Source organism: Pituophis catenifer, unplaced genomic scaffold (assembly GCF_029215685.1).
Source record: "Pituophis catenifer annectens isolate HBS135680 unplaced genomic scaffold, rPitCat1.0.hap2 SCAF_1, whole genome shotgun sequence".
NCBI lineage: Eukaryota > Metazoa > Chordata > Lepidosauria > Squamata > Colubridae > Pituophis > Pituophis catenifer.
The window spans coordinates 161,175,429-161,236,376 of NW_027256881.1; the positions used below are offsets into that span (position 1 = coordinate 161,175,429).

The following is a 60,948-nucleotide window of genomic DNA, read 5'->3' on the forward strand; positions in this document are numbered from 1 at the left end:
ACAGTGGACTAAAGCACTGTTATTAACATCTGCTGCTTGCAATTACTGTAAGTTCGAATCTCATCAGGCTCAAGGTTGACTCAGCCTTCCATCCTTTCAAAGGTAGGTAAAATGAGGACCCAGATTGTGGGGGCAATAAGCTGACTTTGTATAAATATACAAAAGTATGAAGGCTATTGCTTAACGTATTGTAAGCCACCCCGAGTCTCCGGAAAAGGGCGGCATATAAATTAAAGCAAAAAAAAAAAAATGCACAAAATATCTAGTTTAAATCCTGGGCCCATACCAGATATATTTATGAATGTGAAGATGTTCATTTCTGCTTCTGGCTATAGATAAAAATGACGGAGATGGAAAATTAATGTGAACCAGTTAGTTTTTTTGGAAAAGTCTGGAAATATTAACATTTATCATTTCAATGGAAAATTTAGAAACAAGGACACACAGTTTTGTCAAATCGTTCTTTAAAAACACATTTGACAAAAATTCCACCAAAGTTCTAGCATTCATTGAGAAATATTTACAGTATTCCCATTTGATGTTGCCATCATTATTATATGAAGGTACATATTAGATTCTTTTTGTTCCTTTGCACTTTTTCAGTTTCAATTTCCAGAGTTCCAAAGTGATCTATAATGTGCAGTTGGGTGAAAACAACTGTAGTTATCCAAGAATATTATAATCCCTCAACTAGAACTGTGCTAGTTTGAGATCCTTGGATAAATCACTGTGAAAAACAAAGTGAGGGATGGAGGTGGGGAACAATTCAGCCTTATGATCGGCAGCTTCATGTAGTGGACTGCTCTACTTTTGTTTCTATATGTTGTGTCACCTTCCAGAAGAAAGTAAATGTAAAATAAGCCCTACAGCAGGGACTGTTGAGTTTTTAAATTCAGCTTATTTAATTTTCACTTCCTCCATCTGAATGTCAGAAGAGCTGCTTTTAAAATCCATTTTTAATGCAGATCTTTGTTTTAAATCTTGAATATTTGTACATTACATTTGAAAAATTGATGAAAGTTCTGGTAGTCTGCAGGGAGAAGTCTATCAGGTATTCTGCATGACCTGATGAGGAGAGTTTTTCCAGAATTGCAACCAGTTTCTTCTCTGAGTATAATTTTTCTGAGGTGATGCCAATGTTTCAGTTCATTTACATGCAATTGAAATGCTTTCCACATTAAGGCTGTTTTACAAGAAGAAAGGAATAATATGATACTGTATGTTTTTGTTTTGTTAAATACTATTTAGATTAGATGTACACAAAAATGTAGGCCAGTCTAAGTATCTACATATTGGCTGCCTTTAAAGTCAACCTAGAGGAACAGCATTTTTTATAACCTACCTTGAATTAAGAAGGGACACCCTGAATGGAGAGAAATATAGAATGCAATACTGGAGGCACAGCTAAAAGAGCATTGTCAATGTGTAAAAAAAAAAAAATCTAATTCTGAAAAAGGCTCATCTCCATCCATGTCAAGAGTGAATATTACTAGGTCCTTCCCAAATGTTTTGAATATAAAATGAAAAATTAGTGTGAATTAAAGTCCTGGAGTGAGAATTGATGACCACTGTTTCATTATGGTATAATGCCAGATGAAATTTGATATCTGCAACGCCTCCCAATAATTTCATTTGTAATGTCCATATTTATTTTGATTCTACCATTAGGCAATCTGGCCTAATTTGGGGAACTACTTCCACCATTCCTTCTTTTTTGTATGATTCTAACTGGTATATTCTGGAGAATTTAACCCTTTACACACTTCTTGTGGTATTTTGGGTTTTTTTCATAGCATAAACATTACTTAATTATGGGATTTGGATCTTTTAACATAATTCATGTTTCCATATAAAATCCCCATTTCTCCATGCAACTGGAAATCTAATATTCAGAAAGATTATTGAATATACATGGACTATTTGATATACACAGACATTAGAAAATATCTACAGTATATCTGATATCACCCTTATTTTTTTAGAAGAAAATTTAAAGTCAATCATAATTAGAGTCAATTCTATGGATACACACACAGACAGACACACAGAAAGACAGACAGACAGACAGACACACACACTCTTCTTTTCATATTAACCTTCAGGATAAGCAATATTGTCCATTGTTTTACAACTTATTTTACGTGCTCTATGATGTAACATGAGCAATAACATTAATACTTAAAATATAATAAATGACAGTTTTTGGTCCACAGAATCTCATGTCCCATAACTGAACATGGACGAAGAATACCAAACCATCAGCCATCTTTACTTCAAATTCTCACTGATGTATCAGCACGATCTTATTCTGGATAACTTGGTTGGGCTGTCTCCAGGTAAAGCAAACAAAAAGCTTTTTGTGGAGTAACAACCCTGGAAAAAACTTCTTGGCAGGTGAAAGCAACCTTATTACTTGGCACCTGCTGGGTCCCACAAACGAGAGTTTTCACTTTCCAAGCACTGTCTTGTTTATGGAAAGCAAAACAGTTTCTTCTTCAATCAGGCAGTTGTGTGTCTTATTCCTTCAAGCGGCTTTTTACTAGCAAGCAGCTAATAATAATTATAGGGCTTCACATGCACAGCAGCCTTGACAAATATTAGCATTACTTGCAGACTCCAGAATTAGGACAAAATCTAAATGGCCAAAGAGGAAAAAGCCCAGCTCCATTCCTAGAGGTAGCCCTCTGGACCATAAGGACAAAAATAGAGTCAGGAAACCAGAAAAATAAGTGTGCACTGTTTCTATCTATTCAATCTGCTAGTATTCCTTGACTAAATACTTCTGACCTTTGTTTGAAGTAGATAGCTCCGGACCATAATTCTCAGAGGCTCTGCAGTCGACATGGCTGGCCTTATGGAGTGGAAAATGTGGACCTAGCATTACTGGAGAATTCTAGCAGGCTAGAAGATAGATGAGCGGTACTGATGGCAAGTTGCAAGGTATGTAGCAGCTGCTCTGTAGAACCAATGGATCCATAAATTATTTTAAGCCACAGCTTGAACACAATTGACATTTGTCTACAATAAGTATTTTACATGAGCCTTGAAAGTATCTTGTGAGTTCAAAGTGGGGCATTTTTTCTTGGCCAAGTGGAGATCCTTACTAACTTTATCAAAAGAAGATCTGGTTTATGATGTCATGTACATTTCTCCAAATCTATCATCTATCTATCTATCTATCTATCTATCTACCTATCTTTCAATCTAATTTTTACTGAAAAACTTTTAACAAGATAAAAAATATTAACAATATTAGAAAAGACAAAAGTAAAGAATATTAAATAAATATGAAAGAAAATAGAAAAAGAAAAAGCTTCCCATCTTTCTGATTCTCTAAGGTTTCACCATAATTTTCATAAACTACTTTCTAATCATCAAAACCATAAATTAAAGGGTTTTTTTTCCAGCAAAAAGCCCTTTTATTTGTTGCATGGAATCACAATCTGCTGATCCTTTTCTTTGATGCATGAAACTACTTGTAAGAAGATTGTAGTAAGTCACAGATTATGGAACTGTGGAATAAAATGCCTTTAATATGCCTAGCAAATGCCATTAGATGAATAGGAAAAATATAACTCTTCCAAGATATAATGTTCTCTTTTTTATTATTTTTCTTTCAATCTTTACTTCTAGATGCTGTTTCCAATACCATTGATTACTCCTCTCCTATAAACATTTTGGTCTTCTGCAACATTTCTTAGATTTCTTGTCTGTTTTATTCAGATTGCAACTGTCCTTGAAAAAAATAATCTTGTTATACTTTTAATGCTCAAAAATCAGAAGGCCAGTTAATCAGAAAGCAGATGCTGGTGGATTTAGTGGCCTAATTATGATTCATCTGCTAATCCAGGCATTCCATATTGTACATGCTTGGATTTCAGTTTATGAAGCATCTTAATCAAGCACATTCTTCTAGAAAGCTTATCTGGAGTTATGGAGACCAAATAGGGGGCTGGGCTGAAAATGAAACAAATTTAATTAGATGCAAACAAATTTTCTGCAAAGAGCTTCAGAGGCATCTTTCCCAAAGTTCCTGGAATGGATGAAAATGCATTCTAAACTAAATACGGTATATATAATAAGATAGATATTGGCTTCCACATTCCATTCTCCTCAGTTAGTATGAACATGTATTTACCATCTGGTATCTTGAGGTCCTATTTGGTAGAAAGATAAATTGGAGCACAATAAAATGTCCACTTTGGTATGTACAGTATTTATAAATTCTGTGGTTTGGTCTTGTCTGAAGTAACACAAATCTATCACAGTATAGTAGATAAAAGCAAGGGAATGTGTTAGATACATTTAAGGAACGTTCACCATTTTTGAGGCTTTTCATCTAAAGAAAAATGGTGATGAAGAGGAGATTTTAAAAGTGGGGGGGGGGTTATTATGATTTAACTGACAGGGGCGTCAAACTGGCAGCCCATGGGCCAGTTGCATCATGCATAGGCCATGCCCACCCCAGCTCTGCGAATGAGAAAAACATCACGAAACGTCACATGACTGCAATGTGAACCATGATTTAACACAATTTTCATCAGATAGGCTACTTATAACAACAAACAATCTCCTTTTGTGACAAACACCTAATTGCTAGTGTTGGAAAATAGGAAATGAGGTAACAAGTTGTGGCTCACAAAAAGCTGTTTAAAACAGGAGGAAAACAAGGCTGGGTTTCTTTGAAACTGGGTGTCAGGAAGCAGGTGAAAGAAACCCAGGTGTCCTGTTCCCTCCATGGAGGCCTGAGCAGGAAGTTTAGGCCAGGAATCCTGCACTCTCTCAAACCCTGTCACGTTGTGTTAATTATAAGTACATCAAAGAGAAGCTTGAATTGTAAACCCGTTGAATGATATTCCAAAATGTGAGAGTAAACACTTGCCACAACATCTAAAACCTTAGGTGCTTGGATTCATTTATCTGCTAATTTTTGGCAGTTAACTGTGCTAAATTTTGTTCCATTTTATACAGATGATTATTAGAAATGTGTATATTTAGACTGTGCAGCCATCAAAAATGACTTGAAAGAAATGCTTGCCCCACCCCAACAAGCACACCAGCTGTCTTCTGTTTCTGAAAACAAACAGCTCTTCCACTTGAGCTTGAAACAAGTCATTGCTTAATGATCTCACTTACTGAAACAGGTGCATCTTTTCTCACACACATCGTATGCAGAAATCAGAAAAACAACATGCCCACTTTAATATATACATTAGTGGTGTTAAGCTGTTTGGGGTGTAAGGGACTTCTTCTGAATCATTTTAAGGCATTCTTATCCTTTAAAGTAGCCGGTCTTTTTCCAGGCTTTATTATGACACTGGATAAAAAACGCAGCTGCTATAAGAGTTGCATTAACATTAATCAGTAAACTACTGAAAGCATTAGCTCTTTTCAAGTTTGCACTGAAGCCTGGAGAAAGTGGGGTTGCTTGGTTCTGACTTGGTTTTCTTCCAGTGGAGAAAATGCCACTTTAACCATCTTCAAAGGGAGACAGTGTCACAGCTTCTTCCATCCTCAGTTACTCTTATCTGCTTTTCCTATAGATTTAAGGAGGAAATGTGAAATCGAGTCATCTGTCCTCAAAATTGTAGGTCTTCATGAGCAAATCATGGAAAGAGATTTTCTTGATCAGCCAGTGAGATGAGTGATGGGAAGGAGATGTATCCCATCAAGTTCAGAGCTGAGTCATAGCCTAAATTTATGGACATTAGAACTGACGTTCCTCATTTCTAATGCATTTTTATATTATTATTTTTTGTTAAAAAAAGATTTTCTTCAGATAAGTACTGTGTTACTCTTTGGTTATTTTCATTGTAACATTCAGAAACATCTGCAAACTTTATTTCACTTATCAATTGTAAAACACATCCTTGAAAGCTGATTAGCAGAACACAAGATGGCTACTCTAAAGGAAATATTTGATTTACGGCCCTGTTCAGTGCTTGAACTTTTTAACCGTTTACTATAACTAGACGTTGCTACTGAAGGGTTGAACAATCCCCTCTAGCATTCCTTCTGCCCTCATGCAAGGTCTGAGGCATGTCCTTAAATCTTTTACCAAACCTGGCATATCCCTAATGTATTTTTGCCATCTCTAAGTATAAAACATGAATGTATTTATCATTTTGAGACAGCAGCAACCAAATGACTCATGCTTGATTGCAGTATTCCAAATATTTTGTCAATAGCCTGAGACAACTGCACTGACTTTTCCTGATCTAGATAACAACAGGAACAACAAAAGGTACAGGTCACTTAAAAAGTCACAGCCACTGTTGCCAATTAATCTCTTTTTTTAAAAAAAAAAATAGGCCTTTGCTAAATTCTTGAGAAGAATGTGGGTTTTTGAGAAGCGTACCTAGCTATTGAGGACTAAACTCATACAGTTAAAATTGTTTTAATGCCCCTGCTACAGTAGGCAAATCTGCCCTTTTCTATTTTGGACAGAATTAAGTCTGATGCTTTTGGAACACTTTGATCTGCCAAGTCCTTCAAGAGAAATCAGTGTGTAGGCAGAGATTCTACAGGGTAAGGCAGAGATCTAATATTGCTGACTGTTGGGACACTGCAATTTGGTGTTGACATACGTGCAGCAGGTGCCCTTGAGATGCAGACAATCAAATCTGGAATAAGTGTGTTCTAGGCTTTTCTTTTATATAGAGCAAAGGTTGCGGAGCCACACTCTCTCAGGAGTATTTAACATTTCTAAGAACAAAGGACCAGTATTTTAACAGACTCATTCTATTTATGAGACAATGCAAAACATTCTATTGAGGAACATGCTGATGGCCTGTTTGAAAAATTAGAAGTATAATTTCTACGGTGCAAAACACGGGAGCAGAGAAATCACTTCATTCCATTCTCAAAAGCTGTTGAGTGATTAGGCTCAACCTTAAACTTCTATCAGCTTTGCATCATTAAGTATTTAATGAACTATAAACACAGATGGCAAAGAATTTTCTTAAATTAAGAATGCAAACACTTTTGAGCAAACTAGGCAGCACCCAATAGAATGGATAGTTTAAGGCCACATGGGCAACACAATAGAAATTGCATTGTTTGGAAGATAAATTGAATATTGGTATTCATCTTCCACAAACAGAAAATAATTTATTTAAATCTATAAGTGTATTGCCAATGAACATCTGTTAACATGAAATATAAGCTATCCAATATATGTTGGACAAGTAAGTCATTTAATTTTTTTAAAAAGATATTGCTTTAGGTCGGAGGTCATTGCCCTCTGCTTGGAAATCTAGAAAATATCCATAAAGGTTGACTGAAAAGCTGTTAACTTGGCTGCATCCTAGTATGGTTTTCCATTGAGACCTGGAGCTTAAACAAAGTTTCTAATTATCTGAAATCACACAGCAGTTTAGTGCAGGGGTCTGCAAACTTAGCAACTTTAAAACTTTTGTACTTACACTTCCAGAATTCCCTAGCCAGCCATGCTAGGGAATTCTGGGAATTGAAGTCCACAAGTCTTAAAGTGGCCAAGTTTGCAGACCCCTGCTTTAATGGGCTGTATTCACTTTCCCCTACAGGAGACTCTGTTTCTCCCAAAGATAGCTTTAGTCTGGCAAGTTTTAGTCTACTTTATTTATAATCATACTTCAAATAATTTGAGTAATTTGCTCCTGAGCCTGTGAAATATTTTAATCTTTATCACCATCAATAAATGTTGTAGTCTGAGACCATCATAGGGATAATTTTTTGCAGGAGAAAAGATCTCATGAGAAATCATTTTTTGTCTCCCAGTTGAAATATAAATGTGCAAATTACATGTAAATATTGGTAATTCCTATCTGGCATAATCAAAATCAGACATGCCCTGTCACAAATTCTTGTGCCTAACAATATAAAGGAGAGATCCAATCTAGAACTAAGGAGAAATTTCCTGACAGTGAGAACAAATTGGTCAGTGGAATGGCTTGCCTTGAGAAATTATGGGTTCCCCAGCACTAGAGGTTTTCAAGAAGAGATTGGACAGACATTTCTCCAGAATGGTATAGGGCAGTGGTGGTGAACTTATGGCATTCATGCCAGAGGAGGCACTCAGAGCCCTCTCTGTGGGCACGCTAGCGGCTAAATTATCTTGCTCGCCTTCCCGCAAGACAAAGAAAACGAGCTCTCGATGCCAGACTCCTCGGCCAGAATTAGAAGGAAAACTTCCCCGCTTCCTCCTTAAAAGTGGAACCTTACAATAGAGGTGCAGTGTCCGGGGGAGGGGACTGCCTTCCAGGTGTGGGGTTTGAATTTGGCAAATGGGGGCAGGAAGTGGCACCCGAGGGATTCACAAGGAAGGTCACCTTGAGGCTCCCTTTTGCTTTCAAGTCAATTCGGTGGCGGGGCTTTTCTGTAGAAATTGACGGAAGCAATTTGGCCAGCAAATTGGGAAGAGCATATCTGGGCTTTCCTCCTCCATGCCACTGCTCACAACCCTTGGGAACAGCTGGGAAGCCCCTGAAAGCTTTGGGAGAAAGAAGGTGAATGCTCCATTTCTCTTTTGGTTTTTGGGGGGGGAGGAGCGAGGCAGTGAAATAACGACTCTTCTTCCCCCGCCGTCTCTCCATGTGCCCAGCTTGGATCTTTTGTTATTCAATAGAGTTATGCGGAGGAGTCCCAGTTATTGGTTAGCCGAAATACCCTCCTGATCAGTAACTTGATTTTTCCCCATCTGCTCAAAAGCCCATCCTAAAAGTTATCTGCACAGCCTGAATTAAAACTGTTTTATAGCTTGTCTCTAAAAATTTAGGGTTTGCTGTGTTATCTTACATACACCACACCTATAACCCAGAAGCCTTGACTCTTTTAACTTTCCCAAGTTCAAAAGCATGCCAAAAGCAAACTTTTACCTTTCAATAAAAAGTTGTTTGTATTATTGAAAGCTCTGTTATTGTGTTTTTCTAAGACAAAAGATGTTAATGTAGTGTTTTTTCTAAACTAAAATCTTAATATTCAGTTTAAATTGCCGTGTTGGCACTTTGTGATAAATAAGTGAGTTTTGGGTTGCATTTGGGCACTCGGTCCCTAAAAGGTTCACCATCACTGGTATAGGGTCTCCTGCTTAACCAGGGGGTTGGACTAGAAGACCTCCAAGGTCCTTTCCAACTCTGTTATTCTGCATTCTGTAAATCCTACTACCTCACAAGCACCATACACAAACACTTATAAAGGGAAGTGTTTGCTCACCTACTGTACAAATGCCTTCACAGCTTCTGAGCCTAAGGTTCCTGGTCTTGCAATACTTTGGCCACATATACCATTGATCATTTGAGAAGCTCTCTGACATAGAAATACTGTCTCCACCCATTGGGCAGATTGTTTTTTATCCACCAGTGATCAGCTGCTAATTTTTTTATAATTCCAGTTGTTTCTTCTATTGAACCCTGCTTTGGAATAACATTTAATGTAATCAGGCTAAAATATAAAGTATTGCAGTTGAACACTGGCACATTCCAGTTCCCATGCCAAGAGGTCCAATTGACATAGTAAGGAATAATTAGCAGAACTAATAGATAAAAATGTAGCACAGATTTTTGGATAAAAGAGCTAAGAATCTTGTGAAGGCTGCCTCATCCATTAAGAAAACAGCCATATTTGCTATAGAAAGTAGATTACAATTCAAAGGGCTGCACGCTATGGGGAATGCAGTCCTGTTTCCAAAATGCAGTGAATTCTGCAGATGTAGTTTTTATCCAGCCAAGTAGATTGTTCCCTTTTTAAATGACTACAGCCTTCCTTTCTGTTCAGGCATCAAAAACCACACAAAACTCAGCTCTTGCAGTCACTTATGAACATCCGTGTGATTTCTGCAACCAGATCAGGAATTAGAAGTCTGTTTTTCTCAGATTCTTCCATTTCCCCCCAATGCTTTTCTCAGAAATAATCTCCGTAGCTAATTGCTGCTTCTTTTATCAATATCTTGAACTTTACTGGTAAAGGCAAGCAGTTGGAACACCTAGAAGAAACGAGGGCAAGAGGGAATCTGTACAAGGTAACTACAGTGACATCACCATGTAAAACTCAAGAACGGCTAATTGTGTGCCCAACTCAAATAGGGAAACATTTCCGGAGTAAAGGTCAACATTCTTGGAAGGTTAGGTCTCATTGCTGTTACTTGATCTTTGCAGAAATGTCAAGTAGCCATTGTTACCGTATATGAATTTGCACATTGCAAGTGAGACTACTGAAAATAAGTGTTTTTAAAGTCACATCCAGTTTTAAAGGAGCCCTCTCCATTTTTTCCATCCCAACTTCTGACTTTACCAAATTTATGTTATGTCTCTTCCACTAACACACTAGGGCTGTGATGGCGAACCTATGGCACACAGAGCCCTCTCTGCTGGCACGCGTGCCATCGTCCCAGGTTATATCTCCGTGGCGATTCTTTCATGAGCTTGTTTCCCTGCAAACGACAAAACAGAAGCTCACAAAAGAAAAAAGATCTTACCTCTTGCCACGCTGCCAATGTTGGGATGCCCCACCTCCCACTGGCCAGCTGATCTTCAGATCTCTGCTGCTGCATGCACATGTTCACGTATGCACACATTCGCATGCAGACCTTTCAATTTGGGCATGCGCGCACAGAGTTTGGGTCCTCAGTGTCTAAAAGGTTCGCCATCACTGCACTAGGGTCTAGACCAGTGATGGCTAACCTTTTTGCCATCACGTGCCAGGAGAGGGAGGGGTCGCGCGCGCACGTGCCCATGCACGTGTGCGCAACCCCCTCCCCCCCGCTCCTGGCACATGATGGCCTGGTAGGCCCGTTTTTCTTTCTTACCTGGTTCCAGATCCTCTCTGTGTATCTGGGAACGGCAAAAACAGCCTTTCCAACTCCCTTGGAGGCCCTACGGAGGCTGAAAGGGCCCATTTCCCAACTCCTGGTGGGACAGGAAGTGATATTTTTTGCTGTCCCCAGCCTCCAGAACCTCTCTAGGAGTCTGTAGGAGCCTCTCTAGGAGTCTGTAGGAGCCTCTCTAGGAGTCTCTGGAGGCTGGGGACAGGAAAAAACGTCACTTCCTGTCCCACCAGGAGTGGGGAAATGGGCCCTTTCAGCCTCCGTAGGGCCTCCAAGGGAGTGGGAAAGGCTGTTTGCGCCGTTCCCAGATACACAGAGAGGATCTGGAGCCAGGTAAGAAAGAAAAACGGGCCTTCCCCAACCCGCCCCCAGGCCTTCCAGAGGCAGGAAACAGCCTGTTCCCTACTTCTGGTGGGCCCAGAAGACCCGAAAATCAGCTGGCCGGCGTGCGCATGCACCCCAGAGCTGAGCTGGCGTGCCCACTAATATGGCTCCACGTGCCACCTGTGGCACGTGTGCCATAGGTTCGCCATCATGGGTCTAGACTTTTATCCTTTGAATAAACTGGCAGCGTCTTCCCTACTGTAAATGAAGTTGAGAATGAATGAATTTACAAAAATGAGTGAACAGTGATAAATTTTCAAGTTCTAGTAAAATTTATTTTCCAAAAGGAACTTGCTCATCCGTTTGCTGGCCGCTAGAGATTAGGTCTTAATTTCTGGTCAGTCTAATTGGCATCTTCTTCTTCTTTTAGCTACCTATCAATTAGATGCATATTCAAACTGCAAAAAGACTGATTAACTTTTTAGTGAGTAGAACCGGGGTACAATCAAACAGGTCCTCCTGCCAATAGATTGAATCTCATACAAATTGTGGGACAATCCTAGGAAGAAAAAAGATTGAGACTACAAAGTATAAAGGCAGTGCAGCACTTTGGATCTGGAAGCAAAAAGTTGCTTCAATGCAGAAGAGACACTTTACCATTTTCCCCCAGGATCCTTCTGCAGTTGCTTTAAGGAGTTACAAACAGCTGCTATGTGAGCACACAGAGACAATCCACATGCTCCAAATTTTTTGGCTTTGTAATTTTAGTGCTGCGCAGCCTTTAGCACTAAAGGTCTCACTAATCTCCCTTCTCTGATAATTTAAGACTCACCCTAATGAGTCAACATCAGAGGTAGATTAATTGCAGCTCCCTTACTTCTGAGAATCCCTTACAAAAGTTTGAGTCCGAGAAGTTGTGAAAGACAGCCTCAGCCAAATGGCCAGAATAAGCATTACTCAAGGTGCAAGACAGACTCTAATCCTCCAAGCAATAAAACAACTTGCAACTCTAAGCTGCATGCCTGACTCTACCAGAAGAGATTTAAAACCTGCTTACCATAAGTTCTATGTCTGGATGAATCAAGGAATGCTATTATTTTACAAGAAGCAGTAAAAGTTATGTTTTCTACCCAAAAGCCCTGAATGCAAACAGAGTATGCCAAGAACATTGCCCCTTAATCATTGTTTCTCAGCTACAGGCCACAGGGCTGAGACTATTCAACTGCATGCCTACCAACTGTACTGACTCTGCCCTTTGTGCCAAATCCAGAGGATTGCAACACATGGTAAACTTATTTGCAATTCTCCTCCTCTGTGAAGTCAGTTTAATTGTTTATTCAGCAAATGCAAAAGACCAAAAAAATCTGAACTACTTGAATGTCTGTGTTAAGTTCATATGTAAGAATCCACCCTGAAAGTGCAATAACACACCATGAAAACTCTGCATGGCAGCCAGTATGTCTAAAGGAGTTAAAAACAGTGAGCCTTTTGACTCAAGGCAAGTAGCTGTATGACTTTCCATTACTTTCTCTCTGAGGGTTTTTTTTTTTTTTTTTTTTTTTTTGGTGGTGGTGGTGGTGGTGATGGTGGAGGGGTGCTTTTGAGTCAGTGTTGACTCCTGGCAACTTCATGGATTAGTCCCTGCAGTTTTCTTGGCAAGATTCTAGAAGTGGGCTTGGCCTTATCTTCTTCCAAGGACTGGAAGAGTGTCAGGCCAGGTCACCCCAGCCACCTCTGTGCCTGATGCAAGACTAAAACTCATGGTCTCACAGTTTTTGCTTGATGCTTTAACCACATCAAACTGGTGCATCAGATTAGATAGTCCATGATCATTCCCATCTTCATAACTGCTCCTTTCTTATGCAGGCAACATGTACTTGACCTCAGGATATGATTTCATTTAAACCCCTGCCTGACAGCAAGAACCGCTTTTAAAGTCCCCAATTAGTTACGGAGGATAAACAGAAACATTATCACATAGCAAACACCTAGTATTTATTAATAAATTAGTACACCAGAAGGCAACAGTCCCCCCCCTCAAAAAAATTATGCTCTCCTTCCATCACCTCTCATCATGTTGCCATCTTGCAATATCGTCTCCTAAATAAGCATGATTGTAGATCGATTTATTCCTTGAGCACAGTAGATGCAAATATAGCAGAGGCAGGATTTTTCACAATGCAGCATTTTTAATAAAAAGTGAAGTGGGGATGGGGAAGAATTTCAAAGACCACATGAAGGCCTTGAAATATACTTATTGGCCACATCTGTATAAAAACCCACAAAAGGACAATTTTGAAGCACATATCAATAAACCTTATAGAATGAGAAATGTGGCACCACCAGGGTTCTCTTTTACTTTCCAGAGTCCAGCTCCAGGTGCTACTCCCAAGTGATCAAGCCTGCTGAGATCCTACAGGGGCAAGGCAACATCTCTCCCTTAAGTCAAGCAAACAGAATTACATTCAGCTGCAGGCCAAGGTCTCATTGTCTGGAAGGCTGAATAAGTTACAGTTGAAATGTTTCAGCATTCTAGTTCCAGAGAAGCACAAGTCACTTATCGTTATCTGTTTGTCCACGTGAAAACCATACAATAAATAGCTGTGCTAGTAAAATATCAGTGAATGTGCATCATTCAGCAGTAGTTTTTCTTAAAGTCATCTTGAGGAAAAGCAGATCTAGCTAACCATGAAAAGAGTAGAGAAGAAGAATTCAAAGTATCTGTAAGGAGAGGGCAGGAAAAATCAAACTGGAATTAAAGAAAAATCCAAAAGGCTCCTGAAAAGTTAAAAGGATTAAAATGCAAGTCCAAATCCAATAAGTAAATTATGAATGTATAATCCATAGTTTTTAAGTGGCTACAATTACAGCTTTGAATGAAAAATTAAAATGTTGTAATAGAAGAGGGGAAAACAACATCTTTTAATTCAAACCATAAACTTGAGAGTAAACTACTCTCAGAAGACAAAAAAGAAAAGAAAAGAAAACTTAAGAGGAAAATACTGGCCACGGCTTCTACAAAATATCCTGCCCATGTCTTATCTTTAACATCTGCCAAGCGCATACAAGCAGCAGCCACTGTGTAGGTGCAAAGGGCCTCCCTCTGGTGGCCCACGTCTAAAGCAGATCAGGCAGGTGGCTATAAACTGAATCCAGTAGAGTCTGGCTCGCTTCCTGGCTTTTGACACCGGCAATTTCAAAAAGCCTATCCAACTTGTCCTCTGCCTGTGGAATCTCCTCAATAGCATGCAGTTCTTCCGGGTTTAGAAGGTGAAGCATGTCGTCAAAGATGGGCTGCAGGTCACAAGGGTCCAGGCGCACCTGGCGCAGCACCGTGTCTTTCTTTTCTAACAAAAGAGAAGATAAATTGGCTGTTAATCACAGATTTGCAAGGAGTGAATTGCCCTAGGCTGTGTTACCATTCACTAGGCTTGGCAGTCTTTTCAGTGCTGCTTTCTGGCTCAGATGCCGAATTCAGACTGGCCTGTTTCCATAGTCCAAGCCACAGACTAAGATCATCAATGTGGGACTTTGGGGACAGGTCCTGCCACAAAAACATCAATAATTAACACTAGTTTCTCCATGGCAGGATCTGCATTATGGAACAAACTGCCACCAGGGCTGAACAACACCAACTCCCCACTCCCCACTCCCCACCCCCACCCGACCACCTTCTTCAGCCTAAAATCTTTATCCTTGTTTTTTATAGCATTTTATATATTTACTTTGATTGCTTTTAGTAGAATTATTATTACTTTTGTGACCTTTTTGCAAGCTGCCCAGAATCATAGGGTGAGTGGATCAATGGCTCTCAATTCATCATGATGCTACCACCTCATAAGTGCCTGTGTGCCCCAAATGTCTAACAGAAGAAAGCCTAAATATGGAGTAATGAAATGAGAGAATCTGGGTCACTGAAGACTCCTTTCCTCTATATGCAAAAGCTTTTTTTTTTTTTTTACTCTGCTGTTTTACTTTTGTCACAGAATAAACTGCAGTTTACTCTTTTACTGCTTGGGCTATGAGTCTGTTGTCCAGAGATGAAGTAGTAATGCCCTACACCATTGTGATCCAAGCACAATATGACTTGATCCTCAAACTTAGACAGCAGGTGAATGATGATTATGTTCACACAGTGCATATATGGTTGCCAAATCAGCAGTAACAGCCCCCATTTTCCTTCTAGTATAGTTTAAGACAGAAAAAACCAGTTGTACCATAATAGATGAGTTGGGCTCAGAAGTCTCAGATACAACTGATTTCCTTAAATGACCCAAGTGTGATCAGTATCACTTGAAAATAAGAGTACAATGGCTAAGTTAGTGCATACAGGCACTCCTTGTTGAATAACCACTCATCCAGAACCATTCAAAATTACAATGGCACTGTTTTATTTATGACTGTTCCTTGAAGTTGCAGCCCTTTTAGTGCCCCCTCAGTTGGGTGATCACAATCTGAACGCTAAGCAACCAGCTTGCAGTTACGACAGTTGCAGTGTCCCAGTTAAGAGATCACTGCTGGTGATCTTTGTGATCTTCACTACTGTGCCTGACAAGCAAACTCAATGGGTGAGCCAATAGGATGTTACAAAAGGCAATGACATGACTATGGGAGATGCTGCAGTCACATGGGATTTGGCTAACAACAGCAACTGGGACAGCTGCAATTGTCGACTACATGGTCATGTATGTCAAGTTTTGCAACTATGTCTCTTAGTGATGGAGTTTCTCACCCCAATTACCATTGTTAAGTGAGGACCATCTATAATACTAAACCAAGTTTTTAAATATGGGATAGTTGAAGAAGCCATGGAACTACAGAACAAGAGTCAGAAGGGACCTTGGAGGTCTTCTAGTCCAACTCCCTGCCCAAGCAGGAGACCCTGTACCATTTCAGACAAATGGCTGCCCAATCTCTTCTTAAAAATCTCTAGTGATGGAGCACCCACAACTTCTGAAGGCAAGCCATTCCACTAAGGGTTCTGTCAAGAAATTTCTTCTTAGTTCTAGGTTGCTTCTCTCCTTGATTAGTTTCCATCCATTGCTTATAATCCTGCCTTTCAGTGTTTGGAGAATAGGTTGACCCTGTCTTCTTTGTGACAGCCCCTTAGATATTGGAAGACAGCTATCATTTTACCCCTAGTCCTTCTTTTCACTAGACTAGACATACCCAATTCCTGCAACTTTTCTTCATATGTTTTAGCCTCCAGTCCCCTAATCATCTGCATTCTTTCTAGAGTATCAACATCTTTTTATATTGTGACCAAAAACAGAAACTTTATTTCTATAAATGATACTAAGCAGGCTTGGGCATCATACAGTATTAAGCCAAAATCAATTTCTAAATAATTTGCCATATGTGCAGTCTAGGTTTTTGAAATATGTTTGCAGGACAAACCTGAAGTCTGCATTATGTCACATCTGTTCCCTTTACATCTGATTCTGAATGAAATTAAACAATGGCCCTGTGAACAACTGAGGTTCCAGAGACTAGCAGATATCAGTACCTTTGGTAATAAAAGAGCCTGTTCGGCTAAGAGCAGAAGAACCGCTGGAGGTGGAATCGCAGCGAAGAAGGGGTTCGGACTCATCCACAAAGAAGCACTTGTTCTTTTCCAAGGGAGATGATTCCACAGGGATTATGGTTGCCTCTGGCTTTGGATTTGGGCTGGGAGTGGGGCTGAGTGGTCCAGAATTTACCGGAAGAATCAACTTGTCAGCTTCAAGCTGCAACAGGAAGACATAATATGAAAAAAAATACATACTAGTGTTCTGAGACAAGTTGGGCCAACCCACTTTCGTTAGGACATACAGGTCCCTTCAGAAAAGTATGAAGATGACAACAGGATGGTTTTGCCAGGCCAAGAAATTTCTCTCTTCACTACTCCAACAGACAGGTCTGAAAACAGTAAAGCTGAATGGTTTGAAATTATGAAATTAAAATTACGGACAGACAAAGAGAAGTACTGCTCCATAGATCATGCTATAAAAATTTGAAATTAATTCCTAAAAAATGTAGAGATAGACACTGCCTGGAAAACTTTGAAGGGCGAGTAAATAAGTTAGATAAGGAAAGACAGTGTGATGTAGTAGTTAAGTTGCTGGACTGTGGAGACCTGGTTTAAGTCTCCCTGTAGCTATGGCAATCCCCTGGATGATTCTGACCAGTCATTTTCAACCCAATCCATTTCAAATGGAAAGTAAACTATCATGACCTCCAGTAAAGAAGAGGAATGTAACGTTAACAAATAAACAAGGCAGGTAGTTATAGTATCTAGTACTGGAGACAATAGGCCTCTCTTTGCCAATTGCTGAAAAACTAAAGAAGCTACTGCTTTCATACCCAATTTATGGGATCACAGTAGCAAGTAGGTTGCCACAAATGAAGCAGAATGCTTTCTTTTGGACAAATAAGAGACCTTTGATCTGGACCAATAAAACTTGTCTTATGTTCTTATTTAGACTTTGACAAAGGAGCTCCTAAAATTTTATCAACTGGAAAAACGGGGGGGGGATGGGGAGGAGGAGGTATAATTAGCAGAATCCAGGTACAAAAATGGAAAAATGGGGGTGGGGGGAGAATGGGGAGGAGAAGGTGTAAGAAGACGTTTCCTTAGATCGCTGACACTCCCAACAATGAGTTTGGCAGCGATCTAAGGAAACGTCTTCCAGCTCTTCAAGACTGACTTTAAGCCGACAGCAAAAGTAGTGGCGAGGGGAAACAGGGGCGTGTGTGTGTGCACGCGTGTGTGTCCCTCCCTCTGCAAGGACTTGGAGGCAGACACTGCACCTCTAAGGAAAAGAGATGGCGGCGAAGCCCTGGCTGTCACCTGGGAGAGGAGGACTGCGGAGGGACACACACACACACACATCATCGCCCCCGCTGCCGCTACTTTTGCTGTCGGCTTCTTGGCACTCTTCAAGTCGATCTTGAAGAGTTGGAAGACGGACGGGATCAGGCGCTTTCAGGGTAGTATGGCCAAAACTGTTAGAAATCTATAATGAGGCCTTGATAAAATCAAAAATACCAGAATCATGGAGGGAGGCTTATATTACACTTTTACAAAAAGAAGGAACGGATGTAAAATTGATAAAGAACTATAGACCAATCTCCCTCCTCAATACTGATTACAAAATTTATATGAGTATTATAGCGGGAAGGCTAAAGGTAATTCTGAATTAATACATAGCGACCAAAATGGATTCCTTCCAGGGAGACAGATAAAAAACAACACAAGGACAGTTCTAGATGTGTTAGAATACTATGAGGAACACCCGGATAAAGAAATGGCACTAGTCTTCCTAGACGCTCAGAAGGCATTTGACAATCTGAACTGGGAGTTTATAAAGCAACAAATTAACAAAATGGGATTCGGACAAAATTTTTTGAACACAATAACCACGATTTATGAGAAACAAAGGGCCAATATCTTAGTGAACGGAGAACTAACAAAAACCTTCCAAATCAGCAAGGGAGTGAGACAGGGATGTCCATTATCACCACTCCTGTTTATTTTGGCTCTAGAAGTACTTAAAGAGGATAATTATGTACCCCTGGTCAAAAATATTAAACAAGATTTAGAGAAGTGGGAGAAGCTCCAGATATCCTTTTTAGGGAGGATTGCAGCAATCAAAATGAGTGTCCTACCCAAATTGCTGTATCTATTCCAAACCACTCCAATCAAATTAGATAGGAATTTTTTCCAGGAATTTAATTCTATTATCAGGAAATTCATTTGGGGAGGAAAGAAACCAAGGATTGCAATTAGGAGCCTACAAGACAAAAAAGACAGGGGTGGTCTCGGACTTCCAATTTGGGAAATCTATCACAAAGCGACAATCTTAGTTTGGTTAAAAGAATGGGCAACTCTGGGAAACAAAAGAATTTTGACACTGGAAGGGTACGACCTCCAGAAGGGTTGGCATGCTTATCTCTGGGAAACAGGAAAAAGAACAAGAACATATTTCCATAAACATAAAATAAGGGACACGTTAATGTCAACATGGGGAGAAATAAGACAAAAGCAATATACTAAAGTCCCCAGATGGCTATCTACGATGGAGGTGATAATATACCCCAATGTCCTGGAATTGGGCAAAACAGTAAAATATAAAGAGATATTAGATGGGGCAGGGAATCTCAAAACAATGGAACAATTGAAAGAACAGGGCACCCACATAGAATGGTGGACATATGCACAAATTAAATCACGATATAAAAAAGATAAAGAGCAATATGGCATAGAGATAGGCAGCAATGGGTTCGATAAGATATGGATGGGCACGGATAATAAATTATTGGCCAAATTATATAATTATTTGGTGGAGTACGACTTGATAGAGGAGGTGGTTAAGGACCCAATGCTAGCATGGGCCAAAAATATTGGACAAACCATAAATCTGGATGAGTGGGACCAAATTTGGAACAACAATCTCAAAATGACCAGGGCAACAACTTATAAGGAAAACCAATATAAGATGATTTATAGATGGCACTTAGCACCAGCCAGGATTGCCAAAATTTACCCAAATTTGAGTCCAAACTGCTGGAAGTGTGGTCACCAGCAATGTACTTTTTATCACTGTTGGTGGACCTGTCCACAAGTCAAAGAATTTTGGAGGATGATATGTAAATGGCTGTCGGAAATAATAGGAGACACTATTGAATTAGAACCAAAAATATTTCTCCTGGGAATCTTGAAGACAGAAATTGCAAGAAAGAAGAAGTATCTTATTGTACATATAATAACAGCAGCAAGAATCTCCTTCGCTCAACATTGGAAAGAGAAAAAGTTACCACCCAAAGAGCATGTAATTAAGAAAATAATGGAATGTGCCGAAATGAACAAACTGACGTTAGAAATTAATGATAGAGAGGAAACTGACTACTATAGCGTGTGGGATATGTGGTATGAGTGGTCAGAGAAAAGAAAATCGAAGTGAAGCGCGAGAGGGCTAAAGGTCAATCTGATGATTAATTAAATGGGTATATTGAAATGAGTTGTACTACAGGCAGTAGGAAATAAAATGTAGTAAGGATATAAGTTTATGTAAATAAAATGTAATAATAAGTATTAAGGATGATATAAGTAAGAATTCCTATGGGTAGTACTTTTTAAATTAAGATAATCAGGCAATACCATGTAAATAATAAGTAAATATTATGTATATGTATATGTATGTGTTTATTAACACCATGAAACCGGAAAGGTGGAATTGTATTATAATTTTCTAACAATAAAAACTTTTTTAAAAAAATGAAGAGTTGGAAGACGTTTTCTTAGATCGCTGATGCTCCGAACAATGAGTTTGGCAATGAGACAAGCATGGCAGGGCTGCTGGGAAGGGAGTAAGCTGCTAGCTCCCTTCCCCGCAGTCCTGCCATGCTTGCCTGCCTTCCACGTGGCCTTCCGCTTGCCTGCCTTCACAAGCTGGCCACGGGAAGGCCGCATGGAAGGCAGAGAAGCATGGCAGGGCTGAGAGTTGTGGTCTGGTTCGGGGGCGTGGCCAGCCAGCAATTGCTATTGGTATGGCAAACTAGCCCCAATCTCTGCTACCGGTCCTCCTGAACCAGCCTGAACCAGTAGCATTTCACCCCTGCATGGTAGGCACATACCAGACAAGCATGGAGAACTAGAATGCAGATACACGAGGAGAGCGATACACGCCCTCTAATGGCCTCCCTTATATAGACAGCTTCTTAAAGGGCAATAACCCTGCTGATTCATCCTCAGTCTTAAAGGGGCTGGTCAGCTTTAAATCTTCCTTACTCTGACAGAACTCCTGTACTAAATCTGCTGGAGAGAGAAGACAGCCCAATGGCATCTCTCTGCAGCACCAGGTTCTGTCTTGCATCTCTCTTTCTCTCTGGTGGAAGAAGCTGCTCTGCCTCCTGAGAAGCACAGGCAGCTGTTTTGCCAGTGCTCTTAAAAGGTCAGTGAGGGGCAACCTAAGCATACTTTGGTGCTATAGCCCAAGTCCATAAATGGGTCACAACAACTTTCTGTTTATTATCACCATCTTCTCTTTTCTAAATTCCTTTATTTCATTTGAAGGAGAAGAAACTTCACACCAGTGAAGTCTGACAAATGCCATGTCTGATCAAAATTAAAGACAGCCTCAGATTGCTCCCTATTTTGAGGCCCTGGGAGTTCTTCCCAGACACAATGGCAAAAATCAGATTGAGGGAAAACTGAAAAAAATGATTATGTCAGCTCATATACTACACAACAAGCAAGACTGTTCTCTTAAGGCCGAGTCCCTGAATTTTATTTTTTAGAAATTAAATGTTTTCGCCCTTTCTTTCAAGTAGTTCATAAACAGGGAGTAGCCAGAAATGGGTTGTACTAATTAATCCCAGTCCGCCAATATTTTTACACAAAATTCTATTGAGCAAATAGCTAAACAAGCCATTGCATTACAGTTTTCTGCCTATTTTTATGATTATTCACAATGCTAAGTGTCCTGAAACACAGAGCAGGGTTCGTTTGGGTTCAATTATCATTAATTAATGCCCAAGAAAAAAGAATAGCGAGTGGCTGCTTTAAAATGACCATTTTCCATGCATGCATTTACCTCAGCCCTCCCCCACTGCACGTCTTGCTGCAGAAGGAAGGCACTTCTGCTCTCTGAAATGGGCCTTTCATCAACTGAGCGATGGTGAAAGCATGAATATGCACATGCACACGAAGAGGAGAAGTATAAGATACTTTCTAAGGAGAGGAGATGGAACAAGCCTACCATCAGATTGACCCAGGAGCTGATGATACCATTCTACACAGAAATTATTGATTATCTTTATTTGTTTTTCTATAACTGTCTGGTTTGGTACAGCAACCAAACAGGGCAGGTACAGACTTCAGTGAATAGTTAGGGCTGCAGAAAAAACAATTGAAATCAGCCTGCCTTCCACTGAGGACTTGTATACTGCACGGGTCAGAAGGAGGGCTGAGAAAATATCTACAGACCTCTCACATCATGGACATAAACTGTTTCAACTCCTCCCATTGGGATACAAGGCATTGCATGCCAAAACAACCACACAGTTTTTTTTCTTTTGTGCCATCACTCTGCTGTACACTTATTTCCCACAGTACTGTCTTATGTCTAATTATATTTACCCATGTAGTATGGCTGTATTACTATTATCCTTCTCATTTTTTCTACTACCTTCTCTTATTGATATAATTATTATGATTATTATTATTACTCTGTTATTTTGCATGTATATTGAAAGCTTATGAACTGGAGACAAGTTCCTTGTGTGTGTAATCACACTTGGCCAAATAAAATGCTGAAACATGTCATTTATCCGTGTTTTTCTAATGAAACCCCTTTGCAAATTTGAAAGTTTATTAGTACTAATAAACAAGTCCTAAAAGCATCTGAAAAGAATACTTTTTTTGTTTTGTTTTTTTAAACATTATAAGCCAACTCATGATTAACAGGAATAATAATCAAAGGACAATGGAATTCTAGTACATCACTGAAAGAGCACTCTGAAAAAGCACAGTCTCTGGCATTCACAGATCCACTCTCAAACAAATGTTTAATGTAATTGTTCACCAGAATTTTGAAAGAAATATTATCTACCAAAGAATGCCATGTTTTATATACGTAGAGGGGGAAGACAGGGGTAATGAGGAACAAAATATGAGCTGCAAATGATTTTCTATTCCTGGAGCTTCAAAGGTTGCTTAGATCCAACAATCTCTTTGGAATCTTTTGTTCCTATCGGCCAAATTGCTCAGTGCTATTACACCAACAATCATCCTGTGACCCTCAGAGTAGGATGCTGATTCACTCTGTGCCTTGTTTTCAGCAGGAGGAGGAGAAAGCTAAAGAGACAAGGGTTCAGGAAAGCAAGGGAACACACACACACACACACACAGCTTTCATCCATCTAATTCAATTCACAATTTACACAAAGCAGCATTCATATAAGAATGTCTGAAAACTCAGATGAACTCAACAGAGCACATGCATCCCCCACATGCAAAAAGAGGAAAGCAAGAACTGATTTATTACACAATAACTGTTTGAACTGGGATGTTTGATAACCACATGATGTACTTTTGGGGGTGGACTCTTGTGCACCCTTTGTTCTCGTATAAGACAATAGTAGCTTGGTTTACAAATACAATAAAATGTGGTGAGGGAATGAACTTTAGACTGAAAGGATTCGTCTTGTTTAAAACTCTACCTATCTGCAGTTGACCACAATGAGTGGTCTGGGCCAAAGGGATTTATTCTGTTTTCTTTACCTTTTGAGGAGTTCTTCATAATTGATGCATATCTATTACTCTGCCTTTCTACCATTCATTCTGACAACAATGATAAAGTGTTGTACAGCCTCCTCCACTAGTCATGGCAGGGGAGATCTTGCTAAGGACCCTCCCTTGTTTTGCTAGTATATTGATGTTATTTTTGGAGAGTTCTATCTATTCTCACTATAATTTCCCTGTGAGTATCACTGTTTCAAGAACAGACCTAGCTAGATCTAGGTCAGACCTAGCTAGAACACCCCAGAAGACAAGCTCAGGATCCAAAAATATCTTGACAGAATTAAACAATGGGCGCTATCCAACAACATGAAACGTAATGTGGAGAAAAGCAAGGTTTTACACCTAAGCAGGAAAACAAAGTAAGTACAGCTTAGGCAAAATCTGGCTCAAAAAAGTAACTGTGAGAGGGACCTTGGAGTCCTAGTGGACGATTACTTAAACATGAGCAACAGTGTACAGCAGCAGCCAAAAAAGCTAAAACAATCCTTGGTTGTATGAACAGAGAATCAAAACCACATAAAGTATTAGTTCCGCTTTATAAAGTGTTAGTAAGGCCCAGGGGTGAAATGCTCCCGGTTTGGACTGGATCGCCCAATCCAGTAGCGATGGCAGTGGGTGGTTCGGAGAACCGGTAGCAAAAATCCCTGCCCCACCCCACCCCCACCATGCCCAGCTGAGCCACACGATCATCAGAGGCTTTTTCTTTTTTTACTTTTAAAAGCATATTTTCTACAACCTCTTCTGACGAAAAAATGCTTTTAAAAGTAAAAAAAAAAATCCTCTGATGATCGCGTGGCTCAGTTGGGATTGTCAGAGGTTTTTCAAAGCATTTTTTTCTGCAACCTCTTGGTCGAAGAGGTAGTTAAAAAAATACTTTGAAAAGTCTCTGACGATCGCAGCTGCGTTGCCTGATCAGGCAGAGAGGTATTTTTTAAAAAGCCTCTCTGATGATCCCAGCTGAGTTGCCTGATCGGCAGAGAGGCTTTTCAAAGCATTAGAAAAAATGCTTTGAAAAGTTAAAAAAAAAAAAAAGTTGGCCACGTCCACCCAGTCACATTACCCCCACCACCACCAAGCCACGCCCACAGAACCAGTAGTAACAAATTTTATATTTCACCCGAGGTAAGGCATCTGGAATACTGCATCCAGTTTTGATCACCACATTACAAAAAAGATTTTGAGACTTTGGAAAAAGTGCAAAGAAGAGCAACTAAGATGAAAGGCCTGGAGACTAAAACATATGAAGAACAGTTGCAGGAATTGGGTTTGGCTAGTCCAGAGAAAAGAAGGACTGGGGGGACATGATAGCAGTATTCCAGTATTTGAGCAGAGGGGGTCAATTTATTTTCCAAAGCACCAGAGGACAGGACAAGAAACAATGGATGGAAACTAATCAAGGAGAGAAGCAACCTGGAATTAAAGAGAAACTTCCTAACAGTGAGGACAATTAACCAGTGGAACAGTTTGCCTTCAGAAGTTGTGGGTGCTTCATCACTGGAGGTTTTTAAGCAGCGACTGGACAGTCACTAGTCTGAAATGGTATAGGATCTCCTGCTTGAGCAGGGGGCTGGATTAGAAGACCTCCCAGGTCCCTTTCAGTTCTATTCTGATTTTTCTCTTGATCAATACAACATTTTAACTGTGGCATTCTTACAAGTGAAGGCATAAAAGACGTTTAAGCTCAGAATCATCTGTAATCTTTTGCGTACCATAAATATGCAAAAAGATCCCTCATCACATAATGATATAAATCAATTTTCTAAACCTAAACTGAAATCCCAGAGATAAATTCCAAAACAATAAAGGTTTCATAATCAGCAACAATTTTATTGATAAAGAAAAACAATTCCTGCTAGCTTTGGATTGCATCTTTTTTAAAAAAAGAAAAAAAAGAAAACCTGTTTGATTCAAAAGTCAGGCCTTTTTTCCCCCTGAAACAAAGCTGCCGCAATTCTGAAGTATCAAAATCTTCTTCCACCCAGAAAACAACAAACATTCTGTACAGGAAGACTGAAGATGGGTATCAGATGAAGGCGGAGATTGAGGCAGGACAAAGGGTGGGGTAGGGGGAAGCTGGATGAGGTCAAGGGAGGCCAGAAGAGGAAGGGCAGGGACAGAAAGGATAACAGATAGTATTATTTAGAGACACTCAAAGCAATTACTCCCATTAGTACTAATAAAACCTTTCCATGAACCCACACAAACAACCTCATCTAACTGTTGTTGTCCCTTCTAGACAGTAATTTATGCTAAATCATTGCCAGCTCTTTATAAAAAGATACTTTCCCAGGACCCATAGATGCACACTGGTGGTTCTATCCTTGAAACAACCATTAAAAAATGTCTAATTCTGAATACCAGAGCTAATGTACAGCTGCCTCCTATAAAACACAAGAAGTTGCAACGAAAGGCAACCAAGTGATCATGCATGCATTTGATGTGGTTATCATTACATTAGTTTCAACAGGAAGCAAAGGTTCCCAAAGTATCATTCTCAAGAATGAAATTATGATCTTGCAACTATTTCTCTATAAGACAACTTCTGTCTCCCTAAAACACTAACGTAGAGGTAGGCAACCTAACAACTGCTAGCTGCTTTAGATTATAACTTCAAAGGCCCTCAATGTTGGCCCTACTGGTCACTCTGAAAGTTGAAAGTTGATTAAATAATGTAGGAGAAATAATACCAAATACAATATTTTGAAACTAATTTATAACTCAACTCAAAACAGTATGTGTACAATAAGAACTAGTTTTAATTTAATCATTTAGCCAATTTAAAGAGATTCTGTTTGGAACGTGCATAATTCAAAGTTAACATATATACCAGGGGTCTGCAACCTTAAAACTCAAAGAGCCATTTGGACCCGTTTCCCACAAAAAAGAAAACATCGGGAGCCACAAAACCCTTCCCGTGCCTGACTATTTCTTGAGCGGCCACAAAACTAGCATATGTAGTTGAATTAAACGTTCTGTTTTCTTCGGAAACTTTCTTTTTTTGGATTTATCCATGGTTGGCCTACCGGGGGTTGAAAAGCTGAATAAACCATGTGCTGGCGGGTGTCGCACACTGGCGGTTGTGACGCATATTTTGAGTGACAGGGAGCTGCAGCAGAGGGGTGAAAGAGCCACATGCGGCTCAAGAGCTGTAGGTTGCTGACCCCTGATATATACAGTACTCATCAGAAGAAAAAAACACAGTCAATAATGATGGCTTGGGAAACTGAAATAATGCAATGAATACAATGATCTCAAAAAAACTGCTATCTGATGGCACCTGTGGGATGCAGATCAAGAGGGGCAAATGACAAAAGTAGTGTCATATTAAGGCAACATAAGCATTGCCAATTTTCTGTATGTACTATGACATTATATGCACCTACAAAAGGGGTGGATCTTGCACTGTATGCAACTTTCAATGAGACCACTGGATCCTGCCCACACCTCTACCTTTCATGATTCTCCAACACGAAACCTTATTTTGGTGCCTCGGTGGTTACATCCCCTCCCCCCCCAGATATTCTGTATAGGACATGGAACCTAAATAACTGCTCCTGAATGATGGAGGAGGGAGACAGATAGAAGGTGCAGATCAACTACTTAGATGATTAACGCCTATCCAGTATCCCAAATTGATATTACAGTAACAGCTTTACTGTATCTGAATCTTCAAAATGTGTCTCATGAGAGTGATAACTCAGGAAATATAAGCAGACCTGGGAAGATACTTTTATGTGCTAAAAAGCTGGTATCAAGTTGATCTCTCAAACCATTATGCCTCTCAGTTCCAGTGGGAGAATGTTGCTACACTCATTTCATTTCATTTCAGGCTGGCCATTATGGATTTGATAGGTCTTTGTCTAGTCTACCAGGAGTTTTCTTATGCTTCTGATTTGTCATGGGAACAGGCTACTTACCTGTCAACATATAGGGGAGAAGATTAAAGGGTTCTGATTTTGAACAGTTACAGTTTTTTATGATGTCTGAATTGTGACTTATTGAAAAATAAGAATATCAAAGTATGATTTAGTCCATTTTTAAAATGAATAGTTGAACAAGTGGCAGTTTTTGTTTACAGATAACTATGTCAGTCTAATGGAGATGCTATGGATCTCACTGCACGCTGAAAACAGGCAGCAAGTATCATGGCCATGCAGCATGATACTTGCTGCCTGAAAGCAATAAAACAGGGCTTGCTAGTATTTATGCCTGCACTGTGGGACACAGTAGATAGCAAAATATATTAATGCTAGGATTGTGCAGAAATCTGGATTTAGCAGGAAAATGTGATGTTAATTCAACTATTTCCCCCAGGTTTTAAACAAAAAATATAGCTTATCAGGAGAGTACCTATTTTGCATGGAAAAAGTCACAGATGTTGCCCCTTAACAGTTTTCTCTATTACTTCATTTTGTACTAAGAATAGAGAAGATCTTAATTAAATCGCAAACAGACCTAGTTTGCTTTCTTATGTCCAGGATGTAAAACCACCTTTCTTCTCTAAAGGCTAACAAGTATTATCACTTACTTTAAAAAATCAATCAATTCAGATTAAAAATCTCACTTTAATTCCATATTTCATTTAATTAATCACCAATCACATTAACATCTATGCAAAAACCTGATAGACTTGAACATTGGGCGCTATTTAACAAAATGAAATTCAATGGTGAAAAAAGTAAGATTCTACATTTAAGGCAAGAAAAGCCAAATGCACAGGTATAGTATAGGTCCATGATGGCGAACCTATGGCACGCGTGCCACAGGTGGCACACAGAGCCGTATCTGTGGGCACGCGGGCGTTACCCTAACTCAGCTCCAGTTCGCATGCATGCGCCAGCCACCTGATTTTCGGCCCTTCCAGGCCCACCGGAAATCAGGAAATGGCTGTTTCCAGCCTCTGGGGGCTGTGGGGAAGGCAGTTTTCACTCTCCCCAGCTCCTAGAAAGCCTCTGGAACCTGGGGAGGGCGAAAAAACAGGCCTTCAAGGAAGTCGGGAAATGGGCTGTTTTTGGCCTCCGGAGGACCTCTGGGGAGGTGGGGAAGCAGTTTTTGCCCTCCCCAGGCTCCAAGAAAGCATCTGGAGCCTAGGGAGGGCGAAAAAACGGGCCTACCAGGCCAACATGCCATCGCGTGCCAAAAGCAGGCGGAGCTCGGGGGGATCACGTGCGCATGTGCGGGGGTGGTATGCATTGAATTATGGGTGTGGGCACACACGCGCACAAACCCCTGCGCTCCCCCCACTTGTGGCACGTGACGGCAAAAAGGTTAGCCATCATTGGTATAGGTGGTACCTGGCTCAATAGTAGTAACTGTGAGAGGGATCTTGGAGTCCTAGTGGACAATCACTTAAATATGAGCCAGCAGTGTGCTGCAGCTGCCAAAAAACACACTTCAAGGCTGCATTAACTGAGGAAATAGAATCAAGATCATGTTAAGTGTTAATACCACTCTATAATGCCTTGGTAAGGCCACACTTGGAATACTGCATCCAGTTTTGGTCACCACAATGTAAAAAAGATGCTGAGACTCTAGAAAGAGTGCAGAGAAGAACAATAAAGATTATTAGGGGACTGGAGGCTAAAACATATAAAGAAAGGTTGCTAGAATTGGGTATGTCTAGTTTAATGAAAAGAAGGACTGGGAGGGGGGACATGATAGCAGTGTTCCAATATCTCAGGGGTTGCCACAAAGAAAAGGGAGTCAAGCTATTCTCCAAAGCACCTGACGACAGGACAAGAAGCAATGGATGGAAACTAATCAAGGAGAGAAGCAACCTGGAACTAAGAAGAAATTTCCTGACAGTTAAAGCAATTAACTAGTGGAACAACCTGCCTCTAGAAGTTGTGAATGCTCCAACACTGGAAGTTTTTAAGAAGAGATTTTTTTTTTTTTTAATTTGATTTATATGCCGCCCTTCTCCGAAGACTCAGGGCGGCTTACAATGTGCTCAACAATATTGGATAGCATTTATCTGAAATGGTTTAGGGTTTCTTGCCTAAGCAGGGGTTTGGACTAGAGGATCTCCAAGATTCCTTCCAACTCTATTATTCTGTTATTCCGTTAATCCTAACACATCCAAGTCCAACCCACTCTGAGGCTTGTTTTTGAAAGAACAATGAAAAAGGGAATGGACTTAATGGCATGATCTTCAAGTATCCAATGAAACCTAAATTCGAAGAATATAAAGAGTTTACCACCATTTTAAAATATCTCCATTATGGGTAAAAATGTACAATAAACAGGATGAGGATAACAAATATAGTCTAGAATTTTGTCTTCACCTTCACCTGAACATGTTTGTCCCAAAAAGAGGATTCTACAAAATTACCTCTAATAACTATGTAATATATTTTGGCACAGAGAGCTGTAGTAGCAGAGGAAAATGAGGTTAAGAACTATGAGCTAAGAGGAAGACAAAGGCAGGATCTAATAGCCCTGAGACAGAAAGAAAGCAATGAAGATTTCCAGAAGCTCTGAACAAGATCCCTTTCTGTATAACAGAATGTACATAGTCATAACTTTATGAACACTCATATTCTGAAGTCCTCATAAAAGCTAACGCTTGTGGCAGAGTATTTTTTTTAAATAAAGTGAGCAGTTTGACATATTTTTAAAATTCTTATTCTGCCACTTCTAGTAATTCCAGAATAACAGGGAGTTGCTTTAACTCCTTTGACCATGAAATAATACAGACAAAATTGTAAATCTGGGGAATCCTAAAGTCAATGATACGGATTTTGCAGTAAATATTGCAGTTTCTTCAATTGAAAGGAATCTGTTCTAGTATGTTTTATTCAGATTTAAGAAATTTTTTTTGGATATTCTGAAATAACTCAGTTGAATAATAAAGCTCTGATTACTGTCAAGAATAAACACATTTACTTGAACATTTTTAACTGAAATTATCATGGGAACCTCTCAGCATCTCCTTAAGACAAAAGTGTCTTTTTCTAGAATTCTGCAGCTGTCTTCCAGAGCTGCTCAGTAATTCCCAAAACATGATTGGTTTTAAGGATTGCTAACATGAATTCTAAAATCCCCATTTCCATTCAAATCTGACCTACTACAAACTCAAACTATTTTTAAAATATAATGTAACTCAGTAGCATACATGTATTTTAAAATCTTGCATAGTTATTTTTTTAAGGAGAAAAAAGTCAACTGCAACCTTAACCGAGGAAGCAATATTCATTTGGGATTTCATTAATCAAGCCAGGAAAATGGAGGTACAGAAATTATGCAAGCAAAATAAGCAAACATTCAGCTTTTCTTTATTAGTGAAATCATTAAGACCGGGTCTTTATGAATTGTCTGAAGTTCTTTCCTCTGAACTGCTTACCTGTACTACTAATGGATCTTTTACCAGATAACGTAAAGTCCATCTGCTCTCTGTTTGTCATGTTTTGGATTACACCCTTTTCTTTCTCATCCTCGCTTACAAATATATTTTGGGGGAAGTACTACTGGATTTAAATAGCTTATGACTTTTTCTTAAACCTAGTAAGATAAAAAAAAAAGTTAACAGCTGCTATTTCCTCACTTACACTTAAGACTACTGCCAATGATGCAGCGCTCGTGATAAAGTTTTTTAGAAGACTAATTCTGCTTCAACCTATATTGCAGTAGGGATACATTTGAAAATCAGCACAATTTGTCATATCAAAGTAAAACCTGAAAGTACACGCTCCAAGAAGCAGATGTATTTTTTCATATCTATGTCATATATACGGCTTTATTTGGATCAGCCAAACTCAGCTAGTTGATCTTCTCTGAACTCAGAAGCTGAAGTTACTTCTTAAGAAGAAGTTACATTTTAACTTCTTAACTTAACTGAAGTTAAGTTTGGGATGGTGAACTAGCTGGGAATTCCAGGACCGTTAGCAATACTGAGAAACCAAAACTGTATTTCAGAGAAGCAAACTATTCTGTAGCTGTACCAAGAAAACTGCATAGGTTTAGTCACCAGGAGTCAAAATCAATTTAAGGATATATTTACTTCATGTGTAGCTGTAGACATTGGATAATGATGAAGCTGGATCTAAAGAAACATGGCGATACAGTCCTTAAAAAATGACTTTGATATCCAATTCTCTTTCCCTTTCTGCCATTCCCTCAAAGTCTCAGACACATTCCAAATAAGGTGAAAACGAAGTATCTCAAACTGATATTTGGAAATTCTTGCTTTCCCCTGCTGTGTTACAGCCCACTCATTTATCTGGATTCCCTGATTACAGGCAACCCTTGCTTGAATGTGGTAGATAAAGCAGGAAGAAGGGAAATTCAGTTCCTACAATCTTCTTTTCCTGCAGGGTTCCTTGGACCCAATGCCACATTTTGTAGTGTTTTACCTGTGTTCTAAAATATAAAAATAAAAGTGGGGGAGAAATGAGAGAGAAACATCATTGGGAAAATAATTGGGTATTCTGATCTAAATTTAAAAAATAATGGCATAATGGGAGCCACCTGCCACCATATTCAGCTCCAGCATCCTTCAGTATCCCATTGCTACCCGAGTGGACCGGATTAAACACTGTGGTAGTGATTTTTTTTGTTTTTGACAGAACCTTAAAGCACTATTTTATTTCCTAAACTGTCTCCTACCAGTCAATCATTCCCACTTTGGAAAGGTTAAGGGGCAAACTATCAACTTTCATCACTTAAAATTCCCCCAAACCCATATTTCAGCCCAGCCCAGCCAATTTTTGTAAATCGTTGGCCATGTCTCTTGAAGCTCCCAAGCAGGGCAAAATGGCAACATGTGGTCCTGTCAGGTTCCTGTCTCAGCCATTTAGACAGTAAAAGTTATATATTCCGTTGATGAGCAAGATGTGGGAAACTGCTGGATGGAAAATAAAATAAGGTCAATATGCTGTTACTTGAACTTTTGGAATAAGTATAATAGTCGTTTTGCTTACCCGGAGCAGACGTATTTACAGAAGTTATAACAAGGCTCTCCTCTGTGAATATGAATGACTCACATGCATATATATAGCAGAGCCCACAACTAAGATTTCAAAGAATTTTAGTCACTTTTATCAGCTTCCTTTCAAGATTCTTGTTTATATATATATTCCTGCTTTCTAGCCTGGCGCTTTAACCAATAGACCAAACTTGTCCATTTTAATTCAATTAATTTAAAATTCTGAACATCTTTACTTAGACAATGAGTAGATGGAACAGGTTCCAACCAAGGGTGACTTTTCCTGGAGAACTAGAAGACAATGAAATCATGGAACAGAACTGTCTGTATTCTACTGAAATTATTATGATGGGGGAAAAAGAGGTTGGTAGGACTTTAAAGACAGTTTACAGTACTGTAGAGATTAGTGACCTAATTCCTCTATTTTCTAGCATAATACCCAATTAGCTTTGCTGGGAAGAGGCAAGTGTAGTTCTGTAAAAACTGTACAATTTTCTAACCAATAAATGAAAAAAACCTCTCAAAAGGAGGGGAGTTTAAAGGGCCCATCCAATCCTTTAGTATTTCTTATGAAATGTGATTATGATGAAATTAAGCTATCCCACACAATAATTTATATTTCCTTTGGCTTCTTACACTACTTTGTTAAGCAAGCAGTATGTTGTCCAAACTTCTTTCTACACAATAGAAAGTATGCTACACAATATTTCAGAATGTTGTGATAGAATATGAACAAAAAATGGAATTAAGAGCATAATCCAACCAAAACTGACTATATTTAGTACTCTTTTCATGAAATATAAATGGGGAGATTAAGGACGTCACTGCACTGAGAGCAATAGGCATGTATTCCAAATATATCCATGAATAAATATTAGCTAATATAACTAGGATTACTGCAGGGTGGATTTGATTTAAATCAACTCGATTTAAATCACAATTTAAATCATGATTTAAATCACTAGTAAAAAGGCTTGATTTAAATCAACTCAATTTAGATCATAATTTTTAAAGAACAACTGTCATTCCTGTCCTGCAGCGGCTCCTCCTCTGACCTGTTGTTGACTCACCAACAGTCCCAATATTGCAGAATATATAGCTTCATGCTACATAACTAAACTCCATTTCATGCTGAATAAACTAAATTTGAATGTATCTTAAATAGAAAATTATCTTTGGATAGATTTTTTACTCCAAAAGCATTTTATTAAAATAAATTTGATAAAAATAAAAAAAAATCCGATTTAAATTTAAAAAATCCATTTTTAAAAAAAAAATTTTAAAAAAATCATCAATTTTTATCCACTCCGGATTACTGGAAGAATTCATTAAGAATTCATTTTCAGGATAAGGCACCATATCATACTAACAGCTCCAATAAAGTATCTAATACAGAGCAGACTCACAGATAAATGCTTTGGTTCACTATGGCTAGACCTCAAGATCCAGCTGCCACTTCAGCAAATCCTAATCATAGTATTTGTGAGTCACTTCCTTTTTTTATTATTCCACAGTTGGTTTAACCTAGCAAAGAGGCTACGGAGGCATCAGAAGACTATGGGGAACCATTGTTCTATTGTGAAACACTGAAATGCCTGCTATTTAGGTGCTAAGCATAACCAAAAACAAACACTATTATCTGAGGGACACAAATCAGGCAATGTTGGTGCCCGGACAAACACTTGAGTATGATAATTGTTATCATCTCTGACCTATCAATTTTTATCGCAAATCTCAAATCAACTGCAAAGGAGATTAAGGGAGATTAAGCTATAAAATACTTCTTTGCATATACAAGAAATGTTATTTCATTTTACCATTCAGACAAAAATTGTATTTGTCAGAATTTTGTCAGCCTTTTTTTGCACATACTGTTGGAAGAAGTACTACTGGATAACAATGCATCATATATGAGAATCCTATATTTTAGTCTTTGACTTTAATTAACTTGTTTTTTGCAAAAAATTCCGTAGACCCCCGTCGTATCAAAGGTTGCTCCCAATTTCCATGAATCAATCAATCTTTAGATTGTTCTTATTATTTCCAAATTTTCCATTGACATTTCTGTCTTTTATTTTAACTTAATAACCTATATATAGAAATCCTTGACAAGTAGTGTGTGGGAGGGTGTATACTATATGCTGCTTATTCACTCCCACCCCAATCTAATGGCAATATAAGAATTGCTAGGACTTCTGTTCTCTTCAAGATTAACCAAATAAGAAACTGCTGGACTATTATTGGACAAATATTCCTCAGGGGGACAGGTTTAAAGCATGATTTCATTCTTCCTGGATAAACAGGGAAGTAGAATTTGTAAGCAATGCAGTACAGAAAGCTTGCTCATTAAATTCTTAAATGTCTCTTTTTTAAAGGAACAATATTGTTTTCAGGCCAATTAGTGCCTATTACATAATTATATTAATATAATTAAGATTACATTTGATTTAAATGGATCTTTAATGGGTTTCTGGGTTAGTTCAGTTCCTCATTTTGGTCTGAAAATAAACTATGAGATTACAAAATTATCTCAACTAAGAACTGCTTTTCTGAAAGTTTCTTTATCAGGTCTTGGCTCTTAATAAATTTGAGCAAAATGTGAGACCATTTTTTTTTTTTTTTTGCAACCATGGTGACATTCAAGTTCTCTTCTAGTTCTGGTGTTTGATTGCTGCAGGGGTGGTAGCAGAGATATACTACTGAACTGTAGCAATTCAAAAGGAAGGGGTACAGTAGAAAACAACCCATAATTGACTCAACCATGATTTCAACAGTGACTTGTGTTTTCATTAATACCTCTTTTCAATAAAGTTCTATTTTTTTAAGCCAAGAAATTGTGCTGAATCTATCATCTTGAATTTCTCTTTTTTTTATTTCTGCTATTTCATTTGTTTCTGCTCTGAGCATTTCTTTAAAAAATCAGTTGAAAGGACATATTGCTGAGTATTTAAATCAAACAAAAGCAAAAACGTATCATGATAATCATAGGTAACGGCACTGAATGGAGAATATTGAATGTTTCCATTAACATGGATAAATATATAAGGTTGCATGATTCCCTATTAGTTTGCAGAATTTGGATATCAAGATTATGATCAAAAGGAGATGTTTCTCTACACATTGGGCTAAAAAATGGCCAGCTCTTTTTTCTCACTGGCTGTTAACGTGAATAAATAGCCCAACAACACATGATGGGATATACTGAAATATTTTGTCAGGATCTCATAACCCATCTGTATTTCAGTACAAAACAGAGAACTATCCATCTTTTTGGCTATTAAGAATGTGATTAATGTGCCTCATTTTGGACAGTTGAATTGGCTGAGCATTCTGATAACATTTTTGGCACTGCAACTGTTACAGATTGTTCTTTCATTCGTTCCATGTAAAAGTTTGTGCTTTCACCAAAATTATTGTTTATGTTACAATTTTAGTATATAGTATTTGAAGTATTTGTAAACTGTCCTGATTAACAGTGTTTATTTTAGAGATGAAAGTGAATTGTTTTCATCTTGGATATCTTATTTCTTGCCAAGAAGGGAATAACTTTCTGTAACTCTGCAAGATATCAAACAACCATATGCCTTCCTTCATTATTGCCTTTGTGCAGCATGAGTTTTCAGAAGCTCAGTAACATTGAAATCAGTCACTTATACATGGTGGCTGTACAGCTACTGAAAGCAAAATATGAGAGTGCAGTGATGAAAAACAGCTGACTTTCAACTGCTAAGGACTCTGGCAATGACTCTCATAATCCATTGCTACTGTAAAAGAGGCTTAAACTCATTCATTTTTAAACACTACCAAACTATGAGAATTGAAATGTTAGCCATGATTCTCCAGCAACCCAAGTCTGGTTTGCTGAGATACTATTCTCACCAATACAGACCCATTAGTGCAAAGTGGGATAGATTCCTATCAAAACATCACATAATCAGTATTATTTCTTTATGGACGAAAAAAAGTGCTCCCTCTATATTATCACTAGAAAAGTTAATGTTGTTTTTCTGTCAAATCTTGCATTCTCCTTTTAACTTTGCATCAAAATCACTTGAATTCTGCAATGAGTGTAATTACATACATTTATCCTCTCTTATTTTGCAGATTTTTTTCCTGCTTTTGCTTGTTACAAAGGTTTTTACATTGGAAGGTTGAGCATTTGTCTTATTTTAGTCCTCTGACTTCTACAAAATTCACATTGCTGGCATTCTGGTAGTACATCATTTACAGTAAGTAAAACAATTAGGAATCTGCAACATTTTGGTAATGAAATGGGAGACTCTTAATGTACAAGTTGTGATTATAAGCTGCTACATTCTGGGGAGAGCCAGTGTCTACATGGGTGTATAATATGATACAATCATTACTATTACTGGTAGTATAATTATCAGTGGTGGTTACTTTATGAATGCAATGCTTGTGATAGTCCTCAATTAAATCCAGCCTCTCCACCAGAGCAGGCACTTTAGCTACCGTATTTTCCGGCGTATAAGACGACTTTTTAACACATGAAAATCTTCTCAAAAGTCGGGGGTCGTCTTATACGCCGGGTGTCGTTCTCCTGTAACCAGGCAGACCAGCCCGAAAGGCTGCAACTCAGCTGGGATCGCCAGAACCATGGCTCTGATGGTCCCAGCTCTGACGGTCGATCCCAGCTCTGACGATCCCAGCTGAGTTCCCTGCAACTCAGCTGGGATCGCCAGAAACCATGTAAAAGGAAAAGTTTTTTCCCTTTTACTCTGACAATCCCAGCTCTGACGATCCCAGCTGAGTTCCCTGCAATTCAGCTGGGATCGCCAGAAACCATGTAAAAGGAAAAAAGTCTTTTCCCTTTTACTCTGACGATCCCAGCTCTGACGATCCCAGCTGAGTTCCCTGCAACTCAGCTGGGATGGCCAGAGCCATGTAAAAGATAAAAAGTTTTCCCCCTCCAGCTTGCTTACCTCAGCTGCTAGTCCCAACGCTTGCCTTGCTTCGCTTGCCTGAATCTATTCCATCAGCAATCAGCAATCAAGCAAGCAGGGAGTTGTGGACTTCAACTCCCAGAATTCCTCAGCCAGCAAAGCAAAGCTGGCTGAGGAATTCTGGGAGTTGAAGTCTACAAGTCTTAAAGTTGCCAAGGTTAGAGACCCCTGTTCTATTGGGTAAGTTTTTTTCCCCTTTGGGAGCTTTAAAAAAAATAGTCAATTGGGTTTTTTTTAGTTGTTCTTTTTTAGACCTAGCCATTTAAAGTTTAGGAAGTTTTAAATTTAGCTTTCATATAAAAATAAAAATAAAATAAAATAATATTTGTGCAGCTTTCTGAGATTTAGTGTGTTTCTGTAGTGTTTCACTGTAACTACACAAACACACAAAATCTCACAAAGCTGTATGTGGAATTTTGTGTGTGTAAAGTGTGAAAGTTGGTTTTTTGGACTTTTTGTGGCTGTGTGAGGTTCCTGCTTGTTGCAGGGGCCATTTTGGGTCTAGCACAGCTGCTTTTACATTGTGGGTGAGCCAGTTGTGTTGTGTGTGTGTAGAGTGTGAAAGTTTTTTTGGGGGGGCTTTTTGTGGCTGTGTGAGGTTCCTGCTTGTTGCAGGGGCCATTTTGGGTCTAGCACAGCTGCTTTTACATTGTGGGTGAGCCAGTTGTGTTGTGTTGTGTTGTGTTGTGTTGTGTTGTGTTGTGTGTGTTTAGAGTGTGAAAGTTTTTTGGGGGGGGCTTTTTGTGGCTGTGTGAGGTTCCTGCTTGTTGCAGGGGCCATTTTGGGTCTAGCACAGCTGCTTTTACATTGTGGGTGAGCCAGTTGATGTTTTTTAATTTTTATTTGGTGTGCATTGGAAGAGGGGTAGTCTTATATGACGAGTATAGCCCAAACCCTATATTTTAACAGGAAAAGTTGGGGGTCGTCTTATACGCCCAGTCGTCTTATACGCCGGAAAATACGGTACTTTTAATGTACAGAGTCCACAGCATTTTGCATCATTTGCATGAGCCTAGAAATATGTTTAGAGGGCATTACATGGTGAGGCAAAGCCATTCATTATTTTAAACAAGGAATTAGAAACCATTCTTAGTGTGTAGATGGTGATAAGGTTACAGCTGAAAATCCTGCACTTTCAAGCTCTTCTAAAACAAATTTCAAATAACATACAATGATAAAGCAAAGCATCAAACTGTTCTGATACAGAGAAAAGAGGAAGAAAAAGGAAAGCAGAAGAGAAATTAAAACTCTGCCACAGTATTGAAAAAGAGTTGACGCCTCTGTCATTGGGACAAATGATCGAACATTTCCATATTAGCCAACTCCTTCTTGGTAACAACAATTTTTCAGTAAACAGAAACTCTTGAATAGAGTAAGTTTTAAAACATAAAAAAGCTCACTTTATGTATCAGCAAAAAAGGGCATAAATCAGGTAGTGCAATGTTGGAAAGCACTTGTTGAAGGCATCAGGTTAGGCAATGTCTTACTCTCCTCCTGAATTGCAGAAAGATAAGTAAAATGAGCTATAAGCGTACCTTCATAATCTGGGGAAGAGCACTAAACGTGAGGAAGCACCACTTAACCCTTGACTTGCCAGTGATTTCCAGAGCACTTAACCTGCTGCTTAAGTGCATTAAGGTTCCACCAATGACTGCTGGAATTATTTCAGGTCTACCCATTTCACATACTGAGTACAGCATGATGAACTGACACAAAAGATAGAAAACTAGGAGAAGGAAACCTTGCTGCCTAAAAAAAAAAATACCCTACAGCCGTGATGGCGAACCTGTGGCATGTATGAGCCCTCTCTGCTGGCACGCACACCATCGTCCCAGGTCAGATCTCCGTGGCGTTTCTTTCATGAGCTTCTGTTTCCCTGCAAACGATGAAACAGAAGCTCGTGAAAGAAAAAGATCTTTCCTCTTGCCGCACCGCCAGGGTTGGGATGCCCCACTTACTGCTGGCCAGCTGGTTTTTGAGTCTCTGCTACGCATGCGTGCATGTCTGTGCATGGGCACATTTGCGCACATTAGGGCATGTCCCTGCATGCATGCGCATGCACGCATTTGCGCACATGCACCTTTCAGTTTGGCCATGCACGCGTGCACAGTTTGGGCACTCGGTGTCTAAAAGGTTCACCATCACTGCCCTACAGTGTTGCCTTTCCACTTCTTCAATTCTTGTACTTTGGCTGACCTGGAGTCAGTACTAAGATGTTTGGAGAAGACAATTGCTTGATTTCAAGAAAAACAAATGTTGCCAGGAAGTATCTGTGTTGCTGTCCCCCCACATTTATTCTTTAATAAGAGAGAGAGGATCACACTAGCAGAAGGAATTACAATTGTGCTACATAAGACTGTTCTGTACCCTGCCTCTAGATTAGCATTGAATATGAATGCACGTAGCTAGCAATATAGATATTACCTGTGTTGCATCTTCCATCAAACCCCTGATCTTCTCCACCACATCTGTGCGTCTGTGCTGGCGGAGAGCACTGATCAGCTGGGCAAGGCTAGCTTCAGAGCCCCTGATAGTCCAGTGCTGTAAAGCGGCATAAGCCCTTTCATGATCTGCAGAATATCCATTGGCAAAAGCTGCCACCTCCCGCTCACTGGCATTGCACAGGAACTGGTAGATATCTTTCCACTGGCTTCCAAGTTGGGCGGCTACCAATTTCAGAATATCGATGCCTGTTTAAGAGAAGAATTTCAGGTAAGGTGCAAAAATATTGAATACAAGCTTATCAAAAAGTTCTCTTTACCTTACGGTAGGAACGCTTGTTCAAAGAAAATTTTGCAAATTACATACTAACACTGCTATGAATTAGAAGATTCACTAACACTTTTCGTTTCTTTTCCCCCCCCTCAGTATAGTTATTCATCTAAAAATGCATGTCGACCTTATTGGTAGTCTTGCTACAATGAATACAGATGATAATTTTCAAAGGCAAATTTTAAAAATGGAACTTGGGAGTTGCTTTTTCCAAAGCAATTTCAATTATGGTTTCACTTCTCTGGAAATCCTCATTCAACTATCATGATTTTGAAGGTTACATCTGCATTACATATATTCATAAAATACGTTCTAGTTGAGAAGAAAGATGTTTTCATTTATTTGTAAATAAATTTACATAATTAATTTACACCTGAGAAAGAGCAAATATAAAATACAATAAAATAGAAAAATTAAGACTTAAACTATATCAAAGAATAGATTTTTGGAAAAAAATTAAAATGCCTGTGCACATAAAAACATTGTATTTCATGCAAGTTAGAAGTGATATAACAAATTGCCCAATATTCTATCAGATGAATTCTATGTTACTTAAAGATTCCAGAGTATTTTCAAGAAAGAGTTTTGAGTTCTTTGGATAATTGTCTGGTAATGCTAGCATGCAAAAAACTGAACTCTCAACAAGCCAAGGAGATCTAAAAGCGACATAATATAGTTCCATCCTGGAATCTAATAATAAGACAAATAAAAGCAATGGAACTAAATATGATGGAGTAAGACAAAGATACTCAAATTCCAAAATGATTATACAACAAATCTCAATCAATCATCCCTTAGCCCAACCTAATTTACAGGATTGTTATTTAGGTTGTAACAAATTCAGCTAATTTATTTTAGAAGGAGGCTATTCGCCTCATGTAACATTGAAAGCTGAGATAAAAATGTTGTAATAAAATTGTATTAAAATTAAAAAAGGCAGAGTGTGGTTCAGCAACCAATCTTCAAAATTCATGCAGATTTATTTTAAATTATAACAATGTGAAAGTCAAATTTTCAGCATTCTGGTTTCAAGAGGTTTAATATGATTTGTGCTGAATAAATTTCATGGATTTTGCACATTATCTCCCTTAATCAAAAGCAGATTAAAATGATCTACTTCGTTATTATGTTTTATCATATAAAACAACGAATAATGCTTCATTGTGCCAAGAAGAAACTGCTTATGATATCAAATAAGAAAACAATGGTGGAAGCAATGGATATTAACAGAGTTGTTTGTACCCAAGCAAAGTTTTTCCAATAACTGAATGGCCTCAGTGGAACAGATTTCTTCTGAACATAAAGTCAAGCCTCACCCAAGTTGAACTCAAAACTTAATTACTTGATGGACATGTAAATATAGTTTCCTTGGCAGCAATATGGAAATGGTTTGCCATTTCCTTCTTTGGGGATTTCTTTTTCTTTACTTCTCTTCTCAATCTACTCTATAGCATTGTGTTGTTCTCTGGCCCAAATTTTGCTTTAGATCACTGGAGCTATCTGAAGATTTTAAGAAATTGGGGAGAAATGAGTAAAAATTCCACTTGTATAGCATTAGATGGACTTTGGTACTGGCAATGGTACTATTTATACCTCCTTTTGTTTCATTAGTAGAAAGGAATCTTAAATACTGTATGTCCATAAGACTCAGACTGAATTGAGTAAATCCTCAATTCCAAGATGATTAAAAAAATTAAATCTTTAATTTCCTTTATCATTAAAGAAAATTACATTAATCACCTGCCATTAGAGCTACATAATGACTATTCTACAGAAAAGATTTTGAAATCATATCATGCAATTTCAATGAAAATAAACAAGCTGTCCATTTTTCATTTCCCTATTAAAGAGCCAGTTTGTTGTAGTGATTAGGGTGCAAATCTAGAAAAGATTAACTGTGAGATTTAGCCCCACCTTATACGCAAATCCAGCTGGGTGACCTTGGCCCAGTCATCCTCTCTCAGCCCTAGGAAGTAGGCAATGGCAAACAACTTCTGAAATCTTGCCAGGAAAACTGCAGAGACTCATACAGGCAGTTGCCAAGAATCTACACTGACTCAAAGGCAAACATAAAACAAAATAAAAACCATTAACCCCTGTACTCAGTTGAAGACCACTGTTGTGTGAATCAACCTTAGGGAAACTTTATCTGGGTTACAGATATCCAGATAATCACTACATGGCAATGAAAAGGGTCAGAAAAATCTCACTCTTTATTGTCATCCAGCAATTATTTGGACTACCCTAGATTTTGTAGCTAACATCTATCTAAAAAACTGTCAAGACTTATTCAATGGGCATTGTTTTTTTCTTTTTTACATCCTTAGTTTTCAATGAAACTTACCCAACTAAAGTGCAGATTTAAATCAAGCAGGCTTATTTCATCCATTAGTGAAATGACCCAAAATTAAACCAGCAGAATGCCATTCATTTGAAATTGCAGCCAAACTATCAGAAAGGGCTAAATTCTTTGGAGAAAAAGAAGGGCATTTTCTGAAGTGGCAGCCAGTGGAGCAGTACTTGGAATTCAATAGGGAAGCACAAAGAAACTTAGTGCTCTGAACAGATAATTCCTTTATTTCTCTGCTCCAAGATGAGTTAGATAAAACTGCCGTGAATCTACATTGCTAAGATTAAGCAAGATGAACAGTGTGTTCTATATACCTGCCCCCCTATGATATAATAGTCAATGTACAAGGTTTTACTACATTTCCATGGAGCACTGAAGATGCAGCATCAAACAGAAAATGGATTTTCCAAAAATAATATTCTACGTATATTAAGGATCCACAAACTTTGGCTAGCCCTGTGGTTTTCCAAAATGTTGTGGTAGCTATTAGCTCAATCCTTCCAAACTCCCCTTTGCATTAGACCATATTTTTGTGAAGTTGTGCCTAAGCCCTTCTCAGCAGCCTCTTGCAGCATGGATGGTATATCCTTTCCATCCAGCAATCGCTCTCTCATACAAAGCCTTATGAAGTACAGATTGCCTCGGTTTCTGTCAGGTGACTTAAAGTTTACTTTTGTTCTTTATTGTCTTCACAATAATTTCAATTCTAGAGTTCTGAGGAGCTGAACAATCTTGATATTTACTTTTGGCCCCATGCAGAAATTCTAATGCATTAAAGCCCAGAGCTTTATCAACTCTTTCTTGATAAATTCTTCAGGTTACTTAATTTCAGTCAAGTAAGTTTGCTATGTTGTCACATGTTCCAGATGTAAATTAGAATGCAAAAGACACTGCTGGATATTCCAAGACTTTGGATTTTGTTCCTTAACAATTTAGGACTAAAATTATAAACCATTTAAGATGTTCTTGCAACGAACCAGTGTGCATATATAAAGAAATTATATGAAGTGATATATCAACCTTTAAAAAGGTTGTGGATATATATTATTTCAATTTGTGTCACCCTGAACTGACTCCCCCCCAAAAAAATACTGGTTTCTGGTTGACATCGTGGTGAGATCGGACATGAGGAGCAGGTCTCCATGCCCCCGCACCAAGTTCTCCCCGTTGGTGAGCTCTGAAAGGAGCCAAATCCACCCTGTAGGGGTGGTGAAGCAAAGAGGGGTGCCCTGTGAGGTTGCAGAGAGTCGCAACTCTCCTGCCTGACCTAGGGTTCTCTTTCCCTCTCAGCCACAATGAGGAGAAGAGGCAGCCTAAAGATGTCTGCCATGAAGCTGGGACAGCCGATGAACAACTAAGACTGGTGCTGGAGCAAAGTAGGTGAAGAGTGATTAACAGATTAACAGATTACTGGAACTGGGGGAGAGGATTCCTTTTTAATTAAAACCTAACCCCAAGGAATAATCTAGACCTATTTGCTCAGAATTATTTGTTAAAGCGGCGATTAAGCATTCTGATGTAAATACCAGACCGGAAGGAAAAGATTTAAAGAGAGAAAAACAATAAACTTCTAAAAAATACAGAAAATTGGACTCTTAAACTGGGAAGATGTGGTAATGGGAAGGCATTTTAAAATGCTAGAATTATTTACTTTAAAAACTTATCCTGCTTCTATAATTGAATTACAATTAAAATTACAATTAAAATAATTAAAATCAGACTGACTAGTGGCAACACTGAAATTTAAGTTGAGAGTACCACCTGCTGACAAAAGGAAAATATACAAGCCTGGGAATACTTATTTGAAGGACTGTGAAAATACTTACTGGGCTATATCCAACTACGCCATGACTACTGGAGATTTAAATATTAAAACAAGGAAGATATTCAATTAAAGTGACCCCTGTTATGCTAGAAGATTGAACCTATAAAGGAAACTCAAAGACGCTTTGGATAACTCCCAGGACTATTTGAATGGAACTGCTTGATTACCTATGGAATACAAAGAACTGTGATTAGTACTTCTTGATGGGCAACTTTAAGTCTGAATAAATGGTTCTTAGACCACTGGACAAAAGGGGGACTTCTTAAAACAAAATAAGATGCCCCATAAGGAGGAAATGAGTGGAACTTTGAATGAGATGGCATTGATTTTTCAACGCACAAAGGACATTATGGAGAAAGGATTTAAGATTATGGAAAAAATGGAAAATATTATATGAGGGACAATGAGTAAAGATCAAGACACCCAGAAAAGGGAGGAGCTAGCAGAAGGAATGGAGGAAATGACAGAACCGAGGAACCAGCGAACAAAAGAAGACAACAAGGAGGAGACAATAATAAAAATAACAATGATTGATGAATCAAACCAAGGAGAAAATATTTTAAAACAGTTAAAAAAAGAATTGGAGATACAGAAAGATACATTTGAAAGGGAGATGGGGGTTCGGGCATATATTTTGAAAGCTAGGCAGTGGAAGAGGGTAGAGATGGGATTGAATAGCTAGGATGTAGATGCAGATAGGGATAAAGATCCAAGAAAGGAATATGGAAGACAAGTTAATTAAAAAGTATAAGAATCAAAGTACTGAAGCAGGCAAGAGATGATGGATAGAAAGGGTTCTGTTGTTGTTGTTTCTTTCCCCTTTTTTAAAGAATGGTGGCATGATTAGAAGTTAGGTAGAAATAAGAGAATGGGGGAACATTCATGTGTGTGTGTGTGTGTGTGTGTTTGTGTGTGTGTATAATGAAACAAAAGCAATAATAAAATGAGAAAACTAGAGATTGAATGATGGTATTATTAAGAACATTTAAATAATATTGTGATTGGCATTGGAATAATATATTGAAACATTGAGCAATTAAATAATGAAAGAACATACCTTAATATAAACACATTTGAATTACTATCAGAATTATATAGATTTGATTATTGTAAAGAATATGATTAGAATAACCTTGTATGTTTAAATAATATTGTGATTGGTATTAGAACCATGTATTGAAACATTGAAAAATGAAATAATGATTGTACCTTAATACAAATAGATGCAAAGAGTGAAATATGGGAGGTAAGTTAAAAATGAACAGGATTCAAAGCACCAAAGTGGGTGAGAGATGTTGGATTGAAAGAAAACATCTTTTAATATAAGGGAGATATGATTAAAAGTTAGAATAGAGACAGCAATAAGAGAAATATTAGTATACACATTTTTTTACATAATAAAATGAAAGGAATAACAAGAGGGAAGTTTAGAAATTGAATGGCGGTATTATGTATGTTTAAATAATATAGTGATTGGCATTAGAATATATTGAAACATGGATTAATTTAATAATGAAAAACTATAGCTTAATATAAATGTGTACTATTATTAGAAATACATAACCTGGATGAATGTAACAACTGTGATTATTATAGTTTTATCTGTATTAAAATGTACAACACCCAGGTGTTACGCTGTTCACGCATTGATATGTATATATAAAATAAAATAAACTTCAAACAAAAAAAAGAAAAGAAATACTCATATTGGTAAAGGCTGCTGATTTTTTGCTTTCTCCTTTACTTACAGAATGTTAGAAAGCTTCACATATTTTATTAAAAATAGCTTGCAGTTGAAAGATTATTTTCAGCTGATATTGCCTAAAAGCAAGCCATAGAAGTAGTCACTAAAATAGTATCTAGGATGGCTTTAACCTTCCTCTTTAAGCCAAAAGGAAAGATAGATTATAAATTTTACTGTTTATATGTGTGTGTTTAAGGTCAGCATTTTAGTATAGCAGTTAAGGCATCAGGCTAAAAACTGGGAGAGACAAGGAGTTCTAGTCTTTTTTCCTTAGGCATAAAGCCAGCTAGGTGACCTTGGACCAATCACTTTTTCTTAGCCCTCAGGAGAAGACAATGGCAAACCACTTTTGAAAAACCTTGTCAAGAAAACTGCATGGTCTATTCCAGACTCTGAGAACTGGACATGAAAAGAGTATGTACACAGGAACAGTCTCTTTTCTTTTTTCCTGATAATTGAATGTGAAAGAAATAGAATGAATCTTCAGACACGCAAATAATCCATAATCCTACCGTTTTCATTTATCTGTTTTCTTTCACTGAAGCGCCTTGTTTAGGATAATCATCACGAAATCCTGCCTGTCATGGACAGAAACTAATTATGCTAAAGAATTTCTTTCTTCTGCTGTTCCCCCTCAGCTCAGGAAGAAAAACAGGTTTCTCCTTTTCTTCACACCTCCTCATCAACAATTTTCCAAGTGCAAAGTGAGAACCTGGTTGTGTTTTCTTTCCATTCTCGTAGATCAGAATACTATCAAAACTTATTAAAATAAAGTGACAGAATAACAATTACACATTAATAAACTACGTACATTTACACAGTCAATATCAAGAGTGTGGTCACCACAGATCCCAAGAAGCTACATGCTAGGGTAGGGGAAAGAAGCAAGTTGCTCCCTGTGATCTACCAAGGCTCTGATGCCAAGCATCACGTCTGGTAAACACAGCTTGAGTCAGAAGCTTACAGGCAGGATTGAGATAGGTAGAAATAAATGCCAGGAAGGCTATATTAAAAAGCACTTTAAAGTAGCAGATTCTTGAGGGTATCTGAGGACTGATTTTCTCACTTCATACAGCCCCCATTTCCCTAAACAGAAGAGCAAATGTTCAACATCAAAGGTATCAGATTTATGAACAATAAGCATTTGACTAAATTGAAAATTGACCCCTACTGTTGTTCAGACCTTATACAGTGAAGCATAGGTCTTGGGGTCACTTGCAGTTGCCCAACATGTGAACCTCAGGGTGTACAGACCATAAACACAAGGGAAGTCCACTGTGTGAAGGTTTACTATACATCAGGAGTATCTTTGTGAAATACAATTTTTCTAAAGATATATTTAAATTTCTTAAAATAGGAGGAGCAAGGCCTTGTGTCATCAGGTCTCCACTGACATGAAATCATTTTATTGTTAAAAACAACAGTGAAAACAGATACAGTTTAAATAAACATGTGCTATGGGTAGCACAAAAGATGCACTGGAAGGAAGGAAAGAAAAAAGAAAATATGGGAATATGGGAAAAATGCAAGCAGATAAAAAATGCCTGAACTGAATTATGAACTGAGCTGAACCTAAGATCATCTGAAACAAAAATGGCAATGGAAAAAAATGAATCTAAAAGATTTATTGTTTCTTAATAATATGCTTTAAAGAGCCTATGAAATGGTAGCAGAGTGGAACAGACTGATGCCTGAATGGTTCCAAATACATATGAGGTCATAAAAGATGCCAGTGTCCTTGAGATCATGAATTGACGACAGGAGGACAGAACAGATTTAGGTTGTAATTGATCCCAAGATTCTATGAGATCATGAAAAGCATCAGCATAGAAGAGATTTAAATTGCAAAACAGAACTTACATTGACAAGCATTTCACTAACAGTAGTCTGAGGGGAGGAATTCTTAGGCTCTGTAGAAATGACCCAGATGCCTTTCAGATACTTTATTTTCAGATGGAAAACCCATCAGCTGCATATAGTCCACCATCTCGCAAAGCACTTCTGATCATACTGTCAGCAATCCAATTTGTGCTCAGTTGTTACCTTTTACGCAAAAATACTTTCACCAAAAATAACACTTCATCTTTGAAAGGAAGACTTCTCCTTAACTTTATTTCCCTAACTGGAAAAAGTTGCCCGCTGTTGTTCTAAACTGTTTATTGAAAATCAAATAAAGTTAGGGGGAATGGCTTTAGACCAAAAATATTGCATATAATAAAAAAGAAAACAGGCCCCTATAAAAGGTTTTAGTTTATCCATATCACAATGTTGAGGATCTCCACGGTTGCATTTTCTGAAGAGAGATGACGAGTGTCAATCAAAATGCAAATTCTGATCATTAAAACAGGCAAAAACACATAGCAGGATGCACATGCAGAGCTGCTGATTTAAGAGGACCACTTTCCTTTAAATATTACCCTCTCTGTATCAGACAGACAGGAAAACCTATTGAGAGAAACAGCTTTAGTGCTGTAGTAAGTTGTTTGGGAAACTGAGATCTATCATTAAGGCAGCATAAGAGGATCTGCTGCCTGAGATAGGACGAAGACCCATTGAAATCTTCTATCCCTTCCTAGTGATGCTACTCACCCTCTGGACAGACACCTAGGGAGACTAGTATATAGTCAGGCCCACAATACATAGCTCTGACCAATACATAGACCTAAGATAGCCAAACTTTTCAAGCCAAACTTTTGAACTCATTTTGGCTTCAGTTTGTCTTTTTGTTATTTTTAATATATTGTTTTTATTTTGACCCTAGTTCTGTGATGGCGAACCTATAGCACGCATGCCCAAGGTGACATGCAGAGCCATCTTTCTGGGCACACGAGCTGTTGCCCAATTCACCTGCAGCTGTGCACATGCGTGCGCCCCAGCTGGTGTTCGGGCCTCTCGTGCGCATGTGGGTAATTCAGGGGACCCAGATGGTCTTCGGAGCTCTCCTGCACATGCATTCGCATTTGTGCATGTGCATGAGAGTATTTGCATGCAGCGCACACATGCATAGATTGCGTTCGCACATGTGCATTGCACACGCAAAAACCACATGCATGCGCAGATGGTGGGATTGCGCGCGCAGTGCACAGGGGAGCCGCGTGAAACCAAGCATGTACAGATGGTGCAATCATGCGTGCAGCGGACCAGGGAGGAGCCACGTGTTAGCAAAGCACATACCTGTTCGGCACTCAGTGTGTAAAAGTTTCGCCACCACTGCCCTAGTACATAAGCCACCTAAAATTACTGTAGTCACTGAGCATCATAGAAATTGATAAATAGCTACATAGCAACATAATTCCTTGCAGCATATATCTCCCTAAATGATTGCTACAGTCTGCCTATTTGTAAAGTCATACATGTTATATAGTTTGGGACACTTTGAGGAGGCAATTTGTGTTTTTTTTGCAGAATACAGAGTATCTATTATGATCTCTATCATGACTATAAAACAATACATTCCATGTTAGTCTATATCACTATTTTGTAAGGTGCCCAGAGTTGCTTTGTGAGATGTGCAGCATATAAATGTAATAAATAAGTATGAAAAAAAGAAGGCCTGTGGTTTCTGACATAATAAACTTTTATGTCAGAATAAAGTTATTTTTAAGAAGCTATGAGATTTGAATGTTTTAAACTGGAATGGAGGTCTATTTTAGCTGTGAATGTACTTCTGTTTATAGAACTATAACTACTCACCATGCCCATTGCAATAGTAGATCCATTTCTCCCGATGTTGGGTTGGGGTAGAAGATTTCTTCAAAACAGACTTTTCCACAATTGAACTGGGATCTTGCCTTGGTCCTTTTTTTAGAGTTCGTGAACTTTTGCGGACACTGCAAACAACAATAACCACAAGCACAAGCAGCAGTAGCAGGACAATCATCCATGGCAAATGTTCATTGATATCAAAATGCTTATGCATAGCCTGTCTCGGGGGCCCTCTTTTAGGGGGTTTATATGGAATGCTGGATTTCACATTGCCACTCATCTCCAGTGCTGGCTGTAAATTAAGATTGGAAGGGGTGTGTTTGTGGTAATATAGCTGCTGGTGATTTATAGACTTAGAATAGTTCAAAGCTGCCACAGTCTCATTCTTGGAGGTTTCATTGTAAATGTCTGTTGGCTCCATCATGTCAGCATATGTGCTTGGGGGAGGAGTGGTGGTGAAGTTGGAAGAGGAAGTATTCACACCTGAAAAACACATACAATATTAAAAATGAATCAGCAAGCACAGACCCTATCAGCCAGTCTTTCCATGGCTGGTGCTACCAATTATGTTTAGAAGTCAACGTAACCAAAAAGTCTGGGAATTTCAAGAGTTGAAATCCAGACTGTCTGGAAAGCCCTTGATGGAGCTATTAATACAGCTCTGACCAAGAATGACCTCTAAGAGCACTTAATTTAGAAAGAAGTAACTGGCTCAAGAGTATACAATGAAGTGTCCTCCCTAATTGGTGGGGACCCCACATCCCACAATCCCATGAGGAAGAAAAATGCTGATAGCTGATGAAATCCCAAACATCTGGAAGGCATCAGGTTGTTTACTCCGATGTAGCTCATGCTGTGAAATAGCCCCGAAGAGTGCCTACAGGTCTTGCAAAACATAATTGCTGAGCATAGTTCTTAGGCTGCAAATCCTCAATTCATGAAAAACATTTTTGCAATAGATGCTGATTTTAAGCCAAGTTTAATACTATAGTTTCAAATGAAATCAAAATACTAACAATGAAAGATTTAGTAAAAGTAGTGGACTAGGATGCAGGTGTTACTATTTATTGCATACAGTATTTTAAACAATCAAGCAAAAGGACGAAACACTATGCAAATTAATCAGTTTAATTGTTGGAAAAAGAACTCACTTGGTATCTGACTATGCATTCTTATATATATATATATCTACATAAGATCTATCAAGTTTAAGAAATACAATTCTGTATCAGACTGATAAAGTGATGCAACTTAAAACTCTTCCTCTCTCTCTCTCTCTCTCTCTCCCTACAGCGTAGTTGGACCTTCCATCTCCCCATTCATGCTGGTCAAATAATTGCTGCCATAATGTGCTGTACTTGCAAGAGGAATTATGCTGAAGCTGAATCAGGCTAACTATTGAAGAACTGTAAAAAAGGGATCTAACATAATGTAAAGTATGTAAAGTCAAACAGGCATCTTTTAGAGAAAGGAAGGGAACTCCAGATTGGAGCATTACCAGATTACTTTAAAATAAAGTTTCATATTCATCACATGATTTCCCATGTTCCAGCAGAGAATGCTTCCCAGTGCTTTACACCTACCTTTGGTAAGAAAAGTAGCAGAAGAAACTTTGTAGTGCTTTTCATCTTCTCCTGGACTTGACAAAAGCCCAGCTACATTCTGGGAAATTGACTGCAATCCACAGATGTTGTCTGTCATTTTTGTCCCTAGTTTTATCACCACCATGTTTAGTTGTGAACAGTTAGTAAAGGATTTGCATCTCAGCACACTAGAAGGCACAGCAGAGAAAGTGCCACGAGGGCATGGTTTGCACCTGATATCTTCAGTTTCAGTTCCTTTTTTCCTTAAGCCCCATCCAATGGGGCATACTTTATAAGGGATACAAGTGTCTCCTTGTAAAAATTTACCAGGTAGGCAGGAGCATTCACGGTCAGTCCGAGCAGTGCAAGGTGTCTTCTCAATCATTGACTGCTCACAGGGCTTTCTACATGAATGGCATTCTTCTATACCATTTTCGTGCTTTGTGAAGGTCCCATTAGCACAAGAGCTGCATTCTCTTAAGGTCGTCATGGTACAGTGCTTAGATACGTAAGTTCCTGCAGGACACTTGTGGCAAGTCAGATGTGTGTTAGTAGCACGATCATGATGGGTGTATGTACTGATGGTATTCTGTTCAGATGACAACTCGGACTGAGCATCCACAGTGCCCAGGAACATAAATCCCTGAAACACATACACAAATGCAAGTCAAATACATCTTGCAAGGCAAATTACAGCAAATGGTATCAGCTGTACTGATTTACTGAGTAAGTATAATCCAAATACATATTCAAATCTGTGGTTTCGCAGAAGCTATTTACCCTCTTATGAACACTTATTTCTTGGATTCCTGGAAGTCTTTTTGCCTTTCTCTTGATCTCAGCAAGTGATGGTAAACTGAATTAAAATACGGGTTTCAGATTGAATTTCAGTGGTGAAATCTGACACATATGTTCACATTTATAAAACATATAATAATTTACGGATTTACTCGTTTCCAGATATATACATACAGATATATACATACACTTCAGATGACAGAACCCTCAACCCTTCTCACAAAGCAGGATGATAGAGGAAGGGACATTTCTTAAGAATCCAGGTTTCAAAATGGGCAGTCTTGGAGGAGAATCAGAACATAACTGCAGCCCAGATAGCTCATCTCCACTTGACTCCTTGACAAAGCTACCACCCACTATTGGCAACAGAAGAGTACCCTTCAGTAAAAACAAGAAAGCTTGATGTAGAGTGGATGACCAGTTTATTTCTCTTTTTAAGTCCTCAGCTCACCTTTTTGAGAAAAGAATTGCAATAGAAGACTATGATTGACATGAGAAATGGTTTGATCTAGTTCCCAGGCAGCTCTGCCTTGTTTTCAAATCGATCAGCATTCAAATGCTCTTTCTCATCCCATAGAGAAAGGGCCAGTCCAACTTCCCCTTCTTTTTGCAACAGTAAGATCTGCTAGCATGTTGTTGTTGCTGTTGTTTTTCTGACTGTATGAGAACTACTTCTCATAGTGTCAACCAATCTGCTTCTTTACTAGAATCCTTTCTAATCCCAAATACCAGGTCCACCCAAAAACTCTGGCTCAGCTACAAACTTTTGTAAGAGGGCAGATGTTTGGTCACAACCTACTCATGGGTGCTTCTATTACCTCCTCAATCAATTTCTTTTCTATTCCCAGTAAGATATTCCCACTGGTTGGTGTACCAGAAATACATATGTTCAAAATTGCAAACTATGCATTTCCCTCAACCTGTAGAGAGCTTCTCTTCTTTCTTTCTTTCTTTCTTTCTTTCTTTTCTTCTCTTGCAGGAGCAAACATCACATACACACAACAGTTTTATTGGTTTTATCAAGAATCTTAAGGTTGGGGGTGATATCAGTCAATATTGATCAATCAATACAAAATGAATGTCTGCTTACTGCGCATAGGAAGAACAACTACAAAAACCTACTGGATTTACATATAGATACACACACATCATTTAGTAGCTGGTATCCTCAATTCAGTCATTAAGCAAAGCAGTTGCTAAGTCAAACCACAATTGTGCTTAGGGCCTTATTTCAGCTTTCCTTTGCTTTGCAGACCTGCAAAGGTCATAAATGGAAGGATTGGTCTCAAAGTTACTGTTTCATTATTATTGCAATTATAAATGGTCACTGTCTGAGGTAATTGCTAAGTAAGGATACTCTGCATTGTGTTAAGCAAAATACAGTTTGCTTGTAGTGAAAGCATGATATATAAATATGAACACATTATGGTTTATTTCTTTTAATAATTATGATTGGTTGTTGCTTATTTATTGTAAGTAAGGATGAGCATGATGTGTGAACAGCCATCATTTTCTGGTGTATTCCTGGTTTACCCTGTACCAGGGGTGAAATCTAAAAATTTTTGCTACCGGTTCTGTGGGCATGGCTTAATTAGTGGGCGTGGCTTGTTGGTCAGGTGAATGGGTGGGCGTGGCTTGTTGGTCAGGTGGGCGTGGCCAAGTCGACATCACTTTGTTGCCCTTTTTTAACCTACAAAACACAACACAACACAACTGGCTCACCCACAAGGTAAAAGCAGCTGTGCTAGACCCAAAATGGCCCCTGCAATAAGCAGGAACCTCACACAGCCACAAAAAGTCCAGAAAACCAACTTTCACACTTTACACATACAAAATTCCACATACAGCTTTGTGAAATGTTGTGTGTTTGTGTAATTAGAGTGAAACACTACAGAAACAAATAAAATCTCAGAAAGCTGCACAAATATTATTTTATATTATTTTATTTTTATTTTTATATAAAAGCAGCTAAATTTAAAACTTCCTAAACTTTAAATGGCTAGATCTAAAAAAAGAACAACTAAAAAAAACCCCAATTAACTATTTTTTTTAAAGCTCCCAAAGGGGAAAAAAACTTACAGGCAGGCAGGCAGGCAGGCAGAAAGAGCTGCTCACTGATGAGCTTGATTGCAGGCAGGGAGATTCAGTTGCTTGCTGATGCAATGGATTGCAGGGATTACAGCAAGCGAAGCAAGGCAGGCATTGCGACCAGCAGCTAAGGTAAGCAAGCTGGAGGCTGCTGGGGGAAGGGATTTTTGCTACCGGTTCTCCGAACTGCCCTCCACCATCGCTATCTACTCGCCCGAGCCGGTCCAAACTGGGAGCATTTCACCCCTGCCCTGTACCCTACTTAACTTTCTAATCAATCTATAGCAACTCAAGACAAACAACTGGTTAAGACAGAGGAAAAACAAAGCAGGAATTATACAACCCGACAATCATTAATCTGTGTATCTGTAGGACTCTGGCATGTTCATCAAAGCATAATTAAAACAATGTCTTAGCATACAATGACAGTAATGCACACTATGCAATGCCAAGAACTGCTTTGACAAATATCTGTTGAGCAAATCAGTTTATCATGATTCAGGCATAACAAGCTAGGATTTTTAACCAACAAATCATAACTTCACATGAACCACGCCAGTCCAAATCAACTGCTCACTATAAGAATAAGAACCATAATTTACTAGATCATGGTAACAAGGTAACAAGATTCCAAAAAAAAACATGTCATCATTGACAATATAAAAAGATAGAGCCAGTACACATATAAAATAAACCAGCAATGGGTAATAACTTAATTTTAATAGAATAATTTTTATATTATGCTCAGGTGTTAGTAACATGCAAATATTTTCCAACTCTTAATTTCTTAACATTTAAAATTTTTGACACTTGAAATTGTCTTGAAAAATAAGCTTTAAAATCAGTGAATATCTATTAATGCTGCTTAAGTATTCAGACAGCTTGCTGATACTAGTTGGACTGCTTACGTATGACTCAGAGGACTGAATGCTCCTTTCCTTTTTGATGCTCAGATTTATTTTTTAAAAAGCACTTGAAATAGCTCAAATTAAGTTACTTTATTAACAAAAAAGTAATGTATCAGTGGCAAGTTATCAAATCAGGAAGGTAAAGACATTAAAGACAAAAGAGAGGGGGAAACTAGTTGAGCAGATGAGTTGCTAACCAATAACTAGGTCAACAATCAATGCACAGAAATGTGAAATAAGGGCAGCTGGCACCCTTTATTACTGGGGCAGTAGATTAATTCAATGAGAGTCTGAGAAGTTCAAACCTGAATGAAACTATTAGCCTTGTATTAGTATAAAAATCATATATGGTGTATTATATTCAGAGGTGATAATTTAGTTTAGCATTCTTGTGTTTAAGACTCAGGCAACAATACTTGCAGGGCATTTCAATTCACAGGGACCAGGTCTGTCTCCTCGAATATTTAACACTCTCTTAACTAGTTCATCCATTTACTGGGAAGGAAGGAATATACCTTCTATTGAAAATATCAGTGGTTTATGCTGTTTAATATTATGTATGCATATAAATGTATAATAGCAACAGAAATTACAGTACTAAATTAGAATTTCTTAAAACTTATTTTTTAATTTTGTAATTTATTTACTGGGGTTGCCTTATTATGTTATGATGTGAAATGGCTATGTCATCCAAATTTTATAAAAAATGAACCTGAAGTAGAGAAATAGCAAGCATCATGGGCTTTCTCCTTCCTGCTCATTCATGGAGATGCTTGCAGATCAGATTTCTAGGCTGTACATTCTGATTATTATAAATAGGGGGGGAGTTACATTTTTCAGGCTAATAATCAGTTGCTTTTCCATTTATTTGATTAGAAATTTTATCTTCAAAGACTAAGTAGAATTTTCTATTGACACCCTTCCATCAACTGTATACGTATACATACACATGTACCAAAAGTACATTTACAAATTAGGTGAGACCTGGCTTAATAGCAGTAACTGTAAATGGGATCTTGGAATCCTAGTGGACAATCAATTAAATATGAGCCACTGGAGTGCAGCGGCAGCCAAAAAAGCCAACACAATCCTAAATTGCACAAACAGAGGGATTCAATCAAGATCAAGTGAGGTACTAATACCACTCTATAAAGCCTTAACAAAACCACACCTAGAATACTGCATCCAGTTTTGGTTACCACACTACAAAAAAGATGTTGAGACTCTAGAAAGAGTGCAGAGAAGAGCAACCAGGATGATTAGGGGACTGGAAACTAAAACATATGAAGAACGGTTACAGGAACTGGGCATAGCTAGTTTAGTGAAGACAAGGACCAGGGATGACATGATAGCAGTGTTCCAATATTTGAGGAGCTTTCACAGAGAGGAGTGGGACAACCTATTTTCCAAGGACCTGAAAGTCAGCATGGAAACTGATCAAGGGGAGATTCAACCTAGAAATAAGAAGAGATTTTTCTCATTTTCGCCTTCATTTGTGAGAGATTTTCTGACAGTGAGAACTATCAGCCAATGGAACAGCTTGCCTTCGGAAGCTGTGGGTGCTTTATCACTGCAGGTTTTCAAGAAGAGATGGGACAGCCAATTGTCAGAAATGGTGTAGGGTCTCCTGCTTGGGCAGAGGGTTGGACTAGATGACCTATAAGGTCCCTTCCAATTCTGTTATTGTGTATTCTGTAAACTGGAACTGTTTCAACTGATGCAGGCATTAAAAAGCTCTCCTTCTAATTTGATACATATACAGATTGAAAGAAGCAGTGAAGTATAGGTAGACCTTATTTAGGAACTGCCAAATTTTGTGACTGTTGGCAATTATGACAGTGATGAAAAAACAACTATGACCAACCCTCACATTAACAACCCTAAGATCTGTACAGCAAAGAAAAGTTGAAGTACGATCATATGTACAGTCATGATTTCATTTAGTGGGCACTCCACTTAACAACCAAGTGGCCAGTTCTAATTATGGTCACTAAATGAATGTTATTTGTATTATAAAAACACCTGCAAGACGTAACAGAAAATGCAAGTATAATTCTGACTACAGACAGTAAAGCCTGGGAAAGGATGTATTAGCACGTAAAAAAATCTTATTTATAAAAAGGAGTATGTGAATCCTAAACCTAATCCTGAGAATTTAATAATCTAATCTGGGTCAAAATTAGCCCAAACTGAGGTCCTTCCTGGAAGTGGTCCTGCTGGAACGCACAGCAATCATATCTACAAAAGAAGGTGGACTCCCTTTAACTGAATTATTATCATTTTAAAAAATCATTATTCTCAAAGCACTAATCACTCCTTGAAGAAGCAAAGAATTAAGCTTTCAATTGATGTTTCCGAAACACCCTTGACTATAAAAATAATCTCGAAAGATTAACACTGCACCAAACCCCAAATACTAGCCAAATTCAGCTGTTATAAAGGGAATCAAATTCACAAGGGCTCCAAATGAAAAACAAACTTCGTGTTGTCCTTGAAAAATGCTGAATGTACAGCACCATAGCAACAGTACAGTTCGCATCCAAGTAGCTATGCAACTGTACCAACCTCTGTGAATCTCCTGAGGTCTAGTAGAAAAATTCCCACTTTGACAACAGAGAAGAAGGGAAACATGTCATTATCACCTTAATCATATAGTTATCCTACGGGCAATATGATGATCATTTTACCATTGTTCAGAGATACCAAAAATGAGCCAAAGGATCCTACTCTTTTCTCCCATTATGTCATTATTAACTCTGAACAATCCTTGTGCAAGCATGGACCAGGCTGAAACATTTTGTTAATCTATAATCTGGTTTGCCCACTTTTGTTTCAGCTACCAAATGCAAAACATCTGTTTCCAGCACTCATCACACTTCTTAAAGCCTTGGCTATAGTTTCAGATCCCCTTCTGGATTTGCTACCAAATTGTGATTTTGAATATGACAGAAAGATGAAACTAATGAAGCAATGAAATTATCTGTCTCTTTATCAATTAAAATTTATCTATATACTTAAATCTGCCCAGGCCTTTCCCATATTTTGAAGTGGGTTTTTCTGCCTGCAATTCAAGAATTGTCTCCCTCCAGCCTCAAGTGTTATATAAGAATCCTATCAAGAAAGCAAACTGTAGTTTACAAAAAAATAATAAATGAATTTGTTAAACTACCCCTCTTTCCTAAATAACTCATTACGGCTTTGCATTATGTTTGAAATAAGTTTTGGCATTTTAGATCAGTACTGGGAAAACATTCCTGCATCTGGCAGACAACAAAATGACCAGGTTCTAAATGGGCTCTAAGGAGCCTGGTAAATAAAAAAGCAATTTCCTATGTGCCAGATGTTGCAACAGTATCAATGCTGATAAAAAGAGCTAAGTAAGACTTCAACAACACTCTTCCAAACACTTCAATTTAAATGAACTCAATGTTATTATGAAATGCAAGATGAGAAACTGAAGGCAACATAGTATCTTGCATCAGGGAGTCTACTGAGAGATCTGAACGAGACCATTTGCACACCCGCACAGTGTCTTAAAGATGATGGATAGAAAATTGCAGGTAAATATTTGTGTGACTTCTATATGGCACTTTTGTACTGGTATGGATCTCCACTTAATATTCCTCACAACAGCAAATCCTTACAGTCATGTCTTGCTTTAGCCAATTTCAGAGGATTACTCAAGAATGAAACTGGAGAACAGGCAAATTACACTTTTGCCTCCCTTGAAGACTGCAAATATAAATGCAATAAATAAAATCTAGAAAAGCAGCATATTGGTGCAGCAAGAATACATTCAAATTCTCAATGCTTCGTTTACCAGGTATTTGATGACATGATCTAGAACCCTGCTAGTAATTCATTTTTAATGAAAAGCAACATTGGAACCACAGAGGAATTAAATAACAGCAGCTCAATCCCTGAATTCTCCCCTTCCCTATAATAGGCCAAAAACTGAACAACGCGCTTGTCCACCCCATCTCCTGATGGCAACAAAGCAACAGTGGCTGTAGCAGAACCATTCCTTTCATAACCTCAGCTCTTCAGCCTTTTTCTCTCTGGGTGTATGCCCTGAGACACACCAGAAAAGCATTTGCAAAGCCACTGTTGTAATCATGATATGTGGAAAGCACTAACTAATCTCTGGTCTGAGACTAGAGTTTGGGTCAAAGATGCGTAGGGGGTTCCCATGTTTGACACCCAAGAGTTCAGAACTCTTCTGTGACAATCTTCCTCTCTTCCAATTCTCCCATTAGCCATTTCTCTCTAACCCAGGGATGGGAATATTTTCTGTAAAGGTGTAAAGGCAGCCTATGGAAACTTCTCCCTATTTGCCAGAAAAAAGAGACACTGTCTATTCTAGGTAAATAAGAGGCCCCCCCTCCCCCCCCCCCAGCCTGAGGGAGGAGGTGAGGAGTTCCCAGTTGGGAAAGGGGTGATTCATAGGTTTCCCTGCTGCAGTGCCACTGGTCCATGACTTAGCAAATTGAAACATCTCTCCCCACCAGTCTGATGGCAGGAGTCCTTTGGCAGACGGAAGAAATGAGATCCTGGAGGTATCTTCGCCCACGAACTTTGGAAGGAAGCCCAGCACAGGGCCAACCCACTGCCTTTCCCTAGCTTCTGAACATGTGGGATGAGCAGCCGGCTTTGTGAGGCTTCCCCACGCCAGCCTTCCTCTTGGATAAACGATTGCTCTCTTGTTTTGAAGGCCACTTGAGGTTAACCGCCAAAAACCGCCTCCGACCATAGGCAGGTTGTGACTTGAGTCGCCCCAGGTCCGGACGGAAAGCTCAAGGCTTCCAAAGCAAAGGCGGCTCACTTCTCCATACCAGGGAGAGCCGGCGTGTTTCATTTTCGGAGCACGGACCGCTCGAGTCAAAGATGGTTGGATGGCTCAGGGCGCAGCTTCCCAAGCAACAGCATTGCGGAGAGGCTCGCTCCCCGGCTGCTTCCCTCACCCCCCCCCCCGTCCCCACAAACCACCTACTCCTCTACCGCAATAGGGAAGCTCCCGAGGCGCTCGGTTCTTCCTTTCTCTCGCCCGCATCCCTGACACGGTGACTCACCAGGAGAAGGCTGGAGACCAACGCGGCTCCTCGGGTGGCCTTGCGGAAGGCGGCGGCGGCGGAAGCCCCCATGGCCGGCGCTGGGTGCGGGGAAAGATGCTTTCTGCGCGGGCGGAGGCCGTTACGAAGCCATGGAGGCCGAGAGCTGAGAAGGGCGCGCCTTGCCCACCGCCGGAAGAGCTGCCCATCTAGCAGCCCCGCTGCCCCATTGCCGGGCAGGGGATGGGCAAGGGAGGACTCGGGGGAGGGCAGGGCGGGAAGGGCAGGGGGCTGGCGGGGGTTTAGCAAAGGGCAGTCCCCCCGGCACGAGGGAACGCTGGCCCCACCGGGCTCCGGGGCCAGCCGTGCAGCTCCTTGGCGGTAGGAGCCGAAAGACACAGGAGGAGGACTGCGCTCAGCAGGAGAAACGGCCGGCTTCCCATAGCGACTGGGGGCGGCGGGAGACCCTACTCCCACCTACCTCGCTCCTCAGCCTGTTTCGAATGACCAGAAGGGCGGGGAAACGTCTGTGCCCAAGGCAGCCGGTGGGCGGGAAGAGAGGCGGCGAGAGCGCACATGGGCCGAGAAGGAGAGGCGGGGCTTTCTTTTGTTACATCATCTTTTCAGAAAGACTGCCCCGCCCCGTCCTGCCCAGCCCAGCCCAGCCCAAAAGCCTTTCGTCGGACTCGAAACTACTGTAAGAAGAGTAATGTACTCCATCTCCTTTTCCAGACAAGAGTCTTGTAAGTGACTGAGCTTGTCCGCAAAGGGGCTTTGGGTCAGGTGCGATTAGCTCGCTTCCACAGGAACAGGAATCGGGCACCCGCGCTCT

At 39.0% G+C, this 60,948-nt stretch overlaps 1 protein-coding gene across 1 annotated transcript; it reads right to left on the reverse strand.

The window, feature by feature from the left end:
* Nucleotides 1–13,912: 13,912 nt before the first annotated feature.
* On the reverse strand, nt 13,913–60,587 carry TNFRSF21 (TNF receptor superfamily member 21). Its single transcript, XM_070956717.1, has 6 exons — nt 60,138–60,587; nt 51,275–51,917; nt 49,680–50,174; nt 39,720–39,985; nt 16,632–16,851; nt 13,913–14,472 (listed from the first exon to the last, which is right to left on the reverse strand). Exons 1-6 carry the CDS (start codon nt 60,207–60,209, stop codon nt 14,243–14,245), a joined length of 1,926 nt encoding a protein of 641 aa, XP_070812818.1. The 5' UTR covers nt 60,210–60,587; the 3' UTR covers nt 13,913–14,242.
* Nucleotides 60,588–60,948: the final 361 nt, after the last annotated feature.

What these genes read in the sequence shown, in the direction of transcription:
- TNFRSF21 (XM_070956717.1), bottom strand. Translation starts at nt 60,209, where the DNA reads ATGGGGGCTTCCGCCGCCGCCGCCTTCCGCAAGGCCACCCGAGGAGCC. An exon ending in TGGTCTCCAGCCTTCTCCTG is followed by an intron (nt 51,918 to 60,137) that starts GTGAGTCACCGT and finishes TATGTGTTTCAG; the next exon opens with GGATTTATGTTCCTGGGCAC. An exon ending in AGGCTCTTTTATTACCAAAG is followed by an intron (nt 14,473 to 16,631) that starts GTACTGATATCT and finishes CTCTTTTGTTAG; the next exon opens with AAAAGAAAGACACGGTGCTG.